Raw genomic sequence first — 72,089 nt, forward strand, 5'->3', positions numbered from 1 at the left:
GTTGACCTCAGATGTTAAGTCCCATATTGCTCAGAGCTATTTGAACCATTTTGAACTGAATCAGCTGTGGGATCATGATGAAACATAGTAAATTAACCAAACAAGCACTGTGTCCTGCCTTGCTTCACAAGTTTTGTTATGGTTACTGCACAACCTAGTCTTCGGATTACAAGCCCATTTTCAAGTACATTACTGGTTCCGAAGAGGTTTAAGAAAAGATAAACGAGATGATAAGGCACACATAAACAGTTTCTCAATCTGTCGATCCTTGGCTAAATGTAAAATTACCTCAGTGACCATGTTTTTTGGCAAATTACATACGTACATTGCTTTATCGTATTTGGAATCAGTAATGTACTGGAAAATGGGGTTATAACTTGAAACATAGTTTGTGCAGTAACCGTAATAAAATTTGTGAAACAAGGCAAGAAACAGTGTTCATTTACTTATTGTAAAGGTTTCAATGAATTAGAAGCTCTAAACCTTGCAGTACAACATCGTATGTGACAACGTCATTTAAGGCTGCTGCATGCATCATTGTGGGGTTTACTGTGGCTAGCGACTCAGAGGTCGGTACCATATACTTGTTACCACAATGAGCGGTGCCAAATACTTGTAGCAGGAAGCGAGATCATAGCAATAGGCGAGAGAGATTTCACATCGTCACGTCCCGTTACGTCAATTTGCGTGATCCTTCCGAAGCCGGATGAATGTGCGCGCACAGCGACAATACTCAGTCTAGCGTTTATACACTCCTGGAAATGGAAAAAAGAACACATTGACACCGGTGTGTCAGACCCACCATACTTGCTCCGGACACTGCGAGAGGGCTGTACAAGCAATGATCACACGCACGGCACAGCGGACACACCAGGAACCGCGGTGTTGGCCGTCGAATGGCGCTAGCTGCGCAGCATTTGTGCACCACCGCCGTCAGTGTCAGCCAGTTTGCCGTGGCATACGGAGCTCCATCGCAGTCTTTAACACTGGTAGCATGCCGCGACAGCGTGGACGTGAACCGTATGTGCAGTTGACGGACTTTGAGCGAGGGCGTATAGTGGGCATGCGGGAGGCCGGGTGGACGTACCGCCGAATTGCTCAACACGTGGGGCGTGAGGTCTCCACAGTACATCGATGTTGTCGCCAGTGGTCGGCGGAAGGTGCACGTGCCCGTCGACCTGGGACCGGACCGCAGCGACGCACGGATGCACGCCAAGACCGTAGGATCCTACGCAGTGCCGTAGGGGACCGCACCGCCACTTCCCAGCAATTTAGGGACACTGTTGCTCCTGGGGTATCGGCGAGGACCATTCACAACCGTCTCCATGAAGCTGGGCTACGGTCCCGCACACCGTTAGGCCGTCTTCCGCTCACGCCCGACCATCGTGCAGCCCGCCTCCAGTGGTGTCGCGACAGGCGTGAATGGAGGGACGAATGGAGACGTGTCGTCTTCAGCGATGAGAGTCGCTTCTGCCTTGGTGCCAATGATGGTCGTATGCGTGTTTGGCGCCGTGCAGGTGAGCGCCACAATCAGGACTGCATACGACCGAGGCACACAGGGCCAACACCCGGCATCATGGTGTGGGGAGCGATCTCCTACACTGGCCGTACACCACTGGTGATCGTCGAGGGGACACTGAATAGTGCACGGTACATCCTAACCGTCGTCGAACCCATCGTTCTACCATTCCTAGACCGGCAAGGGAACTTGCTGTTCCAACAGGACAATGCACGTCCGCATGTATCCCGTGCCACCCAACGTGCTCTAGAAGGTGTAAGTCAACTACCCTGGCCAGCTAGATCTCCGGATCTGTCCCCTATTGAGCATGTTTGGGACTGGATGAAGCGTCGTCTCACGCGGTCTGCACGTCCAGCACGAACGCTGGTCCAACTGAGGCGCCAGGTGGAAATGGCATGGCAAGCCGTTCCACAGGACTACATCCAGCATCTCTACGATCGTCTCCATGGGAGAATAGCAGCCTGCATTGCTGCGAAAGGTGGATATACACTGTACTAGTGCCGACATTATGCATGCTCTGTTGCCTGTGTCTATGTGCCTGTGGTTCTGTCAGTGTGATCATGTGACGTATCTGACCCCAGGAATGTGTCAATAAAGTTTCCCCTTCCTGGGACAATGAATTCACGGTGTTCTTATTTCAATTTCTAGGAGTGTACTTGCATGCTTAGAAGTTACACCTTGACTGTCATTCTCTTGACGATCTACGCAGCGGACTCGGACTATGTTTGGAGCTTATTACTCGCTGGATTCCTTGTAGCGCTACCCAAGGACGTGGAGTATTTCACGCCATTTATCCTTTGTGAAACCACAGCCACCTACTCTTAACTTGAACACAACTTGTATCTAGTGTTTCTGTTCAAATAAAGGGACCATAAACAGAAGAATTAATTACCTGTTTCTGTCGGAATATGTTATTAGTTCTGAAGTCCAGGCACACATTAACTACTGAAAGATACTCAAGGTGTTTGATACGTAACGAACACAAGGTAACTATAATCGCTGCATGCCATTACAGTTCAGTGAAATACTTAGTATGCATTCCCCTACCATTTGAGTTTAGTTTTATTTCCACTCCGTGTTAACTCTTGGGTAATACGAGGGTAAGTCAATTACTATCCGCAAACTAAGTATAAAAGTTTCTTGTAATAAAATAGGAAACTTACGAGAACATCATTTTTCGACAGAATATCCTTGCGTTTCAAAGTACTGGGTCCATCGATGTACAAGCTTCCTGATGCCCTCATAAAAGATGGTTCTCTGTTGAGCTGCGAGCCAGGAATGCACCGCTTCTTTCACTGCTTCGTCCGAAGCAAATCGACGGCCCCTTAATGCCTGTTTGAGTAGACCAAATAAGTGATAGTCAGAATGGGCAAGATCGGGACATACGGAGAATGATCCAGTACTTCAAATTTGAGTTTCTGGACCGTTCCAGCAGTGTGGCAGCAGTATGCGGACGGGCATTGTGCAACAACACAGCACCTTTTGACAACAATCCTCGGCGTTTGCTTCGAATTGCAGGCTTTACCCTGGCAGTAAATATCTCACTGTAACGTACACTGCTTATTGTTGTGGCCCTTTCCCCATAATGTTGCAGTACTGGACCTAGCGCGTCCGAAAAAACAGTAAGCATCAGTATTCCTGCGGACGGTTGGGTCTTGAACTTTTTCTTGCACGGCGAATTTGGATGTTTCTATTCCATACTCTGCCGTTTGCTCTCCGGCTCGTAATCATAGAGCCATGTTTCGTCACCAGTAATGAACCTGTCTAAGAAGTTGTCCCCTTCGTTACCATAGCGATCCAGATGCCCAAGGGCGTATGTTTATGCAACTGTGTTAGTTGTTTCGGACCCATCTTGCACAAAATTTTTGAAACTCAGGTCTGTTGCAGATGATTTTGTAGGCAGAACCGTGACTAATTTGTAGACGATGTGCCACTTCGTCAATAGTTAATCGTCTGTCTAAGAGAATCATTTCACGTGAACGTTCAAGGTTTCTTCATTTGTGGCGGCAAGCGGTCGTCCGGCTCTTTCGTCGAGCGTAACACTTGTCCGACGATTTCGGAATTTTTCAATCCATTTGTAGACACTCCGTTGCGGCAAAACACTGTTCCCGTACTGTACCGAAAGTCTTCGACGAATTTCGGCCCTTGGTAAGCCTTCCGACCACAAAAAACGGATCACTGAACGTTGCTCTTCTTTGTTGCGAATAGACAACGGAGCAGCCATGATTAACAGCACGGCAGTTACAACGAAACTGACCTAGCAGTTTGAAAATTGCAAAGATATAACAACAAATAAACAAAGCACGCGTCATCAACGTAAAACGACAGTACTACCAAAATAAACAAAAATATAACTAAATTGTGAATAATAATTGACTTATCCTCGTACATCACTCGACTTAAAAAACCAAAGCTAATGCTCTAGCTGCCCAGGCAACAGTATCGCATAACGATAAATAGCAGCCTTGAGAGGTCAAATCGTACCCACTGGCGAATTGCGAAACGTTCTGATACACGTTTCTTATCCTTACACGTGGCCTATCACAAAATGCTCAACAAAAAATGCTCGCTACCAACCAACATTCAAATTGCGATTTCTGAATGAGCAAACCTGTTACCGCACTTTACGGTCTAAAGGAACATCACAATGCATCCATTGTCCCCGCTCATTCTCCCCACATCACTTCATTTGTTCTGAGTCACAACATACATGCAGACAGAACTGAAACACACTTGTCTGACATAATTTTTTTTTTTTGTTGTAATTTTGCCACTGTTGCGGTTAACTGTGGTGTCGACTAGTTTCGAACTACAAAGTCCATTTTCAAGCCAGGTCTATTAAAACTGTACAATAGTGCTTGCTTATGTGGCATTCAGTTCACACATATGTGATATACACATAATACATTGTCTCATGCAATGTGGTGTAGTCAGTAGGCGTAGCGCTGGCGGCTAATATCGACACCTTGCTAGCGGAGCAGCGCCGGCCACACCAATGAGACGGTGGCCTGTCTTCAGATACACGGATACCTATCTGTACACGAAGTCAGTCATACGTTCCAGTCACAGCCCAGTCCACAGCAAACAGCGTATCGTGTCTGGCGACAGCAGAGGTAGTGACAACCCGCTAGCTAGACCCTTCAAGTTAATCAGCAGTCTTTGCATATATTAGTGAACTTTTTCTCTGGCAGTGCTGCGAGAAAGAGTGCTTCGAGTTGTACTACCAATGACATTAAATTTCGGTACAATTGATAGGCTGGTTCTATGTACGTATATAAATGTACCTTACGCTCTGATCCACAGTTACAGCGAAGAAGAAATTGTGTAACAAAAGATAAGTGTTCATTTTGACTTTAGATTTCAGTTCATACACGTACAATAATTACATGATTCATCACCATTTTAGAACGCAGTTCACGTGGGTCAATTTTTCACGCTACGGAATGTCAGACCAATTCCACGGCCGATCAGTTTACGCGTGACTTCCCAGCAGTGCACAACCGATTAGATGCCACACGTCTGCCGTACTGGTACAGTTGACATCAATGGTATTGACACCTCATTAAAAATACAATACTGCAAGGTATTTTGCGGGCAGCGGATGCCGACATAGTTTTCCTGCAGCACGTATGAAACGATTCCCCATTTGAGTTTTGGGTTATGATGTCTAGTGTTTAACCCTAGCATTACCAACGGGGGGGCCTCGTAGGCCCACTGACTCAGTTTTTCTATGTTGTATCCACACCCTTTGATATATGAACTTGAAAGCAAAGGTAATTGTTCGTTATTGAATGTACTATTGAGTCATTACAGAATTTCGGAATAAAAATGTAATTAAAATTCATTTACTTGATTTAATTCTCTGTGGGCCTTAGAAGCCCACCCGTTGGTAATAGCAGGGAAAGATTTACAAGGTTGAGTCTCTCGTTTCAAATTCTTACCATGAAACGAATTTTGGCATTGTTGCCTTCAGACATATTATTATGAAGCGGACCATTGTTATTTTCAGTGTTTCTGCTGCTGTTGAACCAGCAACATGAGTAGACATCGTTTACGTGATAGTTCCATTTAAAGAGTGCTAGAAGAAGTTTTGAACGAATCAGATTTAGAGGAAAGTGAAGTGGATGATGATGTGGAAGAAATTAGAACTGATTCATCGTCTGAGAATGAAGATGAGGTTGAAGCCAATCCACCAGATGATAATGATACGGAATGTGATAAATTCATTGCAAAAAATGGACGAGAGTATATTACGAAGCCATCTCGACAATATCGGCGTTCTGTACAAAATATAGTGCGAGAAAGAATGGGGCTAGGACAACAAGGAAGAATTGCGTCTCCGAAAGAGGCTATAGAGCTCTTTTTTACACCTCAAATTATGAATCTAATAAAACTACACTCAAATGAAGAGGCTTCTCGACTAGGTATTCAGCACACAGATGAAGATGAGTTATTTTGTTATATAGGACTCTTGCTAATCATTGGTTCAAATCATGACAATAAGATACCTGTCCAAGATTTATGGTCTTTGCTTCAGGGCCGACAAGTGTACTATGGATCAATGAGTCGGACCCGATTTTTCGAATTGACTAAAATATTGAGGTTTGATGATAAGAACACAAGAGAAATTCGTCGCCAGACTGACAAGTTTGCTCCAATGAGGGAAATTTTTGAAAGCTTCAATTCTTCACTTCCATTGTATTTCATTCCTGGTCTACATACAAAAGTGGATGAGATGTTGTCTTTGTTCCGTGGTCGCTGTCCATTCAAGGTGTTTCTAAAAGAAAAACCTGGAAAATACGGCATTCTAATTCGAATGCTGTCTGATTCTGAGACTAGATATGTGATCAGCATGGACATCTATACAGGCAAATCAGGAAATACACAGCATTCAAATGGACCGATGGAAATTGTAAAGAGACTAATAAAACCTATTGAAAAATCAGGCCGTAATGTTACCACAGACCGGTACTATACTTCAGTGGAGCTTGCTGAGACTCTATGGAATGATTTTCACCTCAAACTTGTTGGCACCCTACAGTCTAACAGACGACACATACCTGAAGAGCTGAAGACTACAACTGGCCGCAGTTTACACTCTTCCATCTTTTCTTATACTGACCCTCAGACACAGAGGCCACCAGTTACTCTTGCATCAACGCTAGTCCGCGAGAAGCCAAAACGACTGCTGTTGATGCTTTCAACTTATCACTCAGAAGGGGTGTTGAATGAAGACTCAAAAAAGACTAACATAAATCTTTTTTATAATTCTACAAAGGGAGGCGTGGACACCATAGACCAGATGGCAAGACACTACAGCACAGAGAGAGGAACAAGAAGATGGCCTTTGTCCCTCTTCTACACACTCATTGACATAGCAGCAATAAATGCATATTCACTCTTCCTCCTCAACTTTCCGAATTGGAAAAAGAATTTGCTAAACCGCAGAAGAGTTTTTATCACTAACTTAGGTCTCGAACTAATAAGATCTCAAGTAGATAAACGGGCACAAAATTTGTATGGACTTCAGAAGCCAGTAATAATGGCAATGGAAAGCATCACACAACGGAAGCTCAGCTGCTCTGTAGAACCATCATCCTCAACAGCAGAACCAGGAACACGTGGACGGTGCCACTTATGCTGCCAAGAAGCTGCATCTAAAAAGATCAAGTACAACAAGCTGGGAAAGTCAACTGTTACCTGCTCCCAGTGCCACAAACACGTCTGTGGGAAACACTGCAGGAAGACAGTGTTGTGTGAAAAATGCGTTGCAGAATGAGACAGTAAATTTTGTTTCCTCCATGTAGTGCATCGAATTAAAAAGGTCGTTTTTATAAGAAAACACTATTTTGAAACATTATTCCAAAAAATATATAAACTGAATCTCGTGATTTGTTCATTTTATTCCTATTATAATAACATCTTTTATTATCCAGTATACAAAAACAATGTCTAAGCATTTTGAATTGTTATTAGAGGTATCAGAAGTAAATAAACTTGATTTATGATAAAATAAATTGTGGTATTCTTTATGGGCCTTTGAGGCCCCCCCGTTGGTATTACATGTAACAAAAAATATGTTGGTAATGCTAGGGTTAACAGGTTACGACGGTAGCGGTGGCACAGTCATACTGTTACGAGGAGGAATAGTGGCGGAAGATGTGGAACACTTACCATCGACCCGTGTTGTTGCCCTGACTGTAGGGGATGTACGCTTTGTGAATGTTTCCGCATCGTCTGGCTCAACCAAGAGACACGAACGCACTATCTTTCACACAGCGGAAGTGTCGTCGCTGTTTTGAAAACGCCAGGAGAATTATATTGTCGGCATCGACTTCAACTGCGTTCTGCGGACCGAGGACGAAGAACCACTCTTCGTTTCTTACCCGTCTTTACAGACGCTGGTCCGGGATCTTGCACTGCATGACACCTGGGAAATTACACACTGTGACAGCCTCGGATATACACTATTGGCCATTAAAATTGCTACACCACGAAGATGACGTGCTACAGAAGCGAAATTTAACCAACAGGAAGAAGATGCTGTGATATGCAAATAAGTAGCTTTTCAGAGCAATCACACAAGGTTGGCGCCGGTGGCGACACCTACAACGTGCTGACATGAGGAAAGTTTACAACCGATTTCTCATACACAAACAGCAGTTGACCGGCGTTGCCTGATGAAACGTTGTTGTGATGCCTCGTGTAAGGAGGAGAAATGCGTACCATCACGTTACCGACTTTGATAAAGGTCGGATTGTAGCCTATCGCGATTGCGGTTTATCGTATCGTGACATTGCTGCTCGCGTTGGACGAGATCCAATGACTGTTAGCAGAATATGGAATCGGTGGGTTCAGGAGGGTAATGCGGAACGCCGTGCTGGATCCCTACGGCCTCGTATCACTAGCAGTCGAGATGACATGCATCTTATCTGCATGCTGTAACGGATCGTGCAGCCACGTCTCGATCCCTGAGTCAACAGTTGGGTACTTTTGCAAGACAACAACCATCTGCACGAACAGTTCGAGGACATTTGCAGAAGCACGTACTATCAGCTCGGAGACCATGGCTGCAGTTACCCTTGACGCAGCATCACAGACAAAAGCGCCTGCGATGGTGTACTCAACGACGAACCTGGGTGCACGAATGACAAAACGTCATTTTTTCAGATGAATCCAGGTTCTGTTTACAGCATCATGATGGTCGCAACAGTGTCTGGCGACGTCGTGGTAAACGCATATTGGGATCGTGTATTCGTCATCGCCATACTGGCGTATCACCCGGCGTGATGGTATGGGGTGCCATTGGTTACACGTCTCGGTCACTTCTTGTTCGCACTGACGGCACTTTGAACAGTGGACCTTACATTTCAGATGTGGTACGTTCCGTAGCTCTACCCTTCATTCGATCCCTGTGAAACCCCACATTTCAGCAGGATAATTCATGACCGCATGTTGCAGGTCCCGGATACAGAAAATGTTCGACTGCTGCCCTGGCCAGCACATTCTCCAGATCTCTCACCAATTGAAAACGTCTGGTCAATGGTGGCCGAGCAACTGGCTCGTCACAATACGCCAGTCACTACTCTTGATGAACTGTGGTGTGAAGCTGCATGGGCAGCTGTACCTGTACACGCCATCCAAGCTGTCTTTGACTCAATGCCCAGGCGTATCAAGGCCGTTATTACGGCCAGAGATGGTTGTTCTGGGTACTGATTTCTCAGGATCTATGCACCCAAATTGCGTGAAAATGTTATCACATGTCAGTTCTAGTATAATATTTTTGTCCAATGAATAGCCGTTTATCATCTTCTTGGTGTAGAAATGTTAATGGCCAGTAGTGTATGTACTTTACAAGCCACTCTGCAAGTCGACTAGACAGGGGGTACGTGTCAGGTGCGCTACGCAAAGCGACGATTGCCCCAGGCTTACATCTGCACCATAGCTCTGCCACGGCAGAAGACATGGCGCAGTAGAGGCCCATGGAAGCGCAACCCACCTACAGGATGAGAACAGTTTATGGCCGTTTGAAGTCACATGCCGCCAATGTCAACGGCGTCCACGTACGTACGATTCAACGCTTAATTGGTGACTCTACTGCGTCAAACCGGCTTTACGTAGAACGTTCACAAGATATGACCATGATAAGTCACGTTTACAACGAGCGAATTCCGAATTTTATTTCACAGCCGTACGTCAGTTGGCTGCGGCAGCGAAGATAGAAGGAACTAAAGTACGTGCGAGTATGCTCGACGGATTGCGCAACGAACGGTTGTCGCTACACTGTATATTGAGAGAAAGAAGGCAGCGGCGACGTACACTTATGTGGGATGCCGAAATGCCCTGTGGATTGCGGGCCACGTTACAGAAGCATATTGCACGTGCTTTTACTCACCACTAGCGCAGTTTCTATGAGGAGGACCAGCTGGACAGAGCAGGACTGGCAGACAAGCTTCGCGAAATGTCAGGCGATGAGCATCCCACTTAAGTAGGCGGCCTTGTGGCTGAAATCACCATAGATGATCTGGACGCTGCCCTAAAACGTGGTGCGTTAAGCAAATCCCCTGGACCGGATGGACTCCCTCTTGAGTTCTACGGCACCTTTGCTCCTGTGATCGGACCGACGTGGGTATAGATTTACAATGAACTAACACCTACCTTACGTGGCCGTACGTAGTTCAGAGAGGGTACCTGTTCCAAAACCAAGTGGCCGTCGTAGACCGCAAGACTACCGGCCTTTGACATTATTGTATGGAGACTACAAATTCTTCGCACGTATCCTCCGTGCTCTCTTTCAAGGGGCGATAAAGGACATTTAGATCAAACGTGTCCAGGTAGGAAGAGCAATATGCACACAGCGCTAGGGGCATACAGGGATGCCATACCATTGATGTTTGGGTGTCGATTACGAGGAGCCCTCGTGACAGTGTTCGATCACGCTTTCGACCGAGTGGACCATGTGTTCCCACGAGGGGTCATGGACCGGACGATAATACCCCTCCTATTTGTGGACAAGATCATGAGATTGATTAATGGCGCTAACTCGAAAAACATGGTTCCAATGGCTCTGAGCACTATGGGACTTAACAGCTATGGTCATCAGTCCCCTAGAACTTAGAACTACTTAAACCTAACTAACCGAAGGACATCACACAACACCCAGTCATCACGAGGCAGAGAAAATCCCCGACCCCGCCGGGAATCGAACCCGGAAACCCGGGCCGCGAACTCGAGAGTCTTGGTGGACGGTGTTGGCTCAGAACCTTTCACGATTCAGCACTCAGTGTGGCAAGGTTGCCTCCTTCCAGCCACCTTATTTGCAGTCTTTCTTGAACCTGCACTACGAACCGCATCTTTCCAATGCCGCGCATACGCAAACGACGTCATTCTTTCAGTCATGTGAGGAGACGAAATCCAGGTGGCGCTGGAATGGCTTCAGCAGTATGGAGCCTACGAAAGATCCGATGTACGGAAGTGGGCAGAGGGCTGCCACAAGGGACAGCAGTGCCCATAAGCAAGGTCCTCACTCTCGAGTATTTGGAAGTGGTTTTCCATGGAAACATACGATGTACAGCGGCGGATAATTATCGACGGTTACTGCGACACATTTCGCGTTGGTACGACAACATGCAATGCGCCCCAGAGATATGTTCCAGCGCGCACATTAGGTACCGAAAATAACTCACTTGGCACACATACTGCCGTTGCCCACCACGATCGCGTCGAGATTACAGTCGGCCTTCGGACACTTCGTAAGTGCTGACCTCCTCTTCAAAATCCGCTGCGATACCTTGACGCTGCCACCAAGAGGAGGAGGCATCGGATTCGTAAACGTGAAGAACTGGGTGCGTGCGCCATTTCTTAGTACGATGCAACACTATTGGAGAACCGAGCACGTCACTTTAACGGGCGCTGTGAGCAACTAAGTGGCTCCTAATTCACTCTGTCCGGCAGTCAATGTAGGCCACATCACGGCACCGCTCGCACACTTTCGGAACTTCTTCGCCGATCACAGTTACGTTCAGGACAGTTTGCCGGAGACCAGGCTGCCCACAACGAGAGACATATATCGAATTTTCCATCAGCAACAATCTCGCAATGTGGCCGAACAGAAGTGCCCGGCGATACAGTTGCAGAGAATATGGAGAGCGGTCCCTCTTCCCTCTTTCCCTACAGAGGTACGTGCATTGTGGTATGCAGTGGTGAACGGCAAATTCCCGAAAAATCAACGACTGCACTCTGTTCATCTGGTCGACAGGCCGATATGCACCCACTGCGTGGTTGTCGACTCCAAGGAGCACTGTTTGGTTTGTGGCACGGCAATCGACTCTTGGCTTCTTTTAATGCGTACGGCGCACACGGCCATCAAAGCTGACGAGCTACCGTTCCCGGACACAGTATACTTTCCAACCGCCAGGATAAACGCCGTAAACTGGATAAAGGGGATGGCGACGTATTATTTGTATCTCACTGATGACAGGAACATCATAGACTTCTGGTACATACTGCAAGAGCAACGTGATATCTTGCTGCGTCACGTGAAATATAGAATACATTTATCCAACTACTTGGGTTCGTTATTCACGGACCCTCCGGCCCGTTGAGGTGCTCCGGGTATGAGAAGTGAAATGAGGAGATAGCTGAACGTTCAGGAACTAACTTTCAAGCATGATGTGTTCAGGGGACTATATATAGTTTTTAAGCTAGCGAGAAGCCGAGCCGGACACACAGCAACAGGGCCGTAGCAGAGTCCCGTTTTCTTTTCTTACTTTTTCTACTGAACTCTTTAAATCTAGACGGCATTTGGAGCCATTTTTACGTTTGGATGTGATGAATGGCACCTTTAGTTTCTTAATTTTGTGTTTATCACCTATGAAAGACAATAAGTATCAATAGACATAAAAAACACCTTAAATAAAAATTCCAAAAAAGATAAAAAGATATTTTAAAATACCTTGGACCACATCCCCAGAAAATGTAGGGTGGAGACATTGTGACCAGGTCTCGCTTTGCTACCCCTGCCCACCCTACCTCCGCCAGTCCGTTACCTGATCCCCTCCCTCCCCCCCCCCCCCAAAAAAAATGATAATACAGCGAGCTGCTGTGACGAAGGGCGTAGGTTGGCATACCGCTGTGTACGAAAATTTTTTTTTTCCTCTTTGTGTTTGTAACACATCCTGAAACTTAATTGTCAGAGTTGAGCATTGTTCTGAAATATTCGTTGTTATTTACACGTAAGAGAACGCTTTCTCGGTAACGAGTATCATCGATATCGTGACTTCCACATGTTTAAGAAATGAAAGATGAAATTACTGTGTGTAAAACAACAGTGACATTTATACTTTCTCTTATCACAAATATTTCACCATTTTTTTCGGAATACGTAATGAGTGTTGTCAGACAGAAATCTAAGAGCACAACTTAAATTACTCCGAATGAAACTAGCAGCAATCACCTATATTCTCTAGCTTGTCACAAGTATTTATCTGCCAGCGAGTCCTTAAGCACAGTAGACAGAGATGAAAGATTCTCGCCACAATATTTTCGGACTACATCACCAAATATGAAACATTTTGATTCATCAGATGCATGTTATGAACTACAACAAACTTCTATCCTGCAATCGTCACACGCTCTCGAAAAGGCGACAATTTAAATTTTGTTTTTATGAACCAAATCGTTGATCTATCATATAGGGTAGTAGGCTACGTCATCATCTGGATCTCTAGGAGCGAGTTACAACCACATTCTATGCATCGTCTTATTCTTTGACACTCTCTTACACAATTTATCAGGTTCGTGGAGATTTGTTCTGTCTATGCAACTAACTGAAGGCCGTTTATCGCCATTCGGGTTTCGCTTCTTTATGAATAAAAGAAACGAAATACATATGGAAATATTATCGAATAATGGAAGCGAAACGCGTACGGCAATAAACAAACTGCCTTCACTTATTGCATAGACGGAACGTAGTTCCATGAATTTTGAAGCAACTAAGGATCCACGGAAAACACAATATTTCGGGTGTTTCTGTAGATGTATTTGTACAATGTGGCACTACATTCCATTCACGGCTCATATTCCGAAACGTGAAATCCCAAACAAGATATCCACGTGAATGAGAATAAAATGACAATGTGGCATTTACGACAGTTTCCAGAAAACAGTCAATAGTCAGTCGTTATTATTCAGTCGTTATCATGCATTCATGGAAGCTCGTGGTAAGCGAAATTTGAACAGTATTACATATTCTAACCACAGTTTTTGGTACTGTGAAGAATACCGCGCCTGTGTCGGCTGCTAGCCGCTTCGAGTTCGTGCCACTGTGGTGCTGCAGTGCGCAAGCGAGATTTGAGGCAGATTGCTTTTGTTTGCTTGGCGCGAGGAAAACAGGAGAGGACCGTTCGGCATCGCTTCCGAAATGCTTACTGAATAATGATGGGGCTCTCCTTCGATAACAAGACACTCCAGCGCTCAATCAAGATAATTCAAATGGCTCTGAGCACTATGGGACTTAACATCTGAGATCATCAGTCCCCTAGAACTTAGAACTACTTAAACCTAACTAATCTAAGGACATCACACACATCCAGACCCGTAGCAGTCGCGTGGTTGCGCCTAGAACCGCTCGGCCACCGTGGCCGGCAGCGCTCAACCTGAACAACACTAATACCTCATCTAGCACCTGGACGAAGCTTTCTGCCAGTGAAATTGGAGGTAAAGGCCACATTGTAGGATTCGGCATTGTCTTCCTTTGTGCATTATAGTTCGACGGACCTCACTCATCAACTAGTGGTTATACGGATTTCCTCTGATTTCTCCTTCGCACACGCTCCACATTCACTGTATTCACTTCGCTAGGCTGTAGCGTTCACTCTTATCACATCTCAGCCGTTATTCTCACTATTAACAGGCCTTACTATTTTTGTATTTTACTCGTCCGTCGCAGTGCACTTCACATACATACATGAATGTTTCTCCTTCAAGAATAAAATTCCCCGTAAAACTGACAATAGTACATACATTTTACATAGACATAGACATTGACAATAATAAAGTTGACAAATAAATGTACAATTCACATTCACATTTCATATGTGGACTCCGTGGCATGCACTATCTTACACACTAATATGTAAATTAGAAGGAATCTTGCTTTTATTGCGGATATTTGCATTTTTTTTACTTGTATTGCAGGACCGACCTCCTGCACATTTTTACCTTCACAACTATACATAGAAAATACGTTCCCACACTACTCATTACATGGAAAAAAAGAAGACTTGCTAGCGTCTGCTTCAGAGATCAAGCTACTTCTACTGCTACTTGCAGTGCGTCGTTAGTGTACTTATTCAACACTTGACATTTGACGAACCTTCATACTATGTACAATATTTACGAGTGCTCGTTTGTGAGCGAGTACGGGGAATGTTTTATCCTTGACAATCCTGACTTCATCACTACTTGTTAATCGTCTTAATATTTCACATCCATGAGCACATATAACGTCGTAACATGTAACCAGTCACTTTACGGTACTTTTGTCATGTGTAATTCCACTCATAATTCATTTCCTCTAAAGAAGAATGTGCTTATGCTAAATGTACTGCTTTCACTTCTGCGTGTGTCAAGAACTCCGTGTGGAAAATACTGTTTCACTGTATTTTGTGTTCATCCCTCGCACGAATTGTATGTCACATTTTTATTTATATTCACCTTATTGCTGCTCAAGCTGTAACAGTTAGTCGCTAGGGAAACAGTTTTCATACTAAGCTGTCGTGGCAAATTACTATGCTGTGGTGTACGTTAAATGTACCGTGTACCTTTGTACTACTGACTTCACTGTCTCGTGATTACTCTTCATTGCTTCTACAATATGTTCGTTTTCACAATTATTTACAATACATGTATCATCATACTTTCCTTTCCACATTCATACTATCGTTCATTCTAAGACCTAAAACCATATAATCTTTTCTTTTTTAGGTCGCTTTTGTGGCCCTTTCCTAGGTACCCCTGTAATATTCATCTTCATATTCATCACCGTATACTCATATAATTATTCTTTAAAAAACTTCCACGTAAATCTCCATTTATATCCATGTATTAACTGAGGCGTCCTCGCACTGGCGCCACCGCCCTATTTATTTCTTCCCATAAATATAAATAAAGTCATATTACTATAATACACTTCCATTCTCTTCCTAGTTTCACTGGATGTACGATATGTCACCACAAACGTAGATCAACTAATTAATACCGTCAGCTGAATCTAAACTCCTTACACTCTCTCTACTTCCAAGTAATATCCAGCAGCGATTTTTCATTTACTTCTCCATATTGCTTTTTAAACATACAGTACTTACCTCAATTATTTTGTTAAGGCTCATGTAATTACACTGTGTGCATATTGGTTTGTTTTCATGTTAACTTAGCTTATCTCCCGCATGTTGTACAATTCGCGTTTACAGTTTTAATTTGCTCCTTATCCTTTTTGTATAAGGTACTATGTACGAGGGTAAGTCAATTATTATCCACAATTTAGTTATATTTTTGTTTATTTTGGTAGTACTGTCGTCAAGGTGCTAGGTCAGTTCAGTTATCGCTGCCGTGCTGTTAATCATGGCTGCTCCGCTGTCTATTTGCACCAAAGAAGAGCAACGTTCAGTGATCCGCTTTTTGTGGTCGGAAGACGTATCAGGGGCCGAAATTCATCGAAGACTTTCGGTACAGTACGGGAACAGTGCTTTGCCACAACGGAATGTCTGCGAATGGATTGAAAAATTCCGAAATGCTTGCACAAGTGTTACGCACGATGAAGGAGCCGGACGACCGTTTACGGCCACAAATGAAGAAACCATTGAGCGTTCAAGTGAAATGATTTTCTTAGACAGACGATTAATTATTGACAAAATGGCACATCGTCTGCAAATTAGTCGGTTCTGCCTATGAAATCATCCACAACAGACTTGGGTTTCATAAAGTATGTGTAAGATGGGTTCCAAAACAACTCACACAGTTGCATAAACAAACGCGCTTGGACATCTGCAAAAACACATTTGGATCGCTATGGTAACGGAGGTGACAACTTCTTAGACGGGATCATTACTGGTGATGAAATATGGATCCATCGTTATGTGCCGGCGAGTAAACGGCAGAGTGTGGAATGGGAACATCCAAATTCGCCGTGGAAGAAAAAGTTCAAGACCCAACCGTCCTCAGGAACACTGCTGCTTACGGTTTTTTGAGACGCCCAAGGTACAGTACTGGAACATTATGGGGAAAGGGGCACAACAATAAACAGTGTACGTTACATTGAGATGCTTACTGCCAGGCTAAAGCCTGCAATTTGAAACAAACGCCGAGGATGCTGTCAAAAGGTGTTGTGTTGTTGCCCGACCGCATACTGCTGTCCACACTACTGAAACTCTCCAGAAACTCAAATTTGAAGTACTGGATCATCCTCCATATAGTCCCGATCTTGCCCCTTCTATCACTTGTTTGATCCACTCAAACATGCATTAAGGGGCCGTCGATTTGCCTCGGACGAAGCAGTGAAAGAAGCGGTGCATTCCTGGCTCGCAGCTCAACCGAGAACCTTATGAGGTCATCAGGAAGCTTGTACAATGTTGGACCCAGTGCGTTGAAACGCAGGGAGACTATGTCGAATAATGATGGCCTTGTAAGTTCCCTATTTGATTACAATAAAATTTTATAACTACTTTGCGGATAATAATCAACTCACCCTCGTAATTAATGGTTCAAATGGCCCTGAGTACTGTGGGACTTAACATCTGAGGTCATCAGTCCCCTAGAACTTAGAACTACTTAAACCTAACTAACCTAATGACATCACACACAACCATGCCCGAGGTAGGATCCGAACCTGCGACCGTAGCGGTCGCGCAGTTGCAGACTGTAGCGCCTAAAACCGCTCGGCCACTCCGGCCGGCCGTAATTAATAGCAACTAACATAAGTGAGTTCTTTTATAGCAGATTTGTGGGTATGTATTGTCCCTGTATATTAAGATCACTACTTCTAATGTTGCCTGTAAAGAAGTGTAGTCTATAAGTGCACAACTGCTCCTCTCACCTAAATCTTATACAATATGTTTACGTCTCAGCCACACACATCTTTCTATATGTATATTTCATTGTAACTTTCTCATCGTCACTTACTTGCGTGCTGTATGTAAGCCGCTTAGTTCTCAAGTTCTGTGCTAATTGTTTCCTTTTAAGTGTACATGTTATTACTTCTCTTTCGAACTTGTCTTAGTGCTTGTGTACATAGTCGGGTAGGTCATTTCTTGTGGATATTCGTTTCTACTTTTAATCCTGATACTTATTTCTATGTATATTCAATAGCCTATGTTAAGTTCTCAAATTTAGTGCATTCTATGTTCCTTATAGTTTACTTGCGTCGATGCTCTCCTTTTCTTAAAACTACGTATGCTTAACCTAATGATATACTCTTAAAATTAGTGTTCATTTAAGTATAATCTCTGAGTGGTGAATAAATGTCTCTATTCGTTTTGCTTGTGTAGCTGATTTATGTTGTAGTAATCAGCTGATAGGTACTCCAATTCGTACCGCTTCTGTTTTGTCCAGTTGGCTGCGCGCTGTCGATGCCGATTCGTTTAAATTCTAAGATGTTTTCCATCTATGTACATCTCGGCTGTAACTGCCTGTCCTTAAAGGGGACACTGACAGCTACTTTGCATTTTGCCTACTCTACTCCTGCGATCTGCTGTTAGTCACTTCGCATGTCGCTTTACTGTACGTTCACCTTTAAGTATGGCTGCGTGTCTCAATACACTCCAACACTCACTGCTGTTGCTTAAATCTCGCGCACTATGAATTCCTTCCTTTTCCATTACTCTTATCCAAGCTTTTGCACCTGATGTAGTATAACTACGTCATCTAATGGTTTTCACTCGTTCAGTATTATGTATAGTTAGTTCAAATGGTTCAAATGGCTCTGAGCACTATGGGACTTAACATCGTAGGTCATCAGTCCCCTAGAACTTAGAACTACTTAAACCTAACTAACCTAAGAACATCACACACAACCATGCCCGAGGCAGGATTCGAACCTGCGACCGTAGGAGTTGCGCGTTTCCGGATTGAAGTGCCTAGAACCGCTGGGCCACTGAGGCCGGCTGTATAGTTAGTTGTTTTAGTTCTTCTTGTATATTCCATGTTTCCTTAAGAAATATCAAAAAGTTTCCTTTGCTTCTATATACGTTTAAGTCTTAACAAAGTAAAATATTAAAATACAAGGAAAATTTCTATTCACTAGGTTGTATGTCATTCTTTGCATGCTAGATAGTAGAAGAAAACTGAACATTCCTTATTGGCTAAACAGGATAGTAGACAAGGGAGAGGGTACCGGAAAGGAAATATAAGTATTGTACCCCCGTAGCTGGAGAGGAACCGACCGCCAGTTGGTTTATTCGTCAGAATGGCGACAAACCTCCTACCTTCCATCTAATCATACGCTCTATTTCTTGTCTTACTGCCTCTTTCTTTGCCCAGTGAATGCCACGTGACGTTCTACAGTAAGTTTCATGCGGGTAAACTTCCATTTTACATTCATATCCCTTAATAACAATGGGTTGTTTACGAAAATTGCTATGATACTTAAAAGAGTAATTTTGTCAAATCACTTCGCTGTTCATTGTTAAGACCAGTGGATTTACTTATCTTACTGTCTGCTGTTTGCTCATTGAGCATCTGTCAACATCATCATGTTCTGTTTCATTTACCAATTGACTTTCCCTGCCGCCGGTGTCCATTTTTACCCTATACCTTCTGTACACCTCCATAGCAAATACACAGTTAACTATAAGTCTGTCTATTGACAAGAAAGTACATTACAAAATTACACCACATATTATAATGGGTATACTGGCTTGTAATTTTATAAATTTAAATTTACTTCCCATCGCCATTATGATCTTACAGCTCTCTATGAGTAGCATAGACACATTTACTTCCCGCGCTATCTCTTTAAACAGGCTTGTTAATATCAGGCTTGTTGATGTGAGATTCGCGGAAATACCTAGTACATCTACGTATGTTTCCCACCTTTACCTTTTTGTAGCTTGAATAATTTCCCTTCCCTTGCGTGTTGTTTCTTTCTCTTCAGTGAACAAATGTGCTTTCTTTTCGGTTTCGTTATTATACCTTAAAACTAGATTACGGATATGCTCTTCGTGTAAGCTTGTTACAGTGTCTGCTTCCTCTTTCCTGTTTCTCTTCGTGTTAGTGTTTATGTCGCTAATATTATTACTGTGGCACACTGGCCATTCATTACCTTCTTCCTCTAGTCATGCCCGATTACTGTTATTTCGTGGGGACGGTAAAGGTATTGTTTCATTTTCTGCCGTGACTTCTACTATGTTCAACGTATGTTCGCGTGCTCGCCAGTTTGTGCCCCGGTTGTTTCGGTTTCACGGTCCGAGTTGCCGGTTGTCTCTCTGATCCCTATTTTCCACATTCCGATCCTGGTGATTTGCATTTCCTTGTCGCCTAGTATCGAAGTCTTCTCTCGAATTTCTGCCGGCCGGTGTGGCCGTGCGGTTAAAGGCGCTTCAGTCTGGAACCGCGTGACCGCTGCGGTCGCAGGTTCGAATCCTGCCTCGGGCATGGATGTATGTGATGTCCTTAGGTTAGTTAGGTTTAATTAGTTCTAAGTTCTAGGCGACTGATGACCTCAGAAGTTAAGTCGCATAGTGCTCAGAGCCATTTGAACCATTTTATCTCGAATTTCTCCTATCTCGGCCTTTGCCGTACCAATGGGGCTGATATTTATTTTCGTACCTTTGGTCACCCTTGGGTGATAGGTACATCGATTGTACTGATTTTCGTTGTCGTGCGGCGGTGCATAAGGATGCCATTCATTCATAGGCACACATCCCTTATAGTTTCCAAAGCATTGCCGTTACAGTAGTTGTTCCTCACATTTCGCTTGCGGTCATTATTGTTACGATAAAAAGGCATGGCATGAGCACCTCCTTGAATTTCATGTATTGAATCTAGCACAGAGAAAATACTCGAGATCATATTCGGGAATGGATACTAATTTTTCCCTAACATTTGCAGGCAACTTGTTCTTGAAGATTTTCAACAGATCAACATGAGATATCGGATTATTCCAGTAGTGGATCTTGTTTAGTTTCATAGCCCCCAGAATTTTGAAAGATATGATGATGGAGTGAATACCTTTCGTGTTAATCTCTGTAGCCCACAAAAGGGCATCGCCTTCTGTGTGTGCTACCACATATTTGATTTTTTGAACTTCTGTCGAAGTCCTAGGCAGTACGTTCCTAAAGGCTCGGGCAAACACTACCGGGTGCGTTCGCTTTGTTTCATTTGAAAATACAAGAAACTATCGGTATTTTATTAAACTCTCGTCCATTAACAACTCTGGCCAGCAGGATGGAACAGCATTTACATGCGGTAATGACATATCTGGCTCATAAAAGTTTTGCCCGTTGCTCAGGTCGCGCCAATGATTGCTCTCTCACCGGTGGACGGCTGTTTATAGCCGATGATATTACCGTACTTTGTTCGCTAACTATTAATTAATTTATTGTTATTATTTTCTTCAGTTAGTTTTTTTCCAGTATTACATTATTGTCTCCGTCATGTCATCAGAGTACATGGAACATACAAAAATTATCACCATACATGTATATCCATCTTACTAATACTCATTGTTTTGCACACTACGTATCGTGCCTGTCACTTGTCGCCACTTTATAACATAAATAAATAAATAAAATGTTTTAGATATATGGCATTAGTGTCGGACAAGCACAATAAGCTGTGCTATACCTGTAAATGGGTAAAGAATCTTTTCATATTAGTTCCATATAAACGAAATAGTCTTTCTCTTGTTGTAGATTTATGCTTACCCAATTAATAGTACTATGTCCGATCGCCGTATCCAGCTACAATATCTTGATCGTGTCCATCACTACTTTTTTAATTGGATCTTGGTAGTAACTCCGAAGTACACAGGTTGGCTTCTTGGATTTTTATACGTAGTTTGGAACGTAAATAGTGGCACCACTGCTGTGGAGACACTATGCAAGGGAATCTACTATTGTCGCTGATAGCACACGTTGTTGACATACCTACCTTACTTCCGAGCCACTGGACTCGCCCATTCCACGTCACCGGCGCGCGCACAAACACAGTCACTTGTGGGCGAGCGGTCTAACGTAACGGTGTCACTATGTTTTCGAAACAGGAACAACGGAGTTGGATCAAGATTGAATGTGCCAGAGGTCGTACAGCACGACAGTGTCATCAAGGTCTTCAAGAGGCGTGCGGGGAATCAGCATTGCCGTACAGAAGAGTGGCATATTGGGTAAAAGCCATCAACGAAAGTCGACAAACTGTGGCAGACATGCATCGGGCAGGTCGTCCTAGCGTCTCTGAAGAAGAAGTGGATGCTGTTGCCGTGTTAGTGGGCAGTCATCGACTCCATACGATTCGTGACTCGCCCACGAAACCGGATTATCGCATACCACTGTGCTTCGCCTGCTGAAGGAACGCCTTGGCATGCGAAAAATTGCTTCTCGATGGGTTCCGCATGACTTAACGGAAATGCAGAAATGGATGCGTTACGACATTGCTCAGACGCACTTGGAGCGCTACGAGCGCGAAGGAGAGGCTTTCTTACGCCGTATCGTAACACTGGATGAGACGTGGACCACACCGTACGAACCAAAACTGAAACGCCAATCCTACGAATGGTGTCATTATGGGTCACCGTGAAAGTCGAGAGTGTACCAGAGCCCAAGTATGGTGAAAGTTCTGGTGATTCTCGTGTACGACAGTGATGGTGTTATCCTAACGCATTACGTTCCTCCACGGCAGACCGTCAATGCACAGTATTACTGTTCGTTTTTGGAGCATCACCTGCAACCAGCTTTGCGAAAGAAGCGGCGACACTTTCTGTGCAACCCAACCATCATTTTGCACGACATTGCGCGGCCGCCTACAGCGCAAGCTGTGGCTGCTCTGTTCGGTCGATGGGGCTGGGAAGTACTGTACCATCCACCAGACTCCCCGGACATTGAAATGAAGGATGTCATGTTTGCCAGAGTGCTCAGTAACAGGGTGGTCCTCTTGTTTCTTGGCCACAGTCTGTCGGTGCGCATTCTTGCGGACAGACAGCTTGTTGGTTGTCATGCCCACATAGAATACAGCGCTGAGTCTGTAGTCTATTTTTGACGAAGGCCTTACTGGGCGAAAAATTGTGACAATCTCTTAGTTGTGCCTCTCTGCAATTCAGCATTTCCGCTGTATGGTCAGTGGCAACTTTCCTTTTCATAACTGATTACTTCTTTATTGTTAACTGTATTCGCGACATTTTTTGCAGATAGTATTGGGCGCGGAGGGTATAACTATGGTGCTTATTCACTAATTTTGTAACTTGAATTTTTGGCAGTCTTGTCCGATTTTTTGATACCACATCCTTATGTAAGTCCCTGAAAACTACTCGTATTTTTGCGGAGAGTAAGAAAGCGATGGAGAACATACTAGCCATAGTCTTCATTGCACAGGTCGAAGTCTCAGCTCATCTAAACTGAAATAAAATGTTCTAACTCTCTAATAATAATGCAAAGGCATCACGTATCACGACGATAAATAAAATTCTGCTGTCGTTTAACGTAACAAAATATTATGACCAATGTTCACAGGTACAAGAAATTAGTTCTATTTCTCCGAATAATTAATGTTTGCTATAGTACTAATCACAAGAATCCGTTTATAGAATATTTCTGATCCTCGTTCCCATTTATTTCTCAGTTATTTGCTCCCCTATAAAGTGGAGAATAATTTCGGGCGCTTGCGACGCGGTTTTCTATCATATGGCGGGCGACACCCTAAATTGAATACGGAGAACGAAACATGGGCTTTCGAGATAAATTCATAATCCAACTAAGTTCGCTTATGCAGCGTTTCACCTGTTGTACGCAATTTACCATTTCGTAGAAACACCATAATGTCAGTGGAAAATAATCTCGGACACATTCCCACGAGGTTTTCTGTGATATGGTGGGCGACATGCCAAACTGATTACAGAGAACGAGACACGGGCTTTCCAAATAAATTCCTAATCCAACTAAGCTCGCTTTTGCACTGTTTCAGCAGTAGTAAGCGAATATCATTCGATAGCAACACGATAACGTCAGTCACTATTGGCGCCATCCGAGGCATAAGCGGAGGCGAAAAGCGGAGCCTAGCACATTCCCGTATGACTGACAGCGCTCGAATAATCACCCAGGCGCTGACACCCCGTTACTTCTACGTACACTCCTGGAAATGGAAAAAAGAACACATTGACACCGGTGTGTCAGACCCACCATACTTGCTCCGGACACTGCGAGAGGGCTGTACAAGCAATGATCACACGCACGGCACAGCGGACACACCAAGAACCGCGGTGTTGGCCGTCGAATGGCGCTAGCTGCGCAGCATTTGTGCACCGTCGCCGTCAGTGTCAGCCAGTTTGCCGTGGCATACGGAGCTCCATCGCAGTCTTTAACACTGGTAGCATGCCGCGACAGCGTGGACGTGAACCGTATGTGCAGTTGACGGACTTTGAGCGAGGGCGTATTGTGGGCATGCGGGAGGCCGGGTGGACGTACCGCCGAATTGCTCAACACGTGGGGCGTGAGGTCTCCACAGTACATCGATGTTGTCGCCAGTGGTCGGCGGAAGGTGCACGTGCCCGTCGACCTGGGACCGGACCGCAGCGACGCACGGATGCACGCCAAGACCGTAGGATCCTACGCAGTGCCGTAGGGGACCGCACCGCCACTTCCCAGCAAATTAGGGACACTGTTGCTCCTGGGGTATCGGCGAGGACCATTCGCAACCGTCTCCATGAAGCTGGGCTACGGTCCCGCACACCGTTAGGCCGTCTTCCGCTCACGCCCCAACATCGTGCAGCCCGCATCCAGTGGTGTCGCGACAGGCGTGAATGGAGGGACGAATGGAGACGTGTCGTCTTCAGCGATGAGAGTCGCTTCTGCCTTGGTGCCAATGATGGTCGTATGCGTGTCTGGCGCCGTGCAGGTGAGCGCCACAATCAGGACTGCATACGACCGAGGCACACAGGGCCAACACCCGGCATCATGGTGTGGGGAGCGATCTCCTACACTGGCCGTACACCACTGGTGATCGTCGAGGGGACACTGAATAGTGCACGGTACATCCAAACCGTCATCGAACCCATCGTTCTACCATTCCTAGACCGGCAAGGGAATGCTGTTCCAACAGGACAATGCACGTCCGCATGTATCCTGTGCCACCCAACGTGCTCTAGAAGGTGTAAGTCAACTACCCTGGCCAGCAAGATCTCCGGATCTGTCCCCCATTGAGCATGTTTGGGACTGGATGAAGCGTCGTCTCACGGGGTCTGCACGTCCAGCACGAACGCTGGTCCAACTGAGGCGCCAGGTGGAAATGGCATGGCAAGCCGTTCCACAGGATTACATCCAGCATCTCTACGATCGTCTCCATGGGAGAATAGCAGCCTGCATTGCTGCGAAAGGTGGATATACACTGTACTAGTGCCGACATTGTGCATGTTCTGTTGCCTGTGTCTATGTGCCTGTGGTTCTGTAGTGTGATCATGTGATGTATCTGACCCCAGGAATGTGTCAATGAAGTTTCCCCTTCCTGGGACAAAGAATTCAAGGTGTTCTTATTTCAATTTCCAGGAGTGTATACGCCCGATGTGCCCGGTGCGGGCGGCGAAGGGAACGCTTCCTCCAAAACTACTTCCAACTCTGGCGATATCGCCAAGCCGGCACCATTTATGACTACAGCATTATTTATGTCGTTGTTAGTTGAAGACTAACAACGATCCCAATTTTCCTGTGGGTATCTTTAGATGTTATTAATGTTCTACAATATCCTTAGCCGGATAACTTTAAATATTGAGCTCTAGAAGTTTTCAAATTGAACAGACGGCAGATGGCGGTCTCTGAACTGTTCCTGTTTTAATTCTGTACCTTTTAAAATTTACAATATTGTCATGAAACTTGGTACACCTTTATTACTACATACTCTGAATGTACTGTTTCATATTGGCTTTGTAGATTAATAACAAAAGCGCATTTTACAAAATTTTGGTACAAAAATTATTTTTTCTTAATACTTAAAAGAATAGAAGAGGTATCAAAGAAACTTCTACCATATGTTTTTATGACATACAGAACCTAATTGCAGAATTAGGACTCTGTAAGTTGAATATCACACGATTCTAAGACTTTGATGAAAGAGGAATAATTCAAAAAGTAAATGATGTAGCTTCCTGGAAAACAATATCATCTCTCTTCATGATAAACTGCGTCTAATTTCAGAAGTAGAAGCACGCAACTGACACATTAATATTTTATGCTTCCTAGAATTTTAGAAAATGTGGGTTTTTGAAGTAACTAGTCAGTGAGCCATATTGAGATTCACGATGTTCAACTTTCTTATATTCTTACATAATCTGACCAAGTTTTGAAACTATTTACAAATTTAATTTCATATATGTATATGGTACAGCCTCCTTGTTAGTTGCTTACAGAATATGCCAGGCACTCTGTAGGATTGACCTTGGCTGACTGGCTTGGAAAAATCAATACTTAATTCTCCTCGCTAGAACTGACTTGCTGTCCCATATATACCACTAAATGTAACTACAAAATTAATCATTGTACGACACATAGTTCAGAAGATATGACATTATAAACAATGAGACGCATGCGAAACTGCCACATCATGCTACTAAAAATATTATCAATGAATTTCGCAGGCCATATCGACATACGCCGTCGAATGCACTTACAATAAAATATCCTTTCGCAACACACAATTCATCTGACGTGACTTCATAAACAGTAAGACACGTTAAAAACTGCCGCATCGTACATGACGTTTAAATTTATAACTTCGCTGTAAGTAACTCCATTCACGACACAGTCTTCGGACAGTACTATATATCTCGCTGAATGTACCTACGACATTACATCACTGTACAACACGTCAACTGGTGTCAAAAAATGTCGCAATATTCACGATATAATCATAGAAACTGCCAACAGATGTCTGTATGATCAAGTTCTGCACAGAAGGTGACATTCCGGTCAACGGGCAACCACGCCAAAGATGGCGTCATGGCATTTACCAAACGGGTTAGTGTTTGACGGTTAGTTCCACATCTACATCTACATCTACATTTATACTCCGCAAGCCACCTCCCTTTCCTGTTCCAGTCGCGTATGGTTCGCGGGAAGAACGACTGTCTGAAAGCCTCCGTGCGCGCTCTAATCTCTCTAATTTTACATTCGTGATCTCCTCGGGAGGTATAAGTAGGGGGAAGCAATATATTCGATACCTCATCCAGAAACGCACCCTCTCGAAACCTGGCGAGCAAGCTACACCGCGATGCAGAGCGCCTCTCTTGCAGAGTCTGCCACTTGAGTTTATTAAACATCTCCGTAACGCTATCACGGTTATCAAATAACCCAGTGACGAAACGCGCCGCTCTTCTTTGGATCTTCTCCACCTCCCCCGTCAGACCGATCTGGTACGGATCCCACACTGATGAGCAATACTCAAGTATAGGTCGAACGAGTGTTTTGTAAGCCACCTCCTTTGTTGATGGACTACATTTTCTAAGCACTCTCCCAATGAATCTCAACCTGGTACCCGCCTTACCAACAATTAATTTTATATGATCATTCCACTTCAAATCGTTCCGCACGCATACTCCCAGATATTTTACAGAAGTAACTGCTACCAGTGTTTGTTCCGCTATCATATAATCATACAGTAAAGGATCCTTCTTTCTATGTATTCGCAATACATTACATTTGTCTATGTTAAGGGTCAGTTGCCACTCCCTGCACCAAGTGCCTATCCGCTGCAGATCTTCGTGCATTTCGCTACAATTTTCTAATGCTGCAACTTCTCTGTATACTACAGCATCATCCGCGAAAAGCCGCATGGAACTTCCGACACTATCTACCAGGTCATTTATATATATTGTCAAAAGCAATGGTCCCACAACACTCCCCTGCTGCACGCCAGAGGTCACTTTAACGTCTGTAGACGTCTCTCCATTGATAACAACATGCTGTGTTCTGTTTGCGAAAAACTCTTCAATCCAGCCACACAGCTGGTCTGATATTCCGTAGGCTCTTACTTTGTTTATCAGGCGACAGTGCGGAACTGTATCGAACGCCTTCCGGAAGTCAAGAAAAATAGCATCTACCTGGGAGCCTGTATCTAATATTTTCTGGGTCTCATGAACAAATAAAGCGAGTTGAGTCTCACACGATCGCTGTTTCCGGAATCCATGTTGATTCCTACATAGTAGATTCTGGGTTTCCAAAAACGACATGATACTCGAGCAAAAAACATGTTCTAAAATTCTACAACAGATCGACGTCAGAGATATAGGTCTATAGTTTTGCGCATCTGCTCGACGACCCTTCTTGAAGACTGGGACTATCTGTGCTCTTTTCCAATCATTTGGAACCCTCCGTTCCTCTAGAGACTTGCGGTACACGGCTGTTAGAAGGGGGGCAAGTTCTTTCGCGTACTCTGTGTTGAATCGAATTGGTATCCCGTCAGGTCCAGTGGACTTTCCTGTATTGAGTGATTCCATTTGCTTTTCTATTCCTTGGACACTTATTTCGATGTCAGCCATTTTTTCGTTTCTGCGAGGATTTAGAGAAGGAACTGCAGTGCGGTCTTCCTCTGTGAAACAGCTTTGGAAAAAGGTGTTTAGTATTTCAGCTTTAGGCGTGTCATCCTCTGTTTCAATGTCATTATCATCCCGTAGTGTCTGGATATGCTGTTTCGAGCCACTTACTGATTTAACGTAAGACCAGATCTTCCTAGGATTTTCTATCAAGTCGGTACATAGAATTTTACTTTCGAATTCACTGAACGCTTCACACATAGCCCTCCTTACGCTAACTTTGACATCGTTTAGCTTCTGTTTGTCTGAGAGGTTTTGGCTGCGTTTAAACTTGGAGTGGAGCTCTCTTTGCTTTCGCAGTAGTTTCCTAACTTTGTTGTTGTACCACGGTGGGTTTTTCCCGTCCCTCACAGTTTTACTCGGCACGTACCTGTCTAAAACGCGTTTTACGATTGCCTTGAACTTTTTCCATAAACACTCAACATTGTCAGTGTCGGAACAGAAATTTTCGTTTTGATCTGTTAGGTAGTCTAAAATCTGCCTTCTATTACTCTTGCTAAACAGATAAACCTTCTGTTGTGGCGTAACAAGCTTGCTACGCCACACTGGGAAGGGAGCCGAAAGAAAGGCACGCGTACACACACGCCGACTGGCGTCAAGTCTGGAACAGGATAACTATTGAATGGTAGCAAGAAAAGTATGTAGCTGCTTTATACTTAACTTTTATTCTTTGATGAATACAGCGTTCTTCTTGAGACATTTATACGATAACTCTCAAACTAGGTAAGGCTAATGGCGCCTTGCTAGGTCGTAGCCATGGACTTAGCAGAAGGCTATTCTAACTGTCTCTCGGCTAATGAGAGGAAGGCTTCGTCCGTATTGTCGCTAGCAATGTCGTCCGTACAACTGGGGCGAGTGCAATATCGTATCTCGAGACCTGCCTTGTGGTGGCGCTAGGTCTGCGATCACACAGTGGCGACACGCGGGTCCGACATGTACTAAATGGACCGCGGCCGATTTAAGCTACCACCTAGCAAGTGTGGTGTCTGGCGGTGACACCACACCTTCCTCCCTTTTTTTTATATTCCTATTAACTTCCATATTCAGGGATGCTGCAACGGCCTTATGATCACTGATTCCCTGTTCTGTACATACAGAGTCGAAAAGTTCGGGTCTGTTTGTTATCAATAGGTCCAAGATGTTATCTCCACGAGTCGGTTCTCTGTTTAATTGCTCGAGGTAATTTTCGGATAGTGCACTCAGTATAATGTCACTCGATGCTCTGTCCCTACCACCCGTCCTAAACATCTGAGTGTCCCAGTCTATATCTGGTAAATTGAAATCTCCACCTAAGACTATAACATGCTGAGAAAATTTATGTGAAATGTATTCCAAATTTTCTCTCAGTTGTTCTGCCACTAATGCTGCTGAGTCTGGAGGTCGGTAAAAGGAGCCAATTATTAACTTAGTTCGGTTGTTGAGTGTAACCTCCACCCATAATAATTCACAGGAACTATCCACTTCTACTTCACTACAGGATAAACTACTACTAACAGCGACGAACACTCCACCACCGGTTGCATGCAATCTATCCTTTCTAAACACCATCTGTACCTTTGTAAAAATTTCGGCAGAATTTATCTCTGGCTTAAGCCAGCTTTCTGTACCTATAACGATTTCAACTTCTGTGCTTTCTATCAGCGCTTGAAGTTCTGGTACTTTACCAACGCAGCTTCGACAGTTGACAATTACAATACCGATTGCTGCTTGGTCCCCGCATGTCCTGACTTTGCCCCGCACCCGTTGAGGCTGTTGCCCTTTCTGTACTTGCCCAAGGCCATCTAACCTAAAAAACCGCCCAGCCCATGCCACACAACCCCTGCTACCCGTGTAGCCGCTTGTTGCGTGTAGTGGACTCCTGACCTATCCACCGCAACCCGAAACCCCACCACCCTATGGCGCAAGTCGAGGAATCTGCAGCCCACACGGTCGCAGAACCGTCTCAGCCTCTGATTCAGACCCTCCACTCGGCTCTGTACCAAAGGTCCGCAGTCAGTCCTGTCGACGATGCTGCAGATGGTGAGCTCTGCTTTCATCCCGCTAGCGAGACTGGCAGTCTTCACCAAATCAGATAGCCGCCGGAAGCCAGAGAGGATTTCCTCCGATCCATAGCGACACACATCATTGGTGCCGACATGAGCGACCACCTGCAGATGGGTGCACCCTGTACCCTTCATGGCATCCGGAAGGACCCTTTCCACATCTGGAATGACTCCCCCCGGTATGCACACGGAGTGCACATTGGTTTTCTTCCCCTCTCTTGCTGCCATTTCCCTAAGGGGCCCCATTACGCGCCTGACGTTGGAGCTCTCAACTACCAGTAAGCCCACCCTCTGCGACTGCCCGGATCTTGCAGACTGAGGGGCAACCTCTGGAACAGGACAAGCAGCCATGTCAGGCCGAAGATCAGTATCAGCCTGAGACAGAGCCTGAAACCGGTTCGTCAGACAAACTGGAGAGGCTTTCCGTTCAGCCCTCCGGAATGTCTTTCGCCCCCTGCCACACCTTGAGACGACCTCCCACTCTACCACAGGTGAGGGATCAGCCTCAATGCGGGCAGTATCCCGGGCAACCACAGTCGTAGTCCGATCAGGGGATGCGTGGGACGAGCTGGCCGTCCCCGACAAACCCCCATCCGGACCCCCACAGTGATGCCCATTGGCAACAGCCTCAAGCTGTGTCACCGAATCCAACACTGCCTGAAGCTGGGAGCGAAGGGATGCCAACTCAGTCTGCATCCGAACACAGCAGTTGCAGTCCCTATCCATGCTAAAAACTGTTTTGCAAAGAACGTCTGAACTAATCTACAGAGAGCGCAAACAAATCAACAAAATTTAAACGGTTATTAAAATACAAGATTGCCTAGTAAATGCAGTAATGCTGCTACTTGTGCACTGCTGACACTGCTCGGCGGCGGAAGGAGACTACGCGAAATTACACTATTCAGGTACTAAAACGCGATGCTACACTCTCAAATACTATAATACGCCCGAAATTTATGAATTAAACAATGCAAGTATCAAAAACACGCAAAGAAATTAAGAATTAAACTATGTAACAAATGAGTGAGCTAGGAGTATACGACTTGCTGCTGCAGCTGCTTATCCAACGGCGGCAGGTAGCACACTGACTGTGACCAACCGACACTGGCCGTTCAAAACAAAAACAGAAGACAAACGACTACGCGAATTTACACTATTCAGATACTAAAACGCGATGCTACAACTCTCAAATACTATAATACGCCCGAAATTTATGAATTAAACAATGCAAGTACCAAAAACACGCCAAGAAATTAAGAATTAAACTATGTAACAAATGAGTGAGCTAGGAGTATACGACTTGCTGCTGCAGCTGCTTATCCAACGGCGGCAGGGAGCACACTGACTGTGACCAACCGACACTGGCCGTTCAAAACAAAAACAGAAGACAAACGACTACGCGAATTTACACTATTCAGGTACTAAAACGCGATGCTACAACTCTCAAATACTATAATACGCCCGAAATTTATGAATTAAACAATGCAAGTACCAAAAACACGCAAAGAAATTAAGAATTAAACTATGTAACAAATGAGTGAGCTAGGAGTATACGACTTGCTGCTGCAGCTGCTTATCCAACGGCGGCAGGTAGCACACTGACTGTGACCAACCGACACTGGCCGTTCAAAACAAAAACAGAAGACAAACGACTACGCGAATTTACACTATTCAGATACTAAAACGCGATGCTACAACTCTCAAATACTATAATACGCCCGAAATTTATGAATTAAACAATGCAAGTACCAAAAACACGCCAAGAAATTAAGAATTAAACTATGTAACAAATGAGTGAGCTAGGAGTATACGACTTGCTGCTGCAGCTGCTTATACTAAAACGCGATGCTACAACTCTCAAATACTATAATACGCCCGAAATTTATGAATTAAACAATGCAAGTACCAAAAACACGCCAAGAAATTAAGAATTAAACTATGTAACAAATGAGTGAGCTAGGAGTATACGACTTGCTGCTGCAGCTGCTTATCCAACGGCGGCAGGGAGCACACTGACTGTGACCAACCGACACTGGCCGTTCAAAACAAAAACAGAAGACAAACGACTACGCGAATTTACACTATTCAGGTACTAAAACGCGATGCTACAACTCTCAAATACTATAATACGCCCGAAATTTATGAATTAAACAATGCAAGTACCAAAAACACGCAAAGAAATTAAGAATTAAACTATGTAACAAATGAGTGAGCTAGGAGTATACGACTTGCTGCTGCAGCTGCTTATCCAACGGCGGCAGGGAGCACACTCCACATCCGCAATCGCTGTGTACGAAGTCACAGACGGTGCAATATGGCACAGCGAAGGTGCCTATCAGACGCTGTGGGGTGGAGGGCCACAGGAAGAACGGAAGCAGCACAATCTCAAGCTGACGTGGCCCGATGGCATAATGTGAATCGGATGTAGCGAGAGTTTATAGAGCCCGAAACGTTATTCCAGAGACCAGGACAGGGCCGATCAAGTGTGACGTCAGAGAGAGAGGACCTTTATTTGGCTGTAAGGACACGACGGTACACGGCAGCTGGCACCTGACGTCGCAACATCCACTGGATGTGTTGTATCGAGGCGAACGGTATAAGAAGACTCCGGACGAGTGGCTGTCATCGGTGGAGACCTGCCGTACGCATAGCTCTGACTCTTCTTCACAGAATTAAACCTAATAGCCGAGTCGTCAAGATGTCGTTTGGGGGATCGAACAACGAGCCAATGTTCTTTTTACTGATGAGTCCAGATTTTTTCTGGAGAGTGACTCACGACGGTTTCACGTCCGGAGGGAACGTGGAACACTATTTCAGGACCCATACATTGTGGGAAAAGATCGGATCGAAGAGAATCCCTAATGGTGTGGGAAAGGATTACGTTGACCATTAGAACAGCTCTTCGTGAAACTGTATGGGTGAATCAGCAAGGTTTTACTGGTGTCAGGTCTCGTGACGATATCAAGAGACCTCGTGTGCGGCTGTTGGGAGATGCTATGGATGCAGATTTCGTACTTATGGACGGTAATACCAGACCTCATAGAGCACGGGTTGTCCATGTTTTCTTGGCAGATATTGCACGCATGGCGAGGCCTGCTCACTCTCTCGATTTGAGCCCCATTGGGCATGTCTGGGATGCACTACGGAGACTGGTTGCATCAGATCAGGATCCATCGGCCTCACTCCAAGACTTGCGAGCAACCTTGCAGCAAGAATTGGCGTTATTGCCTCAACGTGTAGTTGATGACATGATTCATAGCTTTTCCCGTCGTTGTCAGGCTTGTATTGCTACCATAGGTGGTGATTCCACATACTGACCACATTAGCCAGTCGTCAGATGATGTGTGCAAACCCGTTAAGTTTGAAAAAATTGAAGAATGTTTTTGTCTACCGTTATGCATGTTGAAGTTGTTTATGTTCTGTATTCTTTACAATGTTTCTACTTTGCTATTACCTGTTTGTATTGTTTTGAGGCAAAATGAACGCAACCTTGCAAATTTTCGGTTTGTTGCTTTAATTTTGTACTGCAGTGGCGTTCAGGAGACTCGACGTCATAAATAATAAGCACAAGGCCAGACGCTGCGTGTCAGGGCGTGGACGCACACCTACAAACAGATACACTATGTGATCAAAAGTATCTGGACACCCCCAAAAACATACGTTTTTCATATTAGGTGCTTTGCGCTGCCACCTACTGGCAGGTAGTCCATATCAGCGACATCAGTAGTCATTAGACATCGGGAGAGAGCAGAATGGGGCGTTCCGCGGAACTAACGGACTTCGAACGTGGTCATGTGATTGGGTGTCACTTGGGTCATACGTCTGCACGCGGGATTTCCACGCTCCTAAACACCCCTAGATCCACTGTTTCCGATGTGACAGTGAAGTGGGAACGTGAGGGGACACGTACAGCACAAAAACGTACAGGCCGATCTGGTCTGATGGCTGACAGAAACTGCCGACAGTTCAAGAGAGTCGTAATGTGTAATAGGCAGACATCTATCCAGACATCACACAGGAATTCCAAACTACATCAGGATCCACTGTAACTACTATGATAGTTAGACAGGATGTGAGAAAACGTGGTTTTCATGTTGCAGCGGCTGCTCATAAGCCACACATCACACCGTTAAATGCCAAACGACGCCTCGCTTGGTGTAAGGAGCGTAAACATTAGACGATTGAACAGTGGAATAACGTTGTGTGGAGTGACGGATCACGGTACACAATGTGGCGATCCGATGGCAGGGTGTGGGTATGGCGAATGCCCGGTGATCGTGATCTGCCAACGTGTGTAGTGCCAACAGTAAAATTCGGAGGCGGTGGTCTTTTGGTGTGATCATGTTTTTATTGGAGGGGACTTGAACCCCTTGTTGTTTTTCGTGGCACTATCACAGCACGGGCCTTCATTGATACACTCCTGGAAATGGAAAAAAGAACACATTGACACCGGTGTGTCAGACCCACCATACTTGCTCCGGACACTGCGAGAGGGCTGTACAAGCAATGATCACACGCACGGCACAGCGGTCACACCAGGAACCGCGGTGTTGGCCGTCGAATGGCGCTAGCTGCGCAGCATTTGTGCACAGCCGCCGTCAGTGTCAGCCAGTTTGCCGTGGCATACGGAGCTCCATCGCAGTCTTTAACACTGGTAGCATGCCGCGACAGCGTGGACGTGAACCGTATGTGCAGTTGACGGACTTTGAGCGAGGGCGTATAGTGGGCATGCGGGAGGCCGGGTGGACGTACCGCCGAATCCTCAACACGTGGGGCGTGAGGTCTCCACAGTACATCGATGTTGTCGCCAGTGGTCGGCGGAAGGTGCACGTGCCCGTCGACCTGGGACCGGACCGCAGCGACGCACGGATGCACGCCAAGACCGTAGGATCCTACGCAGTGCCGTAGGGGACCGCACCGCCACTTCCCAGCAAATTAGGGACACTGTTGCTCCTGGGGTATCGGCGAGGACCATTCGCAACCGTCTCCATGAAGCTGGGCTACGGTCCCGCACGCCGTTAGGCCGTCTTCCGCTCACGCCCCAACATCGTGCAGCCCGCCTCCAGTGGTGTCGCGACAGGCGTGAATGGAGGGACGAATGGAGACGTGTCGTCTTCAGCGATGAGAGTCGCTTCTGCCTTGGTGCCAATGATGGTCGTATGCGTGTTTGGCGCCGTGCAGGTGAGCGCCACAATCAGGACTGCATACGACCGAGGCACACAGGGCCAACACCCGGCATCATGGTGTGGGGAGCGATCTCCTACACTGGCCGTACACCACTGGTGATCGTCGAGGGGACACTGAATAGTGCACGGTACACCCAAACCGTCATCGAACCCATCGTTCTACCATTCCTAGACCGGCAAGGGAACTTGCTGTTCCAACAGGACAATGCACGTCCGCATGTATCCCGTGCCACCCAACGTGCTCTAGAAGGTGTATGTCAACTACCCTGGCCAGCAAGATCTCCGGATCTGTCCCCCATTGAGTATATTTGGGACTGGATGAAGCGTCGTCTCACGCGGTCTGCACGTCCAGCACGAACGCTGGTCCAACTGAGGCGCCAGGTGGAAATGGCATGGCAAGCCGTTCCACAGGACTACATCCAGCATCTCTACGATCGTCTCCATGGGAGAATAGCAGCCTGCATTCCTGCGAAAGGTGGATATACACTGTACTAGTGCCGACATTGTGCATGCTCTGTTGCCTGTGTCTATGTGCCTGTGGTTCTGTCAGTGTGATCATGTGATGTATCTGACCCCAGGAATGTGACAATAAAGTTTCCCCTTCCTGGGACAATGAATTCACGGTGTTCTTATTTCAATTTCCAGGAGTGTATTTGCACCTTCTTGCTTCCCTCAGTTGAAGAGCAATGCGGAGATGGAGACTGCATCTTTCAACACGATCGAGCACCTGTTCGTAAAGCACGGTCTGAGGCGTCGTGGTTACACTACAATAACATCCCTGTAATGACCTGGCCTGCACAGAGTCCTGACCTGAATCCTATAGGATACCTTTGGGAAGTTTTGAAACGTCGACTTCGTGGCAGGCCTCACCGATCGACATCGATACCTCTCCCCAGCGCAACACTCCGTGAAGAATGGGCTGCCGTTCCCCAAGAAACCTTGACTGAACGTATGCCTGCGAGAGTGGAAGCTGTCATCAAGGCCACACTGAATTCCAGCATTAGCGATTGAGGGTGCCACGAACTCAAATGGTTCAAATGGCTCTGAGCACTATGCTGTGGTCATCAGTCCCCTAGAACTTAGAACTACTTAGACCTAACTAACCTAAGGACATCACACGCATCAATGCCCGAGGCTGGATTCGAACCTGCGACCGTGGCGGTCGCGCGGTTCCAGACTGTAGCGCCTAGAACCGCTCGGCCACTCCAGCCAGCGCCACGAACTCGTAAGTCATTTTCAGTCAGGTGTCCGGATACTTTTGATCACATAGACTACCTGGGGAACACCATGTTTCTCTGCTGCTCATCGATATATATTAAGTAGACCAGTGAGAGTATAACATCTGCTGAGGGTGGCCCTGATGTCAACTCGGTTTCATTAGAAGGATTCCTTTCGGCTCTGACCTTTCTGACAGCCAAGTCGCACTTCTGAGTCGATGGTCCATGGGCACCCAAGTTTATTAGAACTTACTTGTGAGGAAAGATGTCACAAGTCTTCTGAAAATCTAGAAACATACGATCAGTTTCCGACCCCTTGTCAATAGCACTTATTATTTCTTGTCAAAAAAGAGCTAGCTGAATTCCAAAGGAACTACATTTTCTGAATCAGCGCCAGTTTTTTTCGACAGTCGGAGCTTCTACTCCATCTCTAATCGCCTCGTCGTCGACGGCACATTACCCCCTAAACTTCCCTCTATCACTCTGCCTGGAAAGATGGCAGGTGCCTGTGAAGTACTTGTCGATGCCATCAAAAACTGAATAAAAGTGAAACACGAATATCTGCGTCGATCTTTCAGAAAAACATGTTCTAAATGACAAGTGGGTCACGATTCTAAATTTGCGCTCTCGTTACACCACACTTTTAAGCCTATTTATTACTCAGTCATTTCATCAATCTAACTGCAGTTGATAATAAAGAGGAAACAGAATAGAAGAAGGAAAATAAATATATCTTCCCTACACTCTAAACATGTGACAAAATGAGTTCATAGGCATGTGGACTGCAGTAGAACAGAGCTTCTGAGTAAATCATTCTGTCATGTCCGACTCGTACCACTGAGGGAAATAGCAACGCAGCAACGGACAGCAAGGAGCGACATGATGACAACAAGCGAGCGTTGGTCCAGACGCAAAGCAGTTTGAGTCCAAGCTAGCGTCAGTGAACCCATACAGTTTCTTCCGTTTCGGAGTAGTACTCCGCATAGTGAGGGTAAGACCTATGAAAGAAGAATTAGACGACATTGCTTCGGTTCAGCGTCTATTTAATGTTGCCCTTGACCATTTAAGCTGATATTTTTGATGTTCATTCTTCTTCCTCACTTGGTAATTCTTCGTAGTGCTGCCTTTTGCAAATGCACGATATCCTTTTCTCAAGCACTAAAATATTTATTTGTTAATTTTAGTGCACTGGCGAAAATTAAAGTATATTAGGATCGAATAGAATATGTTAGAAAAGTGAGTGCAGCTTCTGGTAGCATTGACTGTGAAGTATTTTGAAACAAGCTACTGCATGGAAAAATTTGTAACTTTTCTCATATGGCGACCCGTTAAAGAATGTTTGTTAAACTGTCTATCTGCTAATCCATTCCAGACCCTGAGCGCCTCTGAAATTATGAAAATCTTTGGCTCAGTTGGGACCACCCACAATAAGGGTCTAACATTAAATTTCACAGTACATAAGCAACGGTTTATTAAACAGAAATGTTAGTGCTTGGTCCTGTATTTCGAGCTACCTGATATTAAAGTTCACCTTCTTTCCTAAGTGAATTCTAAAGCTGAAGTTCTCTCAGAATATTTATAAATTAAAAAAAAGAATGTTCCTCACTGTTCCACGTAATTATTTTTCCATATCTAAACAAAACTGTTTAGCATATGGTGAGGGAAAACAGGGACGGGTACTAGAAACGTGGTCACAGCTGTTAAGGTTCCCGTATTTACCTGTAGGTGACTCCCACCACCCAACTAAATTAATACCGATTGTCATTGATTAAACCAGCAACCAAATAATAACCTGAAATTACGTCGAAATGATGGTGGACGCTTACATGCCCACATGTTAAGACCTAAATTTAAGTAAATTGAAAGTGACAGATCACACTGGTGAGTAAATTTCTTAGTTTTTGAACAAGCAAAAGCTGTGTTGACGGTTTGTGAAAAATTGATGGGTCTGTAATTTGGGCGAATCATAAGATATGGAAGAGACAGTATCTGTCGCCACAGTATTTGTGCCGTGACCTATAGCAAATTACAGTTTAGAATTAGATTCGTTTAATGATTTTACCTTACTGCGTGTATATTCATATCTAATTTTTTACATCTGTATAATTCATTCGGTGCTAGAACCATATTTTATTTCCTTTGATTTGAGATGGAACGGAAAAACATCATGTTCTAAATGCATAAGTAATTGTAGGTTTTCTCCGCGTATTTCAGCTATGAAATCTTCTCGGTTTATCAGCCGAGTGGCGTGATCGTCGTGTCCCAACGTTTCAGTTGGTTCCCTACCTACAATCTTCAGGCGTGAAGATGATGGATACGGTATCCATTGAAACGCTGGGACAAGACGACGACGCCTTTCAGCTGATAATTCGAGAAGATTTCAATTTTAGATACATGTCTGTTATTGTTAAGTATTGTAAGTCACGACGTTGTATTTTGCTGTTTCGTTGGGAACTAAGAAGGTAAATTGAATTTGACGCTCGCCAGAACACCAAAACAGGTAAATTTTGTAACTTCTGAGAATATCGTGTCACTTACTGTTTTTGTCGAGAGTGCTGTAAGAGGAAATTTTGGATTACTTGTTTTGTCTGCCCTATGATGATATAGCACCACATTTCGAAAGCCTCAATTCTCTTCTTGTCTAAACTATTTATCGTCCATGTTTCACTTCCATACTTGGCTACACTCCATACAAATACTTTCAGAAAAGACTTCCTGAGACTTAAATCTATACTCTATGTTAGCAAATTTCTCTTCTTGAGAAACGCTTTCCTTGCCATTTCCAGTCTACATTTTATATCCTCTCTACTTCGAACATCATCAGTTATTTTGCTCCCCAAATAGCGAAACTCATATACTACTTTAAGTGTCTCATTTCCTAATCTAGTTCCCTCAGCATTACCTAATTTAATTCGACTACATTCCATTATCCTCGTTTTGCTTTAGTTGATCGTCATCTTATATCCTCGTTTCAAGACACTGTCCATTCCGTTTAACTGCTCTTCCAGATCGTGTGCTGTCTCCGACAGAATTAAAATGTCATCGGCAAACCTCAAAGTTTTAATTTCTTCCCCATGGATTTTAATTCCTACCCCAAATTTTTCTTTAGTTTCTTTTACTTCTTGCTCAATATACAGATTGAATAACATTGGAGATAGACTACAACCCTATCTTACTCCTTTCCCAAACACTGCTTCCCTTTCATGCACCTCGAATCATATGACTGCCATCTGGTTTCTGTAAAAAAACTGTAAATAGCCACTCGTTCCCTGTATTTGACCCCTGTCACCTTCATAATTTGAAAGTATTTCAATCAGGATTGTCAAAAGCTTTCTCTAAGTCTACGAATGCTAGAAACGTAGGTTTGCCTTTCCCTAATCTATCTTTTTTAGGTAAATCATAGGGTCAGTATTGCCTCATATCTTCCAACATTTCTACGGAATCCAAACTGATCTTCGCCGAAGTGGGCTTCTACCAGTTTTTCCATGGATAGATCACGTAACTAATGAGGGAGTACTAAACAGAACTGAGGAGAAGAGATATTTGTGGCACAATTTGACTAGAAGAAGGGATCGGTTGGTAGAACATGTTTTGAGACATCAAGGGATCACCAATTTAGTATTGGAGGGCACCGTGGAGAGTAAAATTAGTAGACGGAGACCAAGATATGAGTTCCCTAAGTAGATTCGGAAGTATGTAGATTGCAGTAGGTACATCGAGATGATGAAGCTCGCACAGGACAGGGAAGCATGGAGAGCTTTTTTAAACCAGTCTCTGGACTGAAAACCACAACCACAACATGATGACATAACATTACTGGTGCTTAAAAATGTATTGTAATACTACATTTATCGCTTTTACTGGTGGCAATGCTACTGAAATGATGCAATGGTGCAAAGGAAATGTTTACTTGTTGGTAATGAAGTTATATTCCGCCAACCAGCATCAGATTCCCATCAGACCGACGAGAACGTCGACCGACGGCACCGCTTATTGGCGAGTGGCCGATCTCAAAATTACGCAATTTGAGTAATTACCTTGCCCACATATTGACAGAAGAGATCGGTAAAAGAGGTCTCAGGGACGCTGAAATAAAAGTTTGATGTAGTAACTGCCGACTGAAATCTAGTAGCGTCAGGCTGTGGTGACCAAACAATTTGTCAGCAACCCTCCTTCGCTGCAGCCTGAAAAAGTTTTAAAATATTACATAATAAATTAAGATTGGTAACTCTAACATTTTATGAAACAGCCGTTGAAAACAAATGAGAGAGAGAGAGAGAGCTCACAGTTCCTGCTTTTATACAATCCAAGAACAATTACGGCGACTACTTTCAACTTGCTTTACAGTTTCGATACAAAAACATTTCTCTGGAACAGCAAAAAACTTCATTTCATACATTAAATCATGACCTTTTCTCTTTATCTTACAGATTTATTTACACAAAAAAATTAATTCTTAAAGTATCTTATTAAAAAAAAGCAACATTTCAGTGTCCCCTTGAACCTTGTTTCTTATTTTGTCTCTAGAAACACAAAACAAGGGTTCAATTATGGTAATATTGGTATGCATTGCGTTAAAGAGTAGTAAATAAACATCATATTCCAACAGAATCATTAACAAAATACACTGTCCATTATTTGGCTGTTCTTTTAGAGAAATTGCTTGGAAGCTGCACTTTGCACTTCACTGTCTTTGCATACCTGTTCGTTAAAGTTTGTTCAAATACATTTGTCTTTTAGAAAATATTTATAAACTTTCAGTAAATATACATGAATTCAGTACTACAGACATAACTACTTGTTGAGTTTGTTATCTCTTTTCCTTTTCTTACTGACATTTTTTAAATAAGAATCTCGGCGCGGTGACTTCTGGCGGCAGTTCCAGAAAACCCGCTTCCCAGCTAGATGCCCATCATAACTGGAACTCGTGCAAAGGGGTCTGGCGGCTGGCCACGCCCACACCCCAGCTTGCACCATCCAAGTGACGACCGTCTGCGTTGAAACGTGACAATCAAAGCAGAAACAGCTTTACAAAAATTAGCTCAACGTTGCAGGGCTGCCCTAGGGAAAAATTTGATTAGCACAATAGATTTCACTTTCATTATTGTCTTCCGTGTGTATTGTTCTCGCGATCTACGTCTATCTTCAGGGAACTTTATTTCTCACTAGTTTGTAGTTGGTATCGCTGTTTACAGATCATGACGTACTCTCAAACTGAGTCGAGTTCTTGACAGCTGAGTTCGTCAACAAACAGTACTCGTTTATGCTTTTCAGCTTTCACCACAGGCATTTTACGAACGACTCTGCAGAGCCACTGCTTAGAATTGTTACTTAAAAAAGTTTCACTCAGTGTATAATTGCAAAGTTTGTGTGTGGCGCCAGTTAATCACCTTTCACAAGGTGTTTGTTTACTGACGAGCCTGTTTTTTACTTGTCCATTACCTCCTCAATGGAATAATATCTTTTATAAGTTCACTAAGTCACTTTTGTGTGCGGATACATACGTCAACGTGTGTGTACACATCGAAGACAAGTCATGTGCATCGGACTTCTCACAGCGTTTGCTGGTGTGCAGTTCACAACGGTGAGTTTGACATGAACTGCCGGCCGGTGTGGACGAGCGGTTCTGGGCGCTTCAGTCTGGAACCGCGCGACCGCTACGGTCGTAGGTTTGAATCCTGCCTCGGGCATGGATGTGTGTGATGTCTTTGGGTTAGGTAGGTTTACGTAGTTATAAGTTCATAGGGGACTGATGACCTCAGATGTTAAGTCCCATAGTGCTCAGAGCCATTTGAACCATTTGACATCAAGTGTTCTCATCACGTAAACTTATTTACTTTATACATTTTGGATTCCCAACGTCACTCACTTGAGTGTCTTATTGCGACCATTGTCGACCAGTTCATGTCGCAATCTTCATTTATAAAAACAGTTACAAATAAATGAGTCCCTTTTTCTTATCCACACCAGTGTGTGCGTTCCCTGGATCTCATTTACTTCTTGTATAAATTAACTGACACAGTTTTTACATTTTCTTTTCTTACAAGTGGCGTACTTTACATCAATAATATGTCACTCAGTGTTTTTTGGGATGTTACCCATGTTTGTTACAATGCATTGCTCGTGGTCTGATGTTCAAAAAATTCTTTATTTCCCTCTTTTCATATTTCATAGATTGAGTACCATTACCTATGTTATCGTCATGTTACCATCTACCCCCGAAATAATGCCATTCTAGATACCGATCGGCAAAGAGCAAAGCATAAACAAAATCCCAACACAGACCGTGATCACGAAATCAACACATGCCTCCGAAATAGCTTGTGGCAAAATCTAAACTGCCACTCCACATAAACATACATAACTCATGGTGTGATATCATTTGACATGTAATGGATCATGATGATCAAATTGTGACAGTATACCTTTGCATAGTAATTCTCCAATTCAAAATAGAATTCTCATCAACTCACATGTAATAGATACTTAAGAGATTAGCATACACATAAATACTCACATACAAAATAAAATATCAGTCAAATAGCACCTTATACTAGCTTCTGCTTGACTTATCAACTAGATATGCTATGTTTCATGCTGCTTACATACTAATATTTGCAGTTTGAGTATAGTCATTGCATTACCTGTACATCTTTCTTTCAATAAATGATCAGCTCAGTTTAGTGACACCCTATGTAGCACAAGTGTGATCAAATAATGCACTCTATTTACATACAGTTCACTACCAGGTTTAACTAATTGTTGGTAGTATTCAATGTATAAGTGTGTCACATATTCATTCCATACAAATTAAACTTAAAAAACGTTTACCACACGATAACTAGTTACACTGGATATTATTGTCTATTGCCCTGTATACACTTAGTTCCAGTAACAGTTCATTTGTTTATAACTTTAGTTCTGAGTACGCTTTTTTCATCACTTTTCCTTACCCTGCACTTTAAATGGTCTATACAGAAATATCCTCCATAATAAACGTGTCAAACTTCCAAACTTCATATAACTAATGCTGAAAATAATCTTTTCACTGACAAAATACTCAGTCCTTGTTTTCATATTTCACAGTTTTAATGTTGTAGTGAGATACTTTCTAATTACATAGAGTCACTTTTGACAACATAAACATACTGTCATAAAAATACATAGAAAAACTTCCTAACTACTACTTATATTCAGCAAATACTTAAAACTAAAAGATCATTATCGCTTCTAATGTCAAACAAATGTCAGCAATTTTGTCACCTCCAAATGCTACCTATATATCTTCGACAATATTTATGTCCCTTAGTTTTGGTACACTGGTACACGCTCTTCATTGTGCAATAGACTTTCATAGTATGACAGGTTCAGCATAAAACTTCAAAGAGTGTATATATTCACGATACAGAGTGGTAGATAAAATATAAAAGACAAAATGCTTTGGCATCTGTGCAAACATTCTTACTGAACGTATTTCTTCAGATCCTTTTTGGTGATAATAAAACTTATGGTCTGATTCTTACGGGAACAGTTACTTTGTTGCTAGATCGTGCATCAAGAACAAGGCTCAACCCGCCTCCTGCCTTGCCAACAGCTAATAATGGGCTGCTATATGGAGAAAGGGAAGGCGCTACAACACGCCACTGTATCATCTTCTGCAGCTCCTCTTTGAGAGCCTCCCTTTTGGACCACGGGACGGAATAGGTTGCTTGGCAGTAAGTTTTATGCAGTAGGACTTTCATACGGTATTCGTAGTCCCTAATCACGACAGGCTTCAATGAAAATACCTTGGCGTATTTCTCGAGCATTCCATTTTCTGTTCATCGGATTTACATCGTATGAGTTTTGCCCACTCTTCTTTAGGTCAGGTGCATGCTTCGTATACTGTGAATGGTCTTGCACCCAAAGCATTCTGCTCTTAAAAACTTTAATTCGTAGTCCGTGGCACAGTCTGCTGTGTTTCCCTTTTGTCTTCATCAGGTTCAAAACAAACTCCTCACCCCTACCCTTATGTGGCATATCCTCTGCTTGAGGTCGATATTTACGTCCCGTTCCCGCATGAATTCCACGCCTACGAGACAGGACACGGTTAAATTTTTCAAGACCAGAAACATCCATTGGTCCACACCGTTCTCGAATTCTATACCAATCCGTGCCTGCAACGTAACACTCTGGCCTCTGGCACCAAGAGCAACAGATGCCACGTAGTTTTGAAGTGGCAAAGTCGGAATCTCAACCGGCTGCATTATTTTGTTGAAGAAATCAGCTTCTATCACGTTTACACTTGCACTGGTATGTAAAATCAAGTGCTTGTACAGCGGCTTGGGTGTACTCCGAGGGACCTCCAATATTATTGTCTACCTCATTAAAGAACACTTGACAGATTTCAGTCTCATCGTTGTATCGGAGCATGTTTATCTGTTAATTCAAATTATTGCCCCCATTCCGTCCCGTGACTGCCATCACGGACAGTTGCGTTTAATTTGACGCCCTAGACGTTGTCGTCGGTGGCGCTTCAACCACCTCATCTATTCTGATAATAGTTACTCCTATTTTAGTTTACCGATGTGCCTTGCTCTTGATTATTTTGCTACCACTGATTCTTGTGGTCTTGATTCCTACTGTTGTTTTGTCGGTCTCATTTCGATTTTGATAACCGGCATGGTACCAATTATTATTTCGTCTCTGATTTTTTGTGGACCAACATTGTTGCCATCCTGATGTGCGTGTCCGGTTTGAGACATGCCGCTGATACTCTGCGACCTGCCGTTACGGCTATTATTGTGGCCTTGTCCATTCTTATTCACGGGCTGCAAGCCATTGTTGTCAGTGCTCCTTTTCGCATCTTCTTGAATTACATCCATGGTATCAAGTACAGACAAAAAGTGTTCTGGGCCAAAACCAGGGACTGTTATTAACTTTTCCCTTATGTGCAGAGGCAGCTTTTCCTTTAAGACGCGCAATGCATCTTTGTGCGCGACCAGCTCATCCCAGTATCACGTGAAATTAGTGTATTTTTCGAAATACTTGCTAAGTCAACCCTGCTTTGGGTTGTAAATTTGAGGGCTGAAGACCCATTCTCTAAGGCATTCTTGTATGCCCACCGACCAGTACTTAGTGCTGTAATGGCGGCCAGAACAGCTGCGGGGTTGAAGTGACGAAAATGTGGCGGGACCTGTGGAGCAGCCTGCGAACAACAACACAATGGGAGAGGACAGACACGACCAATGAAGGACCTTACGACAACAACAAGAACGGAACAACACAGTCAAGAAAACCAAACAAGACCAACTCGTCCACTCGTAAAGAAAACACGAAAGTAAATACGCTGTCTAATGCGACGCAGTATGTCCTGAAATGTAGGCGAGGTTAGACTGGCAGGCTGAGCTTTTTTTTCTTTATTGTGATTTCATTCCCCTGCCCCATATTGGCAGGGGAGGGCTGTCAGCGGCACAGTCCGCCGCTCTTCAACGGAGTGACATGATAACGAGAACAAGTATAAAATGCTACATATGCAAGCTGAGCGACAGGCAGGCGCTTAAGTACTCTATCGGGGACGCCGCTATTGGCCGCTGCAACCACGTCTTCCACCGTGGTGCTCTCACTCTAAATGCGGGACAGGAGGCGCGCACCGCCACAGATTATGGCGCGATGGTGCAGAGACCTCTATGGGTCTACGACGCCCATGACGTCTGGCGGGGACTCAAATTCTGCGGCACGCTGCACCAGACTTGGCAAAAAAAAAGCCTTTTCAAATTGTTCATTATGTATACAGTTCTCTACGACCTCGGTAGCCCATAAAGCACCGTCTCCTTGCATATGTGGTGCAACAAATGTATTCTCTGCTTCTCATTTCATGACCTGGGCAATACGTTGCGAAATGAACGTATAAAAACTACGAAGTGGACTTGATTATTGTCTGAGATAAAGACCTGAAATTGTCCGTGTTTCAACAGGCTTTCTTCCTGAAAGATATCTGTTAAGGTTGCACCTGCCTCCATCTCAGCACGCGATTGGTGTACAGTGGGGTTTACAGGTTGATACGCTTCAAAGTATGTCCGTGAACTTTACAGACCTGCAACCTGCGATGTACGCGTCCTGCATTTGCGTGCCGGCCGTGGTGGCCGAGCGGTTCTAGGCGCTCCGTCCGGAACCGCGCGACTGCTACGGTCGCAGGTTCGAATCCTGCCTCGGGCATGGATGTGTGTGATGTCCTTAGGTTAGTTAGGTTTATGTAGTTCTAAGATCTAAGGGACTGATGACCACAGAAGTCCCATAGTGCGCAAAACCATTTGAACCATTTTTGCATTTGCGTATCGATAGGCGGTGCTTCTCGTGACGATTGTGGTATTGTTTCCACCGCACGTCGCGTTTCTCTTGCATGTGACCAAAATTCGTCTCACCGCTGTGGAGGTCGTGATGTATCGTGTACTTTATGTGGTCTGTTTCCGAGCGGAGCGTTTGTATTCGGACATCGCTTCGCTCCCAGCGCGTTGTATTGCGCCTTTCCATTCTGAATTTATTTTATCGGTGAGCATTTGGCCTTTCTGCTCAAGCCACTTGGCAAAATCGGTATTTAATTTTTCACTCTGCACATCAAGCTTGATTTTTAGCACGTCTTCTTCTGTTTGTACGGACGGGCTTTCGACACGTGTTAATTCGCGCATCATACCTTCCATCGTCATCTGCGCTGATTGTATTGTTTCCGCATGTTTTGATACTTTGGAAACGATTTCTAGTAAATCCTTATATGGCTCGTTTAGGCTGGTAATTTTGGATGCTATTGTTCCTAAACCAGTGTTTAATTTTTTACGAATTCCTCATTTACCTGAGTCATTTGAGATATTAGCGCTACATTTCTCTTAGCAAGAGCAGTATTGACCTCTATAGAGATTTCAGAAAAAGTTTCGTTTATGCGTGAAGCAAGCGCTTCGTCGCCTGCGTTAATTGTCTTTACCAGTTCCATATCGCGAGCATTAATCATCTCAGCAATTTTATTGAATAACAGAGAAAAGGGATCTACGACGGGAGGAGGAATTTTCTCGGCATTTTCAATTACTTGTGCATGCGTATTAGCTTCTGCCTCCACATTTTGAGCATCGGGTTTTGCCACCGGCGGATCGGTACTATTTATTGTTAGCGCTATCGAGGATATTTTCAGAAGCACTATCATTTGCGGAATCCATGTTGACAGGTTTACCTGTCTTTGTCATAACACAAATTGAAAATATACTTTGAAATAAAATCTCTTGACAACACACTGAATAATTAGCTAAAATTGACCAAAAATTAATTGTTGCATTACTAAACTGACAATATGCTTGCTTCAAATTAAAACAATCTGCTATCGCTCGTTTTCATTTCGATTGCGCGCAGCGGAAGTCATCTTAGTATAGCGCTTAGCATCAATGCCAACTGCAATTACAAATCGCGCAAAATGCAGAAAATCCTAAATTGGCCATTAATTGAATGAGCTACGCGTTGCAGACTACGAAAGCAGAGGCAATTGGTGACATGTTGGTAACCATACCTTTCTTCCGTGATGCTACTTGAAGTCTGCTCTGATTCCCGTTACATCAGTTAATTTCAATTATTTTTCGTGTAGCCGTCATCAGTCTGTTCTTGACTCCAACAGCACAGTTGATTCATGAAAAACAGATCAAACAAGCACCAATTAACACCATACAATTTTTTGTTCGAGGCCCACGTTGGCTCCACCAATACAATATTACTGGTATTTAAAAAACTATAAAGTATCACATTTATCGCTTTTACTGTAAGCAAAGTTTCTGAAATTATACAATGGTGCATCCAAAATTTTTACTTGTTGATAACGAAATTAAATTCCGCCAAACAACATCAAATTCCCATCAGACCGACGAGAACGTTGACCGACGGCATTGTTTGCAGGCCAGTGACCGATCTCAAAATTACGCAGTTTGAGTAATTACCTTCCCCTTATACTGATAGAAAAGATCGGTAAAAAGAGATCACAGGGACGCTGAAATATGGGTTTGATATAGTGAATGCCGATTGAACACTAATAACGTTCGGCTGTGGCCACCCAACAATTCGTCGGCAACTCTCCTTCGCTGCAGCCTGAAACAGTTCTAAAATATAAGATAGTAAATTGAGATTGGTATTAACGGAACAGGAAAGTAGGTTCTTAGTTCAAACACGGCTTTTGTAGTTAAATTAGGGTAATTTTTTAGCCAAGAGTTACAGATACGAGAACGACTCTAACATTTTGTGAAACCGCCATCGAAAACAAACGATAAAGAGAGAGAGAGAGAGAGAGAGAGAGAGAGAGAGAGAGAGAGAGCTCACAGCTCCTGCTTTTATACAATTCAAAAACAAATTACGGCGACTGCTTTCAACTTGCTTTACAGTTTCGATACATAAACATTTCTCTGGAACATTCTTTATCGGAACAGAAAAAATTACATTCCTTACATTAAGTGGTGACCTTTTCTTCTTATTTTACAAATTTACTTACACAGAGAAAATTAATTCTTAATGTATTTTAGCCTCAATTAAAATGATTGGGGCATATTCTATTAATTATTCAGAAAAGCAACATTTCAGTGAAATGCGCTTTCAAGAGGCAGCAGAAGAACTGTTATCAGTTGATGACTCAAATCTGAGTTTGACTGTAATAAGTGATAATAACAGCGATGCATCTAAAGAAAACAGCCTACCAGTGTCTGATTTAGACGAGGCAGCGCCGGATGTAATGGAGTCAACCGCAAATGCATGTGGTTGGTCGGATGAACATTGATCGTACCAGGCTGGCAATCCTCCAGACAAACCCCTTGAACACGCGTAAGTCAAACACATGTAGCCGTTGATAGTATCTTGTGTCACCTGGTGCTATTGTCAATACGGAAAAGGTGGTGTCTTCCACTCCGTGTCCTTCATGTACAGATAAACATTTGTGGACAGAAAACGAGTCCGCTATTAAAACTGACCTGATATCGTCTCGGATGATTTTATAAAACACCTCTTCTCGGCACTTCTGTAAGTGTTCCGTGTTCACTTTCCTAGAAGATATGGCCACAACTACAATATTCTTCACGTGAAACAAATTTTATTTGACGCGAAGCCCAAATCATCCGGTCGACGCTTTTAAAACAATAAGCAGAAGTGAGTGCAAGTGTCCCATCTGCTGTTTGTAAGGAGTGTGTCATAACTCTCCAGTACATAAAACAATATAGTCAACGCTATTCTTTGCATTGTGTAAGCACTCAGATATCGACAGTAACAATCTGAGGGCGAAAGATGGGGGCGTGATTCTAAGTATTGTTGTGAGACGAGGTCTGTCTGCGAGACTGGAAGAGTAGCGTCGGTCGGGAGCCCGGAAACAGGTGACATGTCACGCTGCCCTCACGTCGGTGATGGCACATCTTACCACACTCAAGGCCTGATTTCATTTATGTAGCCAGGAGAGATTTAGATGGCTTAGCAACGCTTGCTGATGGAATTAGAGGTAAAATTCGCAAGCTTAGCACAAAAGCAATTGCATTGTTAGCCTCGTGATTCTTGGTTCGAGTTTACAATAACCCCATGTTTTGCTTGTCGGTGAAAGAAGTCTCCTTATCCTCCAAATACACTACTGGCCATTTAAATTGCTACACCACGAAGATGACGTGCTACAGACGCGAAATTTAACCGACAGGAAGAAGATGCTGTGATATGCAAATGATTAGCTTTTCAGAGCATTCGCACAAGGTTAACGCCTACAACGTACTGACGTGAGGAAAGTTTCCAACAGATTTCTCATACACAAACAGCAGTTGACCGGCGTTGCCTGTTGAAACGTTGTTGGGATGCCTCGTGTAAGGAGAAGAATTGTGTACCACCATGTTTCCGACTTTGATAAAAGTCGGATTGTAGTCTTTCGCGATTGCGGTTTATCGTATCACAACATTGCCCCTCGCGTTGGTCGAGATCCAATGACTGTTAGCAGAATATGGAATCGGTGGGTTCAGGAGGGTAATACGGAACACTGGATCCCAACGGCCTCGTATCACTACCAGCCGAGATGAAAGGCATCTTATCCGCATGGTTGTAACGGATCGTGCAGCCACGCCTCGATCCCTGAGTCAACAGATGGGGACGTTTGCAAGACAATAACCATCTGCACGAACAGTTCAGCAGGATAATGCACGACCGCATGTTGCAGGTCATGTACGGGCATTTCTGGATACAGAAAATGTTCGACTGGTGCCCTGGCCAGCACAATCTCCAGATCTCTCAGCAACTGAAGACATCTGGTCAATGGTGGCCGAGCAACTGGCTCGTCACAATACGCCAGTCACTACTCTTGATGAACTGTGGTATCGTGTTGAAGCTGCATGGGAAGCTGTACCTGTAGACGCCATCCAAGCTCTGTTTCACTCAATGCCCAGCCGTATCAAGGACGTTATTAGGACCAGAGGTGGTTGTTCTGGGTACTGATTTCTCAGGATCTATGCACTCAAATTGCGTGCAAATGTAATTTTTTTCTTTTCTTCTTATGGGACTTAACTGCTAAGGTCATCAGTCCCTAAGCTTACACACCACTTAACCTAAATTATCCTAAGGACAAACACACACGCCCATGCCTAAGGGAGGACTCGAACCCCTGCCGGGAGCAGCCGCACAGTTCATGACTGCAGCGCCTTAGACGGCTCGGGCAAATGTAATCACTTGTCAGTTCTAGTATAATTTATTTGTCCAATGAATACTCGTTTATCATCTGCATTTCTTCTTGGTGCAGCAATTTTAATGGCCAGTAGTGTAATAATAATTATGCTCCATATCTAAATAATTTACGGTGGTTACTATATGTTAATGTAACTTTGAAGCTGAAATAATTTGTTAATTTTGCACTCAGCCATTATTGACACATACGTCATTTGTTATTATCAATATTAATACTGTTACATGATGGTTCTGAATTTTTAAATAGACTTAATTAATGAAATCTCTTCTCAAAAGTTATTTAGTAGTTAACAATACCAAAGTGCGTTTTATTAAATTTATTTTTAGTAAATATAAGGTTTAGCCGCTCCCGCTGCATGCTGCTGTGCATTGCTGTAAACCACATGGATAAAGGCAGTTATCTAAAGAGGTGAGAGTAAAACTTAAGACCAAAACAGAGCCACTGACACAGCACAACATGTCTTGTACTCTGGTCCAGTAAACTCTGTTGCACAAGTCAGATTCTGAATCGCTCGTAAATTCTTGTTCAAAAACGTAGTCAGATAGCTTATCCAAATGTTAGTTTTAAGTTTTTCATGTCACGATCTGTTGAGGGCTTAAATGACAGTCAAACTGCACTCATACAACACGCGCACTGTGTTATGTGGGTTAGATTCCGTTTACTAATAGCTCAGGTTGCTTATCGAGTCCAGTTTTACAGACGAACATAGGCAATATTGGCTGTGCGTACGTTACATATTTGTTGCATATACTTTACAAGGTATCGTTGGCATTATTCTCTAGCTACGAATCGTGTTACTAACGGACTGCATGACTGTGACGACGCTTTTTGTCCCTGTTTTCGCAAAAGTTCGACTTGACGTAATTTTTAAATTAAACTCACTGTGATTCATATTAGAAACATTCTGTTTACCTACAACTTCCATTGCAACTTTGGTGTCGGCGACAAACTTTTCACGGGCAGTAATTATGGTTGTTTCGTTACGTAGCTCTTTCGTTGTTGTAGCATGAGCTATCTTTCATGACAGAATTCTGTAGTTCTTTTTGAAGGCCTATACCCACCCAGCAGACGCCTTGAAATTGTTTAGGCCCAACTCCACATCGCCCCACTACTGTACGTTTACGTCGCGGATCGCAGCTTATTACTCTATCCATTGTTAAATTTATCCAAAGGGATTACTTTTACAAGCTTTTGGCGATACGTACCACAGTTTTTGACGTATTTATTCCATACGTATGGGTCCGTTTCCTGTTTTAATAATTTGAAGCTCATCTTGAGTATCCTGAAATATAGATTTCCCTTCTTTCCACTTCTCCAAAAGGCAACAGCTAGTTGCATACATTCCTCTGTTACAGACACGGGCAAAGTGGTGATTTCACATTTGATGGAGCAGCCTTCACTAACGTCGTCGACTGCATGCCCCAGCCCTGTTAAAGCAATGAATGTTTTCAACGAATCTAAAGATCGGGAAATGGCAGCTCCATTATCGTCGTCATCATTCTCGTGTACACATGCACCGAACGTCATCCTACCATTTTCTTCTACATCTGGCACGTTTTCTTCCATGAAATCGTCTATGATATCTGCAACGAAGTTGAAAGACATAAGATAAAGCATCAGGAAAGTGTTTACCGTGTACAGAAGTTCGCCCAATATTAATTCTTACAGGTCCCGCCATTTAAGAGTTCTAGTTTTTTTAAATTTAATGTTTGCAGTTTTAGCCGTCATTCCATACCGCTTCCACAGGTGCCACTCGATAGCTAGTGGGTTCACCGACATCAGGTATACAGATTTCATACTGAACTTCCTGCACAGTACTTCGCGTTCGAGTAATACTCGGCCGCAGGGGAAAGGGGCCCATGAAATACAACCCGAGCGCGCGAATGTTTAAAATCTATACGCTGAGAGAAGTCATGTTTGCGTAGTATCTGAATAATGCACCGAATTTTCGCGTCAGAGTGATTGCTGGGGTTGATATCTAGACATATGTTTTTTTCTGTGGAACATGCGATGTTCAGTGGATGAAGTTCCCTTGCCAGTTTGTTATTGAAGCTGGGCTCTGTGGCCGAGCGGTTCTAGACGCTTCAGTCTGGAACCGCGCGACCCCTACGGTCGCAGGTTTAGGTCCCATACTGCTCAGAGCCATTTGAACCCACACTCATCTGACTATAAATCCTTGTCTTCTTTCCATTTCACTTTTTCTTCTTTGTATTTCACTCCACTAACCACTACAACATCTAGATTGAGCCTTTGCATTTCCCTTTCCAAATTTTCTAGTTTCCCTACCACGTTCAAGCTTCTGACATTCCACGCGCCGACTCGTAGAATGTTATCCTTTCGCCGGCTGCTGGTGGCCGAGCGGTTCTGGCGCTACAGTCTGGAACCGCGCGACCGCTACGGTCGCAGGTTCGAATCCTGCCTCGAGCATGGATGTGTGTGTTGTCCTTAGGTTAGTTAGGTTTAAGTATTTCTAATTTCTAGGGGACTTATGACCTCAGCAGTTGAGTCCCATAGCGCTCAGCGCCATTTGAACCAATGTTATCCTTTCGATGATTATTCCATCTTCTTTTTTCTTGGTTACCCACTCCTTGGGAGATATCCGAATGGATGACTATTCCAGAATCTTTTGCCAATGGTGATATCATTATGACACTTATTCAATTACAGACCACATGTCCTTTGGATACACGTTATGTGTCTTTAATGCAGTGGTTTCCATTGTCTTTTGCATCCTCATGCCGTTCGTTATTGCTGATTCTTCCGCCTTTAGGGCAGTTTTTCACCCCTAGGACAAGAGAGTGCCCTGAACGTCTGTCCGCTACTCCGCCCTCTTTGAGAAGGCTGTTGGCAACATGAGGGTGACTTGTAATGCCGGACGTCTTCGGCCGCCAGTACTGATTGTTAATCACAGTTTAGGCAGTGGATGGTTCCGAACCCATCATCGAGGACATTTCGATTATTAATCAGAGACGCTACGCCTAGACCATTGGTGCCCATACCAATAGGACTGTCAAATCGTGGGATCGTCTTTTTTTATTTTCTTTTGGACGTTGCAGTAGTAAACCAGTTTCATAATTTGGGACAGTGATAATGGAGGTAACTGTGACTAATTATCTTTGTACCTTTCTCTTTTAATGCAGCTTTCATCTGGGATAAATATAAAGAGAAGAGCAAGGCAAGCGTTTCCTGATAATGTACGGTTGAAAAGCGTTTTCCAGCAGGGAGTAGAAGGAGACGATGCAGACAATAGAGCACACAGATACAAGAGGTTAGGGCTAATTTTATATGTAGCTACTGCAGGATACCACTAATAATTCAGCTATGTTTGAAAACTTTCATTAAAATGTTAAGCTGTCAACAAATAAATTCGTTTGACATAATAATGGGACTTACTTCATCCTTTTTACGTATCCTAATACATAGTAAGAAATTGTTTTAAGTGGAACGCATATGTCCTCCTCGATTCGAGGACTCCTTTCTGACATGCACGTCCCACTTAAAAAATTACAAAACTATAAACAACAATCGAATTTTAGAAACACACTCTGACCCAGTACCCATTCCAAAAGCAAGAAACAAATTTTATATTAATATGAGAAGTTTTATTTTATTCTGTCACGAAAGGGTTAATCTGATAGTTCGCTACCATGGTAGTCCCAAAAATCTTCAGCACCACCTGCCTAATGATGATGTGGTTTTCACCGTTTTCGTCGGTGGTGAACCGTTATGTTTCTACTGCTTCCTTTCCTCATTGATCTCGGGAACATAGCGGCACATTCAGCACTCATTCTTGGCAGTTAGTCGGCTAGAGAAGTCATTTCGATTGGCCTGGCACAGCTGCAACGTTTCGGTTACTGCCTTGTGTCGGCGGGCTTTTTTATGGGTGTTTGAAAACCGCGGAACTTCTATCATGATCACACTGTAGAGCAAGAAATTGAAAAATAATAACGACCGATTTACAGTGTTTACACTATCGGCAAGATTATCAGGCATTTTACGCCACACAATGATCGTGTTGGCTCCTAACTGCTGATACCTTAAAAAAGCTAGATCGCAGCACCACACAGATGTGGGACTTTGCTATCCCTGTGAACTCTGGAAATAAATTTGTATGCGACGCACGTGTGTCCTGCTCGTCACGAAAGGGTTAAACACTCGTTGTGGGGCAAGCAGTGATAAGATCGTACTGCTGAAATCTCGTGACGAGGTTACGCTGGGCTTTAAGGAAAAGTTTTGCGAAAGGCTGTCCCACATTGTGATTATGTCACGCTATAAGATCCAGCATATTCTGCACAGCACACAGTCACACTTCCTTCCGCTATAAAATTTTAACTCATTCAGAAAATCCACCTACGACAGGATCCAGTAAGTTGTTTCTCTTTCGTTTCCTCAACGACGATGAGGTGATTTTCGAGATGAAACGTTTCCTTAACCCTCGGTCAGGCGGAATTCTGGGACTCCCTGAGTTCGGGCGCAATGAGCCTGACAGGCAGAGATTGTGAAATCACCTATTATCTCAGATTCTCAACTTTAGCAACCTTAACCGTAATCAGTTACTTTCATTGGAATGTGTAGATACAGAACATACGAAATTGGATGAAAAAATTTTATTAAACACAAAAGTAACAAATTTGAAAGGACTGAAATTTTGAAACCACCACCAAACAGTTATAGTTTTTAGTACATAAATTTTATTAAACAGTAAATTTAAGAAAAAAACTCCCATTGTAAGCCACTTTTTTGATGCTGGTGTCTTTCACACTCACTCAGAATTACCAGAAGGAACACACTGGCGCACAGAAAAGCAAAGTTGGCAGACCATATTTGCGTGGGATAGGCAGATTGCGTTATGGCAGTTTTTACATTTATAGTTTGACATCCTTCTGCAACCCGTTTCTGTAGTGCAGGTGGTGCATCTACGTCTTTTTGGGCTTGGGAAACGTGGTGATTCCTCTCTATCTTCAGTGAGGATAAATCTTTTGAGCCGACTTTGTAGGCTGGAGGAGATTCCAACTTTTTTCATACTACTTCTGTGTAGCTCTCCAAGAACAAGTTGATGTGCCAGTGATTTTAGGTACACTCTTCCAGTTGATTTCCAAGATAAATTACCTGTGAGTTGATAACACCCACATTGAGCATTGTGAAAAAAATTATCATTGGCCAGCACTTTGTGTTTCGGCTGACATTGTAAGAGGCACACATCTGATCTACAGTATCAACCCCACCTTTCGTTGAATTGTAGAACGTAACAATCTGTGGTTCATTTTTCTCTCCACATTCGGTATCAATAGAACGCAACGAAGATACAAGAACCACATTTTTGTTCTGGCGTGGTATGTAGGAAACCAAAACCTTCCCATCAATAAAGCCAAACATGCTGCTGTATCGTTCCTTCCCTTTTACTTCAACAAATTCTGATGGCAATTGCCTTTTATTTTTTCTGACATTTAAAACAAATGACAGCTTTTTTGTTTTCAAATAGTCGATGAGTTCAAAATCAGAAAACCTGTTATCTACCGTAATATTGCGACCAGATCCAAATAAAGGCTTAGCCATTCTCTTGACAACTTCACTTGGCTTGTTGCTGACACAGATGGGACCCAATGGCTGTAATCCAATGTAGATCTCTAGATTGTCTGTATACATCATTTTAATATCAACAAGAGCAAAATGTTTTATGCAAAATGTTTTATTCCCTATTTGTTTGGTTTTGATGGTATGTACTACCGAAAAACACATCTTCCACGAAAACCTGGAAGCATTTCGTCTATTGTGACGTTTTCACCAGGAGAATAGCTCTTTTGACAATTTTCCCCAAACTTTTCGAAAACTTCACGCATCGGTTCTATCCGGTCAAATTCTTTCCGTTAGGTTCTGGTCATTCGGTCATCAAAATGAAGGCAACGTATCAGACTCTTAAATCGTTTGAGATTCATCACGAGGCTGAATTTTTCAACGCCGTCGCTTCTCAGTCGCCCAAAGTTCCTCCAGACTTTGACGGTTCCCTCTGTATTCTCCTGCTAGTTACATCAAGCCAATAAAGGCCCTTAGTTCGATTACATCTGTGCAGCTGATGTCTCTCTCTCTCTCTCTGGAGAAACGATCCTTAATGGTGTCCATGTATTGGTTTGTGTATCTAACGATTATAGCAAGGTTGCCATCAGTGAATATATTATTCCAACATTCAACTGCAGTTTTAGCATTCTTAGCATTTCCTATGACTACAGGAACGTGAGTGATGACGTTGTGAGACTCCTTGTGCTTTCTTTTACCAGGTGGCTTTTTGACCCACAGGGTCTTATTATCTCTTCCTAAATAAAAGCTATTTGATTGCTGTCCCTTCTTTCTTCATCTTCATCAGTCTCCTCACCATCTTACTCTGTTACAGAATCGCCTTCACGTTCTTCCACCTCGTCTTCAGAATCAATGTCACTCTCGTCCCCAAAATCCTCAATCAGCTTGGGGTCTTCCTCTTCAGCGCACATCAGCAAATCCTTTATTTCCTCAAGATGACGTTGGTTAGACAGATCATAGTAATTCCGAGCCATATTTGTGGAAAATCTGGGCGTAAAAGAGAAAACACCAGGATAATTACGTGTTCAGACGCAATGTGCCTGAAAGGCCGAGCACAAAATAGTATATATTTGCGTAAATAATTCACAAAAATCGCGTTACTCATCCATCAAATGAACAAAATAAGCACTCTGATGAAAAAGAACAAAAAATACGCACCTTCGTAAGTGAGACGTGATCAGACGCAATGAGCTTGAGAGGCCACCACCGTCACGCCTCCTCTCCACGAGGGTCACGCGAACACTAATGGAGTGAGTTGTAAACAGCACCTGAAGATAGGAAGCTACTAGTGGCGGGGAAATCCCACGCCGCCTACTTGGCGAGAGAGGGAGACAAACACGTCAGCTGTGCCTGTCAGGCCGATTGCGCCCGACGGAGGGTCAACAGCCAGAAGAGAACATCCACAAACAAGGCCTTCGCCAAATCACACGTCTTTAGGAAGATGAATCGCGTTGGTGATTCAGTACGTATAGCACCTATATCGCCGACAAGCTTTATGGTCTCAGCATTTTTTCAAGGTCATAATTAAATAATAATGAAATAATACTTTTATATTGTAGGCTGTACTGTGCTTTATTAAAATCATGCTACTAGCTAATTTTGCCAAGCAACTGAAATCAACGTTTATTTCCGACGCCTGATAATAGCTCACAGCTTAAATTAGCTAATACCACGATTTTAATAAACCGCAATACAGATCACAACGAACAGTGCATTCTTTTATTAAACACTTAGTGGTTGTGGATCCCCACGGAAGGAAAACCTTCATAAATTGTAGCGGTTTCCCCTTAAGTAAAAAGAACATTGCTTTTGCGCATTCGTCAGTTTCACATCGGGAAATTGAATAATTTTACCTTTCCATTGGTTGTTCTTCGCTTTTGAAACTTTTAATGCATTCCTTCTTCTGTTTCATGACTCTTACATAAAAGTGGTATGCTATGCTTTCATCAATACGGCTGAAAATTGCTATTTTAAAATACAGTTGGCATGTAATGATGCCTCAAACGAACATTCACATAATTCTTTCCCTTCAGCTTGCAAATCCTTTGTTTGTACGAGGGACACAAACAAATGCCATATTGGTCCTCATCCGTTCCTGGTTCAACGACGGTGTCATCTGGTGTGAATGGGCATGAGGGATTAGTGTCTCCATCGTCCATGATTACCTACAGACCGTGCATGGTGAAGAGGTCACGTCTCGTCAAATGGATGGCCGCTGGTGGTGCATATTCAGACAAGAAAGAAAGTGTGGAGGGTGAAGGTCGAAGCGAGCGTCCGTACACATTCACGAACGGCCGGCCGTGGTTGCCGTGCGGTTCTAGGCGCTACAGTCTGGAACCAAGCGACCGCTACGGTCGCAGGTTCGAATCCTGCCTCGGGCATGGATGTGTGTGATGTCCTTAGGTTAGTTAGGTTTAATTAGTTCTAAATTCTAGGCGACTGATGACCTGAGAAGTTAAGTCGCATAGTGCTCAGAGCCATTCACGAACGGCAACAACATTGCCAGGGTACAGGGCGTAGCGGCACACACATAACGGTGTCAGACATGGTGTCCACACTGCTTATTGGCCGTGCTCAGGCCCATCACTTACCCCATGGTGTGTTTGGCTGCCAAAAAGTGTCTGCAGGAAGGGTGCGGAGAAATCTCACTGTGGATTACTAGAGTGAAAAACTGGGAATGAGCCTCGATCACTTATTGCGTGAGAGGGAAATGAGTTCCTGTTCAGAATCATCACAGGCGATGAGACATGGGTTCTCCCGTTATTCTAGAATCCAAGACCGCCTCAATGGCTTAGAAGAATCCCTGTTCGACAGTGAGGAAAAAGTTCAAAGTGTCGCCCTCCATTGGATAGATTATAGCTGCAGTGGTCTGGGACGCGAAAGGTGCAAGTCTCCGTGATTTCCACCAGCAAGGGACCATCAGAGCAGCATGCTGCTGCGACACTCTCATCAAACTCAGGTCCGCCATTCGAAGAAAGAGGCCAGGGCTCTTGGGTGCAGATGTTGTGCTGTTGGACGGAAAGGCAAAACCACACACAGCAGGAGTCACTGAAGATCAGATTCGTCGTTTCGGATGGGAGAGACTCGATCACCTGACCTACAGCCAAGATCTTGCATCATCGGACTTTCATCTATCCCCCGCGTGGAAGCCGCCCTCTCGGGTCGTCAGTTCCAAACCAGTGCTGGGTTGGAGCAGGCTGTCCAACTATTCCTTACATCGAAGGGCACCGAAGTTAACCAGAGCTGTTTCTGAAACTGACTTAACGCTACGACATATGTCTCAATGTCAGTGGCGACATTGAAGATCAATGTTTTCATTTACTTTTCACAAATGTTCAAAGTTTCCTCCGAGATGTGCTACAAACAAACAGAGCGTAGTCAAACGTGTGCCAAACTGCTACAGGTATGTCTGGAGTTACTTCACGGACGACTATTATGATGGGGCGTCACTGTCCATTCAAAGTTGTTGAGAGGGGAGGCACATCGATGGATTCTATCATTAAAACCCCACAAAAATAAAAATTCGTAAACCGTGAGATCAGATGACCTCAGAGGCTAATGGTGCAACGTGAGAACGTTACACCTCCGACGGCCGATACATCATTAGGGCCAGTCATTATTATATAATGCTCTTACACGTCCAGGTAACAGGCCAATGGAGCTCCGCTCAGTCGGCAAATTAAATTTCCGATATGTTCTTGCCACTGCGGAAAGCGCCAGGTCCACAAGGAATACAGTTACGTGATTCGTGTAATAGTCTTCACTCGAAAAAAGGAGACGTAAATATTTTCTCAAATAATGTTTAACCTCACCCCTATATATGTTTCTGTCTGAAATTTAGCCCAACTTTTCCTCACACTCTATAAAAGTCTACGTATTACTAAATCTGTGTATTCACAAATTGTTATCCAGTTTGTTAACCTTTGATTATGAAGAACGTATTTTGGACTGAACTGTGACTGACCTGAATGCAGCTTGTCTTTACGTTAAATGTGAAACTGAAGTCGAAAATTTAATTAGCTGGCTCTTATCAAAATTTCCACTTACCTCGCGTCTTGACAACATTTTTTGCAGATTTCTTGAAAGCACAACAGCAGACAGCAAGCAGACAGCGGATAAGATAGATTTCTGTTTCTAAATACACTCCTGGAAATGGAAAAAAGAACACATTGACACCGGTGTGTCAGACCCACCATACTTGCTCCGGACACTGCGAGAGGGCTGTACAAGCAATGATCACACGCACGGCACAGCGGACACACCAGGAACCGCGGTGTTGGCCGTCGAATGGCGCTAGCTGCGCAGCATTTGTGCACCGCCGCCGTCAGTGTCAGCCAGTTTGCCGTGGCATACGGAGCTCCATCGCAGTCTTTAACACTGGTAGCACGCCGCGACAGCGTGGACGTGAACCGTATGTGCAGTTGACGGACTTTGAGCGAGGGCGTATAGTGGGCATGCGGGAGGCCGGGTGGACGTACCGCCGAATTGCTCAACACGTGGGGCGTGAGGTCTCCACAGTACATCGATGTTGTCGCCAGTGGTCGGCGGAAGGTGCACGTGCCCGTCGACCTGGGACCGGACCGCAGCAACGCACGGATGCACGCCAAGACCGTAGGATCCTACGCAGTGCCGTAGGGGACCGCACCGCCACTTCCCAGCAAATGAGGGACACTGTTGCTCCTGGGGTATCGGCGAGGACCATTCGCAACCGTCTCCATGAAGCTGGGCTACGGTCCCGCACACCGTTAGGCCGTCTTCCGCTCACGCCCCAACATCGTGCAGACCGCCTCCAGTGGTGTCGCGAGAGGCGTGAATGGAGGGACGAATGGAGACGTGTCGTCTTCAGCGATGAGAGTCGCTTCTGCCTTGGTGCCAATGATGGTCGTATGCGTGTTTGGCGCCGTGCAGGTGAGCGCCACAATCAGGACTGCATACGACCGAGGCACACAGGGCCAACACCCGGCATCATGGTGTGGGGAGCGATCTCCTACACTGGCCGTACACCACTGGTGATCGTCGAGGGGACACTGAATAGTGCACGGTACATCCAAACCGTCATCGAACCCATCGTTCTACCATCAACTACCCTGGCCAGCAAGATCTCCGGATCTGTCCCCCATTGAGCATGTTTGGGACTGGATGAAGCGTCGTCTCACGCGGTCTGCACGTCCAGCACGAACGCTGGTCCAACTGAGGCGCCAGGTGGAAATGGCATGGCAAGCCGTTTCACAGGACTACATCCAGCATCTCTACGATCGTCTCCATGGGAGAATAGCAGCCTGCATTGCTGCGAAAGGTGGATATACACTGTACTAGTGCCGACATTGTGCATGCTCTGTTGCCTGTGTCTATGTGCCTGTGGTTCTGTCAGTGTGATCATGTGATGTATCTGACCCCAGGAATGTGTCAATAAAGTTTCCCCTTCCTGGGACAATGAATTCACGGTGTTCTTATTTCAATTTCCAGGAGTGTACATACCTAACCGTTGCATGTGGTAATGCGTAACAACAAACAGGAGGGTGGGGAGAGCAACTATTTCTACGAAATGATAATGTCAAGACAACGATTCTAGAATGAAGTATATATTCAGAAAGAAAAATACTTCGTGTGATCTTCACTCATGACATGGGTCTGAACAATACTATTCTTAACAAAGTGAACAATGATTTAAAAATGGTACAATGTTAACAGAGAATTTCTATTAAAATCAAAGAGCCTAATCAGTTAGCATTTCAATCCATAACTCAGGGAAGTGGGCTGGTCTTCTCTCAGCTCTGAGCAAGTTAACTAGCTGATAATAACCATTCCGCAGTGCTGTACTCTTGCCTCAAACTTCTTCCCTTCAGTAACACGTTACATTATTCTAAATTCATATTCCTTTCACCTTTCATTGCATATATCATATTCATCCTTTTTTCGTTTGCAGTAAATCTTTATCTAACGGATACAATCACAAGTGAACACAGCACTACTGAACACGTCCATCACGTACCCCACTTCATCTAAGAATGTATCAGACTGTGAAGAGGTGAAGACGGTGCCCGGAGAGACCGAAGATTGTTTAACAGTAACGTAACTTGCTCTCTCTCCGGCGTGCACATCGATGACATATAAAACAGAAATGTCATGTCTACCTTGCATATCCTCCACCTTCCCCCAGTATAATTTTGTACGCGTGTCGTTTCAAATAGGAATGGGACGAGGACAAAATTGTAAACATTATGGATAAAACATTAAAAAAAATGTTACAAATACAAAGAGAAAAGCAGTTTTACAAGAATATGGGTTAATAAACTATAAGCAAAAAATATTTACAAAATTCAAGAACATGAGAATGATTTGCAGTTTCAACTTTCCGGCGTAATGAGCACGCCATTAAAAAATATACAAATAAATAAATAATAGAAATAAGAAAAAGATATTTGAGTGGCTGCATGCCCGAAATTTAATGGACTATGTGAGTGATTAATCAGTATAATTCACCACTAGTAGGTTATTAATATTTTTACGATATCTATGAGAACGTCCTGCACAGGGTTAGTTCGATGGTTTATATGTCACATTTTGTGTTGAAGTAGTATTTGCGATCTACACTGTTTTTGTAGCACACAGGAAATACTTTAGAGTGTCTACATCAAATATGGTCTACATATCTGAAGCACAGTCACGAATGACAGTAGTAATCTGTATGATGAAAGTAGGAAGAAGAGTGTCCTTGTGAAAACGACCAAATTTTCTTTAGGTCGTTGCAATAATGTAAGTGTTGTGGGAAGTCATGTGGAAGCAGACTCAGTGAGACTAAACACAGTTCTCAGCTGACAGCCTCACATGCACAGACAGTAAAGTAACGTAGTATCTGCTTGGAGCAGACTGTAGATCCATTGATAACTACAAAGCCATCTTGTAGTATCAAATAGTACCTTATGAAAATCAGGTGTAGCTTGTATCAGTGAAGTATGCCAACGTCTAGCAGAGTATTTCAGTGTATGATCAGTAATATTTCTGCTGCCCTGGCAAGTCTCAAACATTTGTGGCGAGTGGTCAATCAGTTACAGTTTGTTTCATTTAAAAGGTACAGTTTCCTATATTAAGATGGGAGTGACAAGATGTTACATAGTTGTATATACGGAATGTACATGTAACGTAATACCAACAACAGATTTGTATGTCCATAAAACACTAAGAAAAAATAGCATCATGGTTTTACAATAATGACAGAGAAATATTAGACAAGAAAATCATGTGAAACAGTGTACAGTAATAAGCATGATAATCAACAATTATAATGTCTGTACACTATGATCCTACAGAACATTCTAAATCTACTCGTGAAATACACAAAAGTATAGGGAGTAACATATAAAGAGATACATAAGAATAGTGATCACACACAAGAAATAAACACATAATGATAGTGGTCACGCACACAGATAAGGAGAACACAAACATATAATTGGGAAAAACATGTAGTTGGGAGTTGCCAAGGTTCACGTCAAAGAATACTTTATGCAGTCAGTCAAATGTCCGTCTATGATTATACCTACTACGGTGGGTAATTATCATTCTCTCTAGTTATATTTCATCCTTCAGTTCGCGCACCTTTTAATCTTTTTGCTTATAATTTGGTCCAACCTTTCGACAAATACCACTGTTATTCTGTTCTTTACTTCTTTCTGTCATAAGTTTCATACATTCCCGTACGTTCATATTATTTAGCTCAATTGCCCTACCTAACCATCTCTCATCTTTGGCCTATCCAGCCTTTTATTATCTTTCCCTAACTAACCATTTCTCATGTTTCATTTTTTGTAACCATTTCTCTGCTCTTTCTTGTCTTTTTCTCTTTGTTTTCTCCTTACACATCTTTCACGATTTCTTACACATTTTAAATTAGTAATGAGAGCTCGCTAGAATACTGTACTTAACATAATTATTATACTAATGGCGCTGCATCACATAGTAACAATGTATACAGGGAATATACATTATGAAGAAATTCAATAAATGACATAATAGTAAACGGCAAATATAACGTGAAAATCATTTAAGGAAAAGCATTGCATATTATTATGTTACATCATATGAAATACAGGAAGACAGTTAATTTGCAATGTCACACTTGTTAGTAGAAAAATGAAAAATAAAAGAATCTTATTATATCCCATGGCAAAAAAAGTTGAGAAGTAAGAAGATCATCATGTAAAGCCGCAAGTTAATTCTTACTCAGATTAGATATAAAATTTCTAAGTTTGTAGCAGTTCGTTTAGTGTATGCGTAGTGGTAGCAAATCGCTCGAGTTGTTGGGCAATAAATTACGTTTGTTGCTCGACGATAGTCGCCCGATTCTTGTCAAAAGTTGCCTGCTGCGAGACGGGAGTCGCTCGGACATGCGGTGTAATATTATTATTTATCACTAACTGTTGCTGTACGCTGTGACGCAAGAAATATTTTAGAAATAGGTGACATATAGTTTTATCATCGGGGTACAAGTCTACTACATAGGATTATTCTATATGTGGTTTGATATTCACATCTCTGTTATGCTATTAACAACATTACTCTTCATCACCTTCCCTTTACTGCATGCAAGATAATGAAGTATATTCAAGCAAAAGAAATTCAACTTAGCAAAAACAGGGTCACTAACACATGCCCTAAACATTACCTGCTTCTTCCTCATAATATGTCATAATTCCTAACCATAGCATCTTTCTACTGTATTATCATCCTATAATCATCATAATTAATAATCACAACGTCAACGTAGTTATCTCTACTGTATAATCACCATAATAACCTCACATCTCATAATATCCTCATATCTCGTAAATAATCAACAGTAAATACTCCCGGCTCGGTTTTATTACTCAATTCGTACACGTGAAACATTCCACAGACACACTTCATAAACAACACTACTGAGAAAACAAGCCTTCACTACTGTACAGCTGATCATGAAAAGAAAATCTACGCAAAAATACATATTACCTCGGACGCTGATAATTTTCTTCAGACTGAAATGGTTCAAATGGCTCTGAGCACTATGGGACTCAACATCTGTCATCAGTCCCCTAGAACTTAGAACTGCTTAAACCTAACTAACCTAAGCACATCACACACAGCGATGCCCGAGGCAGGATTCGAACCTGCGACCGTAGCAGCAGCACGGTTCCAGACTGAAGCGCTTAGAACCGCTCGGCCACACCAGCCGGATTTCTTCAGACAACACAATCTTATCTTTAGCAACCTGTAATTATTCCTTGATGTGGTAGAAAATACTTCATATACTTGCAATTCATCAGTTACACTATCATTTGCAAAACGGATTTTCCATTTGGACAACACAATATTATGTCATTGATCTGTCCACCTCCTCAGGACTGGTACTAAATATTTCATTTCATAACTCATGACTACTACTGCTGTCGGTAAAAGTGATGGTGTTCAAAGCTGTGTAGTTGTTTCGCCAATCTGTGTTTCATTTCGAAAAATTTGTTATTAGAAAACGTTCACTGAGAGCATAATTCCAGGGAGGATCAGTAAGATGTCCCAGATATTTGTATAAGTGACAAAAATATAATGCTATGGCAGTGGTATTTTTGTGTGATGAGACTCATTATTTAATGCCGAAATTCCAAGACACTGTTCTGTAGTTCATACCTGTCGCGTATTGTTGCGTATTTTCCATAGTCGACCTTTAGTGAAAATTCCGCATTTTTCTCGACATCTTTGGCTAATGGGTTCAAATCTTTATTAAATGTGAGTGGTTTTTCATTATCACATTTGTTTTAACTTGGTCAAATTTTGTTACTGTCATGAAATGCTTGTAATCAAAGTTTTCATTTTGTCAGTATCGGAACGCACTTTAACGCCAGCATGACACATTCTTAATCATAGCTCTCAATTCACTAAAATTGATTTCTCACATATTTACTTTAGGATAGTTGAAGAAAGTTCCGTGTACTTATCAACTAAAAAGGATAGTAAGAGAAGACGAGTGTACCAAGAAACTGAAAAACTCTTAACACCCAGCTCGGGGAGGCATTGTATGACAATTGATGTATCCGAAAAAGCAGAATGGATCTCATACGTACATTTGAACGTTATAAAACGCACGGAATTCAGACTTTCACTTATTCCCGTAATTATTTTGCTCCAATGCTCAATATAATTGCGCACAGACTGTTCCCTAACTTGTGCATAAGAAAATAATCGCCTAAGTTGTTTGTATGAAAATATTTGTAAAGGTAAATGTAAGCTTTCTGTATACACGAAACATCGCTGGTATGCCACCATAGCTGTTCACTGTGAGAGAAACTTGTTCGCTCGAAAAGTTACCTAAATGCCATGACCATATACAGATACCGAAAATGGCAACATATGAATAAGAATGGCCAAGATCATCGCTCTTGCATTTTGTTTCACTATGTGTGAGATGTTGTTCCATAATGATAGTCTGTATGCTGTTTCAAAGCTTCACCTTCTTTATAAGAACAAATTAATGTAATGCTGTCAGAGTTTCGGCATATGTTAGTCTAAATTATAGCTGTTTGTTCGTGTTCTTCACAGGCTGGGATCGCCAGATGATCGATTTATTGTTCTCCATGACTTGCAATGAAATAAGGTATTACGTTGTTTTCTTTCGATAGTTTTTCTACTTTGTCGTTCCGCGGATTTGTTTCACTGTTTAAGCTCGTGGAGGCTAATATTTTGCTGTTTGTTAACGTAGGAAGTTGTTCTTTTTGTTCTTTAGAATGTAGTGTCAAAGTATCCAGTTGTTCTCTAATTTCTTTCACCGCTGTGCTCAGGTGTTTGTTCTGTTCTTTTTGTGTGTAGCTATCACATTCGGAACTACAGTGTTGATTTTAGCTAACCATACGTCCTTATCATTACGCTGATTGTTTTCATGTTTTTATGTCCTGTTCTGGTTGTAAAACTGCTAATTATTGGATGAAGGCCATTTTTTATTTCTTCCCAAGCGATTTAGTATTTTCCTCCCGTGATTTACGATTTTCCTACTCATTTTGTCTTGTGTTTCTTTAAGGATCCAACGAATTGATTCTAGAAAATTTGTCGGTTTTGCACAGCGCCGTTCTATATAATTATTCACTGAAGATTATGAGTGCTGTGTTCGTTCAAAATATATTGACACAAAAACCGATTCTGATGTGTCTGTCACCAGTTGTTGTAAAGCTTCGCACGACTGTGGCTACTTCAGTAGGCTTTCGCTAGGCTGTGGCGACTTACGCCGACAAACTCAACTTCAGAATCAAGTGTTGACTACCCATCGTTTGTTCTGTTTCATTATTGTTCGCTAAACTGGTTGGACAATTGTGTATGCGCTCAATTTCCTGCAGTCTCGTGTAAACTACTGTTATTTGCTAATTGCTGAAGATGGTTTATCTCATCTTGTACGTGCGAGTTATTTTTCAACACCCTGTGTTGCCTTGTGTTAGGACGATGTTTCATACTGTTTGTACTAAACATGATGAAGCAATATTTCTAGGAGAAACAATATCCCTACAACGACCACACAAACAAAATTGTACTATCGTGCGCGAAAATACTCAATAATTAAAGGACTCCACACAGAACCTGTGCTATTATGTCAAGTGTTTAGGTAATAAAGTAATCGCTAATCGTCACACGACACATTTCACAAATTAAAGACTGAATTTTAAATAAATTGCCTTAAAAAGAAGTACAATATTTGCAAAAGTAGCGCAGCGGAAGTTTTGCTTTCGAGAAATCCAACTCTATCTGACTACGTAATACCAAACCCTCTCCTCTATATTTTTTTCTGTCTGAAAATCAACCCAACTTTTTCTCCCACTCTATAAAAGTCTACCAAAACTATGTATCCACGAACTGGCACTCAACTTAACGCTCTTACGCTAACCTTTGACTACCATAACCTACCATGAACTGAACTGTAACTGATCTGAATGTAACATTTCTTTATGTTAAATGTGCAACTGATATAAAGCAATTAACATCTGATATAAAACAATTAATTGTCTGGTCCTTATCAAAATTTCCACTTACGTCACGTCTTAAGAACATTGTTGATTATTTTTCGAAAGGACAACGGCAAACAGACGGCGACTAACATGGATTTCTGTTTCAAAATACATATCAAACTGTTGCATTTGGTAATGCGTAATAACAAACAGGGGGTGGGGAGAACAGCTATTCCTATGAAATGATAATGGCAAGACGACGATTTTAGAATGAAAAACGCTTCCCATAATCTTCACGCATGACATGAATCTGAAAGATACTATTCTTAACAAAGTGAACAATGATTTACAGAGGTTACAATGTTTACAGAGAATTTCTATAAAAATCTATAAAGCTTAATCAGTTCTACATCTACATCTACGTCTACGTGATTACTCTGCTATTCATAATAAAGTGCCTGGTTCAATGAACCACCTTCAAGCGGTCTCTCTACCGTTCCACTATCGAACGGCGCGCGGGGAAAACGAGCACTTAAATTTTTCTGTGCGGTTCCTGATTTCTCTTATTTTATCACGATGATCATTTCTCTCTGTGTAGGTGGGTGGCAGTAGAATCTTTTCGCAATCGGAGGAAAGAACTGGTGATGGGAATTTCATGAGGAAATCCGGTCGCAACGAAAAACGCCTTTGTTTTAACGACTGCCGCTCCAATTCACGTACCACGCCTGTGGCACTTTATCCTCTATTTCCCGATAATACAGAACGAGCTGCCCGTCTTTGAACTTTTTTGATATCATTCGTCAGTCCCACCCGATGCGGATCCCACACAGCACAGCAATACTCCAGAATAGGGCGGACGAGTGTGATGTAAGACGTCTCTTTAGTAGACCTGTTGCACCTTCTAAGTGTTCTGCCAATAAATTGTAGTCTTTGGTTTGCTCGACCCACAACATTAGCTATGTGATTGTTCCAATGTAGGTTATTTTTAATTGTAATCCCTAAGTATTTAGTTGAGCTTGAGATTTGTGCAACTTATTGCGTAATCAGAATTGAGCGGATTTATTTTAGTACTCATGTGAGTAACTTCACACTTTTCTTTATTCAGGGTCAATTTCTGCTTTTCGCATCATGCAGATCTTATCTAAATTATTTTGTAATTTGTTTTGCTCATCTGATGAATTTACAAGACGGTAAATGACAACATCATCTGCAAAAAACCTAAGGGGGCTACTCAGATTGTCTCCTATGCCGTTAATATAGATCAGGAACAGTAGAGGGCCTCTAAGACTTCCTTGGAGAACGCCGGCTATTACCTCCGTTTTACTCGATGACTTACCGTCTATTACTAAGAACTGTGACTTTTCCGACAGGAAATCACCAATCCAGTCGCACAACTGAGGCGATATTCCTTAGGCATGCAGTTTGGTTAGAAGTTGATGTGAGGAATGGTTCGAAAGCCTTATGGAAATCTAAAAATATGGAATGACATCCCCTGTCGACAGCACTCATTACTTCATGAGTATAAAGAGCTAGTTGTATTTCACAAGAACGATATTTTCTGAATCCGTGCTAACTATTTGTCAATAAATCGTTATCCTCGAGGTAACTCATAATGTTCGAAAACAGTATATGCTCCAAAACTTTACTGAAAAATCCACGTCAGTGATATGGACTTGTAATTCAGCGGATTACTCCTGTTTCCCTTTTTGGGTATTGATGTGACTTGAGAATTTTTTCAGTCTTTAGGTATGAATCCTTCTATGAACGAGCGGTTGTATATGATTGCCAAATATGGAGCTACTCAGAAAGGTAACAGTTTGGATCGCAAGCCTTGGCTTTATTAATTAATTTAAGCTGCTTTGCTTCACCGAGAATATGTATTGAAGGAGTTTCGGAAAACAGTGTTTAATAACTCTGCTTTAGTGGCATTGTCATCAGTGACTTCTCCGTTGTTATCGCGCAGTGAAGGTATTGACTGCGTCTTGCCACTGGCTTACTTTATGTATGATGTAGTGTAACGACGTAAGTTCTCTATAAATGATTTTCTTTTGACATATGACCATGTGCAGAGTTCGTCACCTACGTCACTTACAAAACACTTCAAAATTATTTAAGTTTTTTTTTAAATTTGTCTCTGAATGGTTCTTAAACGAAACTGTAATTAAAACATCATCATTTGAGTCGTATGCGCAGAATTACGTCACTCAATCCAATTGGTTTTCGCAAACTTTTTTCAATTGAGATGTCGTTTGTTTCTTCTCAGAAATTATATGCTTTAATAAATATTAAAACCACATTGAATAAACTTTTAAGACTCAAACTCGCGATGAACGTTGTCAAAAATTAATAATCTTCTCAAATAAATCAGTAATACTTCTTGCTTAATATAATTCTTCATAAATAAATTTTCGGAACACGTATTTAAATTTTTGTAGTATACACTAGTTTATTATCTTCATATATACTACATATAGACGTGAACATGAGCCTTGACAAGATAGGAATGAACATTTACAACATGATTAAACTTTCTATGACGTCATTGTTGTAGAAACATTACAAATTCTTATTTTTTTTCAGTTTTTAGAAGTACGACGCAACAACTCGGTTTCAGGATCTTCTGTTGCTCTTTGGCTGTCGACCCGCGACGTATAGTGGCCAGCAATTTTCTCTCTGATCCCGGCAGTGAAGATGCTGTCTCCGTTCGTTGCGCCGCCCTCTCCGTACATGAAACATAAAAATAAATACTAAACTTTAGATAATTCACAAACATTACGAATATTACAAAATACATAAACAAAACACCAAATTAAACTTATATTCACCTGTAAACTGGGCTGACACTGGTGGATGGGTGACGCTTCAATTTCGCGTCCCACTACAATGACCAGAATCTCTTTGGGCTTTCTGCCATATTCCGAGACAGAGATTCGTTGTGGAAAATTATTAAAAGAATCTCGCATTGAAGTTCGCTCCATATTTCGAACTACTGCAAAACTTTACCGATCTTGGGGATTTTGCGTTCTTTTCAATTTGACATGCTTTTTTCGTTGCTTCTGCAACAGCGATCTAACCCGTTTTGTGTTCCATGGGGGATCAATACCA

This window comes from Schistocerca serialis, chromosome 1 (assembly GCF_023864345.2).
Source record: "Schistocerca serialis cubense isolate TAMUIC-IGC-003099 chromosome 1, iqSchSeri2.2, whole genome shotgun sequence".
NCBI classification, from domain to species: domain Eukaryota; kingdom Metazoa; phylum Arthropoda; class Insecta; order Orthoptera; family Acrididae; genus Schistocerca; species Schistocerca serialis.